At 33.8% G+C, this 72,089-nt stretch overlaps 1 protein-coding gene across 1 annotated transcript; it reads right to left on the bottom strand.

Annotated features, from left to right (window-relative positions):
- Positions 1 to 29,417: 29,417 nt before the first annotated feature.
- Positions 29,418 to 42,741, bottom strand: EIF3A (eukaryotic translation initiation factor 3A). The gene is made up of 13 exons (XM_089832121.1): positions 42,397 to 42,741; positions 34,339 to 34,820; positions 33,837 to 34,052; positions 33,357 to 33,725; positions 33,161 to 33,190; positions 32,635 to 32,862; positions 32,273 to 32,434; positions 31,931 to 32,155; positions 31,601 to 31,807; positions 31,238 to 31,444; positions 30,924 to 31,004; positions 30,612 to 30,813; positions 29,418 to 30,496 (listed from the first exon to the last, which is right to left on the bottom strand). The coding sequence occupies exons 1-13, from the start codon at positions 42,440 to 42,442 to the stop codon at positions 29,859 to 29,861; spliced, it is 3,093 nt and encodes a 1,030-aa protein (XP_089688247.1). The 5' UTR covers positions 42,443 to 42,741; the 3' UTR covers positions 29,418 to 29,858.
- Positions 42,742 to 72,089: the final 29,348 nt, after the last annotated feature.

Below are 72,089 nucleotides of genomic sequence, written 5' to 3'. Positions count from 1 at the left end.
AGACAAGAAGAAGGAGAAAGAATAAGAGAAATCAATGGCCAAGCCTGCCTCTCAAGTCCAAATCATCAATTTGGATGGTGACACCAACCCCATGGATGTCCAATAACAAGACACATCTTAGAAAGGGGATACCTTGGACCTCTCAGTGACTAAGGTTGTTGCCTTCCCTACTGCTTCCCAGAGCAAACAAACTTTCTTAGTATTGAGGAAGCTTATTCAATCCTATTGCCTTGCAGTCTACTATCAATGTTCTCTCTACTGAGTCATGGCTAGAGGAGACCATTGATAGGAAGAAGAGGTGAAATGAAGAAGTTTCTCCATTGAAGGACTTGATCACACGAGCCACCTCTTCTTAGCCATCCAAGAAAACAAAGAAGTAGAAAATAATTATTGCATTGAACATTGACTCAACTACTAGCCACATGCTGGTAGAGATTGTTGAGCCACAAAAGGAAGGAAAATTCCATGAGCTTTCCAAAGATGACTTCTAGATCATAATGATGGATCTTGGTATCCCTATTCATGACTCCATGGTGAACATATGGAATTCCACCAAAGAGAAGATTGAAGATAAGTTGGAAGAGCTTATAGAAGAAAGGGAGGTCATGAAGGCCTCAAATAGAGAATTGATGAAGTACATTAGGTCTACATTTAGGATCACTTCATCTAGCCAATTTGACCCGAATGCAAAGGAGAACAAAAATCTACTCCTAAAGCTACAACAAGAGAGGCAATTTAGGTAGATTGGTGGAACATGGGTAGACCAGATGAAGGCTCAAGGTCCCTCATTAATTAAAAATTTGGGGAGTCTAGTGTTAGATTCTCACAAGCTAAGGGAGGTCGCTTCCAATCATCAAACCACCATACAAAAGGAAGTAGACTAATTGAGTAAGTAATTGGCCCCATTGTTAGAAGTTATTGACATGAAGACCAAGTTTTCCATTACCCATAGGATCCTCAAGATGGGAAAAGAGTCATTATTTCATTGGAAACAATCCTTGGAGTTTATTATAAAGAGATATATGAGGTCTACAAATGAGCTCAAGGATGTACATGACTTGATGCAGAAGGACTAGAGAAATTATTTGAATATCTAAAGATAGTGCACACAAATTCCTTCGAGTCTACAAATGTAAACATATGGATGTTGAGAGAATGAAGTCAAAATTCTTGGCATTTTTTGACAAAGTTGTTGATCCACTCGAATTCTAAATGTCAAAGATTGAAGAACTCTCATCTTCAGATTCAATCATAAGAAGAGCTTCAAAAAAATTCCAGTCAAAGGTCACCAGAATTGATGAATTGACTGAGATGCATGACTACTAGATGATTCAAGCTGACAACATCATCATTCCAAATGTTAAGGAACTAGACAAAGTAACTGACACTATGAAAGCTTATAGAGACAAATCAGTTACTTCTAAGGAGGCTTGATGTTCTAATGTTCTTCTAGACATATGTCATTCTCTCTCTACTTTCCTTTTGTAGCCATTCATGGTATTTTTTCAGTCTCTATAACAGACGATGATTCGATCTTGTCCTATTTTTATCTTATTTTTTTAGAGATGCTCTACAATGCAATCATATAGTGTAATTGTCCATTTTGAGAAGGCCTATATATGTAAATTTTTGAGAAGTCAATAAGATTGGCAAAATTACTTTTGGGTGAACCCTATAGCTGGGACTACTATGTGACTCTGAGTCCAATTTAAATGTTTTTGTTCTTTTAGTTTAAGTAGAGTATGTGGAATGAATGCGCTATTATTGAAAATGGAATGAATGCAAATGAACTTGGATTTATCTCCTTCATTCAATAGATTGTATGCCTTACTTTCTTCAGCAAAAGCATCTTTTTGTTCTATCTATTATACATCGTAGTTTATGTGTGTAGTGTAGTTCATTGCATAAGGAGGCTAGAAATTGATCGATGGAGTGGTTGAGAGGTAGAAAATTGGGGTATTGTCAAAACATCAATTAACTTTGTAATTCGAGAATTACCCATTCTGCCATCTTTTCCTTTTCTCTTGTTGTCATAGTTGGTTATGCATGTTTCCATTTCTTGTATTAAGGTTAGAATAGATTTCATGTTGTGAGTTAGCCCCCCTATTTCACTTTCCTAGGTTGTTTAAAATGTTGAGAAATCTGGTATTTGCCTCTTCTACTCTCTGGTTAAGAGCATACCCCCAAAACCCAAAAAAATAAAATTCATTACAAATTTTGCATTCAAAAAGGAGTTTTACCTTTCAATTTAGGGGTCTTTGATAGATTACTACACTGACCCATTCTATTGTTAACTTCTTTGTCCTCCATAAGCCATTAGGCAGTTTAAGAATCAAGGTATAAACCAAAAAGATAAGGAAGACAAACTATTAACCAACAGCCTCCTTCCATAGAAATATTCGCTACCATTTTCTCGAATTTCCTTTTCCTTATGCCTTTCTACAATTGTTCTCTAACTAAAATGAATTTCTTTGCATATGTCCCCCATCTTTACCAACTCAGTTCTTAGGTGATGCAATTATCACTTCTTCGTATTCAACTAAAGTAGCTTCATCTACTTCATAACCCATAGGATGAATAGGTCATACTACTTCCATGCATGTGTCATTAGTTTCTACCATGAAGCAAAGAGACTTTGCATACTTCTCAACTATTAGACTAGGGATTCTATGCCTTTGTTTCATTTCTTTTCAAATAACTTAATCATCCCAAAATAAATAGTTGTGATATCTACTCATTTTTGCATGTTATAATGTTCCATGATAAGGGACCCATAGTATATCTATCATTTATTCATGCTCTAGGGTGTATATTAGGAAATTTGTGCATTATCAATGATCCAAATCTAAATGGTTGATGTTTATCATGCTTAATTATTCTTAAGTTCTCAAATAACTATTTTTTAAGGATCTCGTATATGTCAATTTTTTTATTTATCTATAACCATCTTGTATGAAGTCTAAATTATACCTACTGAAACTAAATTGGGTACTGTGTTGTAGTGCATCTTATAGCCAATTGTCTTAGAAACTACTCTTATATTATTTTTCATGATATCAGATATGGTCATATCCCTCTTATCCCATTTCGTGCCTATATTCTTATCCACTTCCTTCTTAAATAGGTTAGTAGCTACTAGAATTGTGCCAACATTGTCTAAACTCATCACTAGGTGAATGAGATCTTTAGTAATCATTGTGGGTTTGTCACCTGACCAACACATTTGATTATGTATCCTACTCAAGATAATTCTAATACATTTCTAATCTTCAAATTCCTCAAAGTCTACATACTAAAGAATGTTCAAGTTGGCAAAATTTGCAAACTCAAGCTTTAATGTCTTTTTATCATTATAATATTTTTCAATTCAAATCCTATATGTACATCACTAATTGGATCTAGGTTAAAGTGTATGTAAAATCTAATATCCTCTATGTGCAAGACACCTTCAAGGGTTCGCAAATATGCATCAATGGGGTTTTCCTCCATTGATAGGTAGGGGTGTTTCTTGAATTGATAACGAGGTCTTTCCTTAACATTATAAAGCTGAGATTTATCCATGACTTCCCAACCTTACAAATGACTACAATTCAAAGCTTAAAATCACTTTGAAATAGATAAATACCTTGTTATGTTCTCGGTAGGACATCCAAGATAATCACTAAAAGCACTTTTTAAATCTCCCTGTAATTATAGTCTAGGTTCTTTGTGCTCTCAAATTTCTTGAATGGTGATGAATGACTTGAATTTTGCCCTTAAATCCTTGTGAAAACACTTTAGCAAGAAATTCTCATCATGAAAGTACAAAAGGATGATGAAAATCCACAAAATACACTAGATTTCATTGAGATCTTATGATTACTCATATTAACATCTTTGAGCTGAAATATAGCTTCTATTATACCTAAAATATATGTATCTAACTTGGCATACCTTAACTCTTTGATTTTGGGCTTCAATAATTTATTGGTAAAGTGTTCCCCTTATAGCTATAATAGTTATTTAGAATGAATTAAAAGGCTTAGTGCTAGGCTCTATATCTACCTTGATCTTTGTGCAATCTTGTACCCTTTCCTTTGATACCTTTTTGTTCATAGCACTTCTTTCTCTTGCAAGTGTCTTGCCAATGCTCTTGTATTGTAATTTGTTAACAATCTCATTCCTTCTTTTGCCATTTTGTTTCTTCTAACATGAGGTGTTCTCATAGTGTTCATGTATCTATCAAATCTATAGAATCTAGAAATATGTCCCAAATTATTACAAACATGACATGTAATAATTGCATTTCCATACCTTAGTCCAAACTAGTTTACTTGCAATCTGCAATGTCTAGCAATGTGTCCAAATTTGTTGCATTTGTAGCACATAACTCCATTATTGATAACATTTTTTTATTCCAAAAGGTCTTCTTTCTTCCATGTTAGATCTTTCATTTGTTCTTACACTAGAAGAAGGCAATTAAAATAATATCTAGGAAAGGGTTTCATATCCATGTTACCTCTGCAATCCTTCTTCATGTGTCCATACTTGTTGCATGTATAACATATTCCTTTGAATGGTTTCCTTTGATCTATAGGTTCTTCAATCTGATCTACTAGTTTCTTGTTCTGGTCAGATGATTGATTAGGTTCTTATTCATGTTCATGATCAACTATTATTTGTATTTCTTTTGATTATTCACCATCAATGTAACCAATGCATGTCATGTCTCCTTTAGGTTTTTCTATCATTATCTAATCATCAAGTTTATTTGTGCTTGAATATAACTTCTCAAGATGTATCTTATTTTGTACAAGTTCTCCTTTCACAGTACTATTATACTTCTCAAGTTCTGTAAATTTAGGCTTTGTATCTTCAAGTTCAGATATTACCTTAGTAAGTTGTGACTTCAAATTTGTGATCTTAACTTTTAGATGTTCTTTTTCTTTCCACTCATCTAACACCATACTAATCTTTAGTGATGTGATCTCAAGTTTATGCTTTAGTATTTCATACTCCTTCTTTATCTTGAAAACTAACTTTGAATCATTGACCTCATATATTATCTCTTTCTTCTTAGATCTTTAATTTTCAATCTGATCTTTTTAGCTTTGTAATGAAATTTTGTACATCTTTATTCTTGGTCTTCAATCTTGTCCCTTTCATCATTAGCTTGGTCCTATTTCTCAAGATTTGCCTCGTAGTTTATGAGAAAATATTCTAAATACATAGTGATCCCCCTCATGTTGGTAGACTTCTTCTAAGTAACTGAGCTCAAATACCAATTATTAGAAATATGGAATATTGAGAGGGGATAGGGTGAATCAATATTCTGACACTTTTTATCCAAAAATGGATATCAGACATAAACCATAAATATGCATAAGCTAGTAAATTAAAAAGCAATAATGAACATCCCATGAAGAAACTCGTAATACCATTTTTGTTAACTAGGAAAACCCTAGCCAAGGGAAATCCCCAGTGGGAATGGTACCCACAAAATGATCCACTAATCAAAAGTACCTTGCAAAAGGTTTTGACCGTATTAAAAATCTATTACATATATATAGTGTATTTTTCCTTGTTTGATGACTTGACCTTGTTAGAGATCTCGACGCTCTTAGGATTTGTATTACAAAATGAGCTTACAGCTCTACAACAATATACAACTTTACAAGAAGTATAGAGAAATACCAAAAGCTTGAGTATATGGATTTTTTAAATATATGATCAATCATTTTTTGTTCCTTGCATCTAATCATGCCCATATACATCTTCTCTTCTCTAACCATCAAAACATTCATATAACATCAAAAGAAAATATTTCATATTGTAAACATAGCATAGTCTAATCATATGTATCTTCACTAATCAAAAATTTCCTCATTTAAACCCTTTTCCCTAACTCCCTATTTATTTGGCATGAATAATCAAGTAACACATTATCACAATCTACTAAGTAAGGGATAACATCTAGGATGTTATCCCTATATTTCCAAGTCCTTGAATTGAAAAGTCAATTCAATGACTTAGCCAAAATAACCATTCTATCCCATGCACTATGCCTCTGTGATAACAAACTGTCATCTGACTATCCATCCAAAACATATGCCAACTAACATAGTAACATTATAAAACTTAAGATGATGGGGAGTCTCTTTGGCTAAAGATGATGGGGAAAGTAGTAATGAGGTAAAAATGGAAGATAAGTTGCATTCAGAACCCTCAGGCCAAAATGAGGAAAAGAAAATCACAACTCAAAGTGAAGGGCCTATGCCTACCTAGATGGATATTAATGAGGTTAAGCTACTAAAGGACTTATAAAAGGAAATAAATGTTGAGGATAACACCCTTGTGATTAAAGGTAATAATTCAAATAAAGAGAACTACAAGGATAATAAGGCTTAGGAGGGTTTAAGCAAAGAAAATAAGTTAAAGTTGGATGGTACCCAGAATGTGACTATTAATTCAAAGAAAATATTTGATGATGAGGCCAATGAAGATAATAACAAAAAAGTGAAGTTGTATTTCCTCCATAAGGCTAAATTAATAATTTATGCCTCACTCTAGGTTGATTCTTGGCTCTATAATGAAATTATTGTACTGAAGAAAAAAAATAGGAGAGCTGTAGAATGAACTGGATGAAGAAAAATGAAGAGAATCCATCTATAGAATCAAGTGGGTAATATTCCTGAGAAGTTAAAGGCCTATGAAATGGAATTATGCCAATTGGTTAAGGATAGCGGTCAAAATATGGACATGGTAACCTCAAGTTTTTGTGTTGTTGCTACAAGTATCAGTAAAATAAGTAACGAGGAAACCATTTCCCCTGTTGTAGTCAAGTTATCCAATGGCCCTAGTAAGAGAACTAAAAAAAGTACGAAGAAATTTTTTGTTGCTGCTTTAGGTTTAACTGTGGAGGAGATCCTTCAAAGTACTATGGTGGCTGGTAAGGAACTAGCTAAGGTGATCAAAGAGTTAGTTTACTTGCGAGCGTTGGTTGTTGGTTGGGTTGCTGGTCCTAGTTTTCCTATTTCTGTTTTGTAGCTAGCTTTTGTATTTTTGACACTATTATGTTCCAGGTCCTTGTAAAACCTAGTGATGAACTTTGTTCATTAATTTTTAGGTTCCAGGTCCTTGTAAAACCTGGGGACCTTTTATCGCATATCCTTTTTGCTTAATTGTAAGGGGTTTCGGGTACCCTCAAAACCTATTTTTACCTTAATATAAAACATTAGATAACTTAATTATATAGTATATAATGCATATTCTGTCATATCCCAGAACTATAGGCTTCCATCTGCTTTTAGTGAAGCTTGTTGATGTAATTTGTATGATCGTTACTTGTTTTACCTATTATACTCAGTCAATTTATTCATACTAAGATATCCATACTATATCTTTATCAAAAGTGGACTTCAACATCCCACTAATTACCTTATCCAACTTTCCAATAGAGCTATTCTTCCCTTCATCTTTCTTCCTTATCCAAATCTTCCTCTAGCTCTAAGGTGTCTCCAAAATTCGAGAGTGTGTGAACAACCTCCAATTTTTGCCAAAATCCAACTAAAAGGGCCTCCTACCACTTTCCATTAATGGAAAAAGACTCCAAGTCCTTCCTCTTCTACTTTTTCCCCTCCCATAGATGTGAGGTAAACCAAAGGTGAGGGAAGGGGGATGGAAATGTCCTCCTCCAATTTCACCACTTTTGAAAAAGGGTACTTTTGGAGGGTCATAAATGTGATAAGAACACTAATGAGGTCAAAAATTAACCCCCAACCCAAGGTATACCTAATGGGTTAGCTAATTTTGACCCAAACAATACCTTATAGACTCATTTAACCCCTCTAAAGTTCACCTTGAGTTGACCTACAGATTTAAAGTGATTTGACTCCACTCATGGATTTTTGCTCAAGTGGGTTTCTTACATAGTCTATTAGGAACTACCCTAAGTTAGTTTTCACTTTATCAAAACCTAAATGGACATGTCTCTGCCACAAACACATAATAAAAGTGTCAAGTGACACCACAAAATTACACTTCACATTAAAAAGTGACATGTCCACTTAGGAATAGATAATACAAAATACTTTAATTGATAATCATTCAAAAATTACATTTACATATAAAATATGATACAACTATTTTTTGTCTCTTTATTAGAGTTAACCTTATCTTTACTATTTCACATTGGTCTAATCTTCATTCTCTGGTTTTGAATTTCATGTTTAATATCATGTGCTCTAAATTTGAACATCAGTAGTCCAAGAAAAAAACTACATATATAAAATCAATGCTACTTAAATTTATCAAAATTAAATGTGCATAATTCATATTCACATAATCCATCACTTTCATGATAATTTTCACAATTTAATTTCATATAAAGCGTATGCAAAAATCTAATCATCAAATAATATCTAACTAACATCAATTTCTACTTTGACACATAATTCATATATCAATCATAATTAATCCATAACTCAATTTTCATCATCACAAGAATCATCTAAATCTATCAACCATAATGCATCTAGCAATATGTCCTAACATTATCATCATAGATACTAAATCAACATAATGTAAATCTCCACATTATGTCAAATGACATAAAGTCTTTGTCCAATCAATTTAAATGTGTCAAAATATCACATCATAAAAGATCCAAAATGTGAAAGTATCATCTAAGTTATGATGGGTCTGAGTGGGACCTCACACTAGCATAGTGTATTTGCCTTATCTATGTGTTCCATCATCCCATGGTGATGGTATGTCACGGCCACCTATAGATTTTAGTAACTTGAATGGACCCTTGCTTGGTGAATGTGACATTAAATTCTATTTTGATATACTAGATATTGCAAGATCACATTCAAGGTAAACTTTAAGAAAGCAACCTCCAAAAAAAGATATAAAATATTGGCGAATCTTTCATTATTTTGGAAAAACAAAATTATTTCTATTAGTGAATCTCTCAATTTTTAATCTAGATATGATTAATATTGGCGATTATTTTAGAATCATAATTTTTCTATATAAAATATTGACGATTCTCAACAATAACAGGAAGTTCATTAATCACCATGAAATATTGCAAATCAAAATTGAACAATTTTTTTACCTCATGGAATATTATGAGGATCATTGCATATACTTTAAATCAATAGTGAAAACTAAATATTGGTGACATATCCTTAAAGTAACTAATAATAATGATAATTATTGGTCATTTCAATTTAATTTCTCCAATAATATATAATATTTAGGTGACTCAAATCTAATCATGTATCAAATATTGTGGTGAATATTTGAGTTTAAATTTTTCAATAAAATAAATTATTGAGCAATTTTAAATATTCTAGACCTAAATTTTATAAAACTATGGCAATTTGGGTTGTATCAAATCTTAAAGTATTAGCCAAATTACTAGCAAAAATTTTCTAAAATTAACCAATTTGCGAATATTAGCCACTAAAAAATACCTTGATCACATGGTTTGTCTGGACTTAATATTTCCTTTATGGTCATAATAATGATAAACTATTCACACAAGGGAGTTGTCATTTGCAAGTTGGAAGCAAAGAGTGACATAAATCATTTTGAAAGCATTAATTATATTAACCCATATCTCAGAGAGCTTTAAAATGGAAGCTCTCAATATTTCCTAAAATGTGACAGCGAAGGATATGGCCATACCACCCATTATGGATAAAGGTAAGTCCCCTATTGTTTTGAAATATAATAAAGTTGACATCACGTGGGAGATGGAAATAATTAAAAAGGATGTTTATGGCATAGAAAAAAAGTTCCAAGATATCTCATGTCTTTTTCTGAAGGTCATGCGCAACTTGGCTACCACCCTATGTCTACTCTAACAGGATGTGATTGGTGAAAATGTAAATAAATATGATAATTACAAGGGACTTTTTTGTCTTCTTGTAGAATATTAGGTAAAGATGATGATGACAGAGGCATGCAAGAGAAATTAGACTTAGGGATATGGTCCCTTTTTTCTTTACACTATTGTTGATAGTGGTCCTTATGGCCTTATTTTATATTTTTAGCTCTGATTGTATGTTGATATAGCCCTATGTCGTATTCTTTAAAGACTTTTAATGGTATTTAATTAGTATTGCCATTTATTCTACAAGTAGTTTTTTTAGTTTAGCTGATGTTGATAATATTTGGAAAGGAATCTATGACAATGGATACTTGATGGGTTTTTCTATGTAGAAGTTACCATGATTTTTTTCATTGGGTTTGTGTTGCGTTGATGTGTTGAAACTGTCATTTTGCTAACTATTTCATATTGTGATTTTGTTCTAAAGGGATAACGCCCTTGATTTATTGCTTCTAACATCAAAAATATTCCAATTCACTTAAAGACTTCTATTTTTGTTTCTAAGATGCTAGATCAATGATGGTACATCCTTTGGATGCAAGTACACAAGGTCACTTACATGACTTTATGACACATGTACACCATTTGAATGTAATGAAAATGACATATGCCAACATGTGTTTTAGGGCCCATATGTTTAAAATGGCCAAAAGTATGGTTTTAATTTTTTCAATATATATAACCATTTTTTCAAAAAATGTAGCATAATATATTTTATAGATGAATCAACCTTCTTATTCTTACCCCTACTAGAGGTGGGACATAGTGACTTATTGAGTTTTGCAAGTTACATGAATTTATATTTTAACAAAAAAAATCTAACAAGATTGTGGGTTAAATATTATGGAGCTTTATCAATCTTGAATATGGGGGAATTATTGGTCTCACTGACAGGGTTCAACATTCTCAATAGTGTTTTTTTTTATAAAATATTTACTTGTATATATTATGCATTTTATCATTCACTTTAGTTTAGTTCATTTCCTAGTGTAGCTATCTCACTATGGTAGAGCCAAATTATAGTGTCTAAAATCCCATACTTGTGCAATTTCACATTTTGACCTTGAATTCACCTTACTCAATGCATTAACAAGGAATTATTATATTTCCATATGAAAAAATGTATCTTGCATTTGAAGAGCATAAGATTTTACCAACTTGTGTACTTAATTTCAATAAAAATCACTTAGACATGAGCATTATGCACAAACAACTTCATCATGTATTGACATTGAGTTAATTCTTTAAATTTAAGTGTATTTTCTAGTTGGATTATTTATGACACATGTCATAATGTTTGAATGATAAAGTAACACTTCTTCCCTACAATCCAACTAAGAGTCCTCTTATCATTTAAAAATATTAATAATAATAGTATTTATTTTAAAGAGAGCTTTTTCCTCGTCCTTCTTAAATAAAACTCTTAATTACTTACAACCATTACTCCAACAGTTTTCAAGTCTTTTTCTAATATTCAACAATTTTTGTGGGAGTTGAAGCTTATGATGAAATAACTTTCACCTACATATTGTTCATGCCCATCAAGGCAAACAGTGTTTGTCAGTAATTTTTTAATTGTGGTTTGTTATTATTATTTTCTCATTGAAAATTAATATTGATATTAAAATATAATTATTTCATAGTTATTAAATTAATTTATATGCAATGGTTTCTCTCATAATAGACCAAGGAAAACACTATTATGAAATACTTATACAGATTTCTTTTAATCCTTAATGTAATTATGAATTAAAAGATTTCATCAATCGTTAGTTCTGATAATTATTATGAAATATGCTCTACAATCATAATTGATGTCAGTTATGGTATATTCTATGAAAATTCCAAAAGATGTGTAAGAGCATGTGTCAGTAAAATACTAGTTAACATAGAGTGCTCAAGTTTTGTAGTTTGAATGATGAGATAAGGAATCTTGTAAAAGTTTCATTTATGTGCTAAGAGGTGTTTCAAAAATGTGCCTAGTGGATTTTGACACCCATATATTTTATCTTCCTCTAGAATATTGCTTCATGTATGTATCTCCTACAAGTTATGTTTTTGGAGTAGCTTATGAGTTATTCATTTGTACATATTGTTATGTTGCTGAAATACTTCACAATCAAGCACTATAAACTCTTGGAAGAAACTTTCTATAAATATTCTTGTGACCATCCTTCAATTTGTAGTGTTTTGAATCGACTTTATGAGTGTGGGATTTGCTTTTCATAAAGGGTTTTCCCAACATATATCTTGTGTTATATGGCTCTATACTTGCATTTTTTGTTCTATGATCTTCACTATATTGTTCATCTTCATCATTAAAAATATTAAATGAAAATTGTATTCTACTCTCCTCTTTAAATTGATGTAGGAAGTGTGTTCCAAGTACCTTGCTTCCTTTCACAACAAGCATTGTGTTGATTTTTATTTTAACATAATTTCAAATTGTTGGTGTAAATAAGTATTTACTATTTACACTTACTTAAGTTTACTTAGGTTAATGAATTATTTTATTATTTTATTTTGTGAGACACTTAGGAGTTTGCACACCTTTTTGAGTTGTCATGTTGACAAAATAGAAGTATGCAACTCTATTTCTGCACATGGTGTCTACAACACTAGAGTTTGCATCATTCATTGAGTTTTCATGTAGACAACATAGTTATTCACACTCCCTTTTTAGCACATGTTGTCTACAACACTAATTTGTGTGTTACACCCTTGTAGGCTTATCCTCTCATCATCGCACTTACTTTCGTGCTTAATGGAGGATAACCCATATCTGGTGGACATGTGCCTGGTTGTATGACTTATCATGTAGTTGATTTCAAGGCATTCTGGACACATCTCAGAGGCCTTTATATACATGCACTCCTAGTGTACTCTTAATGCATATTGAATGGATATATCATCATTCTAACCATACTCTCTCTTTCTGGTCTACAATTGTGCTTGTGTTTGAGTTCTTAGTTCTTGAGTGAATTTTTCCCTAAGGCAAATTCTTACACAAATTAATAACCTTGAATTTTTTTATCCATTTATGTTGCATCTTCTTGAAATCCTTCAAACTTAGGAACTACATCAAATTGTTAGGATCAATCTTAACCACAAACTTACCTCCAAAAAAGTACTACCTAAACTTGGAAAGCATTCATGATGACTAAATTTCTTTGACATAAATTGTGAAAAAAAAAAATGCCTCTAGGTTTGTGGCTCTCAAATAATTTTTTGAATTATTCTAGATATGTGGCTTCTCTAAATTGAGAAACCTATTTGCATCAAAATTGTCTCAATCCCTTAGCATCACTCTCAAAAACTAAAAGAGAGAGAAATTTTGGAATAGAAAATGCTAGACGAGAGCTCATCATCTCTGAGTTTGTCAAAAATGAGTTGTATTGAAATTGGTCATTTAAAATCCCCTTTCTTTGTCAAATTAGTCTGCAAGGCTACTAACTTGTAGATTTGGTAATAAATATTTTGTAATATTTTAAAAAAATCAAGAATAATTATGCCAAGGCTTTTGGAGTAGACCAAACTAAGATGGTATGGATCCTTTCCCAACCAAATTACACACCATTAGCTTTTTAGAATGCCTCAAATTTAAAGTTTTAGGCCTTACCAAATCACATTTTGATTCTTTGGTAAAAATGATTGGGCTTCTAGAATACTCGAAACTTCATTTAAATATATCAAGTGATCTTTTCATGTGTTATGATATACAAAGACATCATCAAATAATACTAAAACAATTTTAGAATTTCTTGTTGAGAACATCATATATAATTGAAATGTGGCATCAAAATTACTCAAGTTAAATCACCTTACTAGGAATTAAATTAGTTTGAACATCTTTTACAGGAATTCTAATTTGGTAGCGCCCTAATTTAGGTCTTTTTTTAAAAATAGTTGCACCATCTAAATTGGTAATAATCTCATCAATTATATGGATTGGATATCTTTATAATTTTCTTATTTAAACAAGGTAGTCAATGCACATACTCATAATTCCATCTTTTTACTGTGTAGCCTTTTTAAATTGATGGTATTACAATGTTGATAACTAGCTTAGCTCCTCTTTGGTTGTTCATGGACCTTTCACAGTGGTCCTTCGCTTGTTGATTGTTGGTTTGGTGGTGTTCTGCTCTCACCAACTGTTCTACTCACATTGCCCCCATTTTCATGCTTGGTTCACCTACCCCCAATATCAGTTAATTGTCTAGAGTTCCATATAGCTTCTTCCACGTGTCGGCTCAGCTACCACTCACTACTGCCAACACTTTCTCAGAGAGATAAGGAGGTTTCACACTTGGAGGGATAAGGAGGTATTGCATGTGGAGAGATAAGGTGGTTTCATGCTTGGAGGGATAAGGAGTTGTGTGTGGAGAGATAAGGAGGTCATGTTTGGCTAGTTTGTTGGTCTCTGGAATGATACACATCATGCATTGTATACTCTAGGTTTCGATAATGGCGTTTGTTGGCTTGTATGTGAATTTTACCACGGGGATGGGGTCCCCTACATGTGACCCCAAATACATGGTTAAATCAATAAAATACACAATATTACCAATCAAAAAAAAATAGCTTGTCTCCTTCTCTAACTCAATGACATGTTCTAATCCCTCTATCCAATGGCTTGTTAGAAGAATGTCACTAAACACCTTATTAAGCTTGTGAGAAAAGATTGAACATCACTATAATATGATTCATTGACATTTGAAGTGACAAATTCATAATCAAACATTTGGCAACTCATACAACTTGACAATGACATAATGCATTTCCATTTACTTGGCTAGAAGAATATTAGGAACATAATTGGACATTCCATGAAAAAGCATTTTCTTAGCTTCTAAATGAAACTTGAGTTTCATTAACTAGAATTCTATGTGATTTCGTTGAAGAAAATAATTAAAAAGAAAAAAAAAAGAAAATCCTAATGAAGAATAAAGTGTCAAAGCTTTTTTGTGTATTCTAAAAGAGATTACGAGTCCAAAGTTTTCATTAAATTGCCAAGTTATTTAGAAAACCCATTTACAGTTGCATGATCAACCTTGTTTCAAATATGTCGAGAACCCTAACAAAAACTGTTTTGAAAATAAACAATAAAACTTTCAGCGAAATTGGTTTAGAACTTTTACTGACAAAATAAATATGTTAAATTTAGTTGATATTATGGAAGTTTAATGTTAATAAGTGACATATTTTCGGTTATTTAAAAAAATTTGTTATATACCATTTGATCTTAAGATTAAAGTTAATAGGAGATGTTTCATTTTTTATTATGAAGCATACTTATTTTCTTCTAACAACTTGATCGTAGCCAAGTTTAATTTTTACCTTATATTCACAAGGAAGTATCAAGAGCAAAGTTATAAATTTGGAAATCAAATACAAGCATGAAAATTGGAAATTATTTTGAGATATTTATGTTAGGGCTACACTAAGGATACCTATCCATCTCTGATCTTTCGTGCCTAATTGAGATGGTTTTTAAAATCTAAACACAATCTTGGGCTTTATGGCTTTTTGCCTATATTTTTTTCTTTTAAATAACTTTCACCATTATCATGTTTTTTTATTTGTACTAATTTCCAAAAATAAAAATTTAGTTTCAATAAATACTTTATTGAATTTTTCATAGAAGATGATATGATAGTGCCCTTACATAATCAACCTATGGTGATACCATTTATGTTGTTCCCTCAATATGGAGAGTGGAAAATATGGTGTTACCAACATGGGTGACAAATATGCATATGATTTCTTAACTGGTAGATGTATAGTTTTCAGCTTCATTAAATATAAGAAGTGATACCCTCTCCATAGCCTACTACAAATCTCTCTAGATCACTTGAGATCTAGGCTCAAGTATTGAGCCATTAGGATTCCCGTGTTCTTAAGAGCTCTATACTTAACATGACAAGGTTTAAAATCATTAATGAGGAAATCATGTATTTGAATTTCAAGATCATCATACTCACTAAGAAGATAAGTAAGTTGGAAAGTTCTAACAACTTAGCCAATAAAATTCAACATAAAAATTATTTGCATTGAAAGTAATAACTTCAATATTTTGGTCTATAGATATACCTATATTATAATTAATAAGCAAGAAAACAAAGGTGTTGTCTTTTACAAAACTATATCCCGAGGGTGATAAAACAAAAAACCAAAATAGTTATCTAGAAATAGTTCAAGAACATACATTAACAACAAACTAGTAGCACAACTAGCAACCTAAATCAAGAAAGGGCATACAACTCATTCATGTCATTGGAAGGGGAATGAGAGGCTATGAATTGATTTTTTCTTTGGCAAGAAATAATTGTCCAAAGGATACTTTCATAGGCTCCCCACCACAAGGGGAAGGTGGTAGAGTACTCTTTGTAAGAGAATTCCCACTAGGATCAAAATTTTGGCAATTTTGTCCCTCATTAGTCTAAGAATGGAATAATCAAAAGAAGCAATTAGAGGGTCCATGCACCTAGAGGGTATTGAACTACTAGCAAGAGGTAGAGACAAATCCACCAGGTCTTGGGAGGTCAAATTAGTAGGAGAATTACACTATGGGGAAGTCATAATCAACCTGTGAAGGATCCCTAGAGGAAGAATTGAAGACCAGGAAGGTCAAATAATCATATTTACACCCTTCCACCAACTGAAAACAATTTTTATGATGTGTGTGTGTGTGTGTGTGTGTGTGTGTGTGTGTGTGTGTGTGTGTGTGTGTGTGTGTGTGTGTGAGAGAGAGAGAGAGAGAGAGAACAAATTATTGTCCAATAACTAGTAGAGAAGCACCACCAACATTTAAGGAGAGACCTTCATAATCCACCAATTAAATCCATGGTTTGTCCCCAACCATGAGAATCACATCCCCTGGAAGGGATGTGGGGATGTCAATGTCAACTAGAAAGCAAGGAAAGGTAGATAAGATAAGAGAAGCACATCAATGTCGCAACCTCATCGACCTTTAAGAAATGGCCAATAGAGTTTGTCAATGGTTGCAAAGCAAGATTTCTCTCAAAAATGAAGGGGAAGATTGGTAAGATGATGAACCCATATTGGACACACACTAAGTGGTTTAGAAAGAGGGTTAAAATAAATGTTCCAAGGTTTAGCCAAAAGAGAATGGAAAGGTGGAGAAGCACATCGATGTCCCAACCTCATCAACCTTTAAGAAATGGCCAATAGAGTTTGTCAATGGCTGCAAAATAAAATTTCTCTCAAAAATGAAGGGGAAGTTGGTGAGATGAACTCATATTGGACATACAAGGTTGTTTAGTAAGAGGGTTAAAAGAAATGATCCAAGGTTTAGCCAAAAGAGAGTGAATCCCCCAAAACCATAACTTGCTCAATACCTTATCAAATTCTTCAAAAGAAGAAACAACAATTAAGACCCCCTTTTCACAAGGGAAATGCTCAAAGCTCAATATTACATAAGACTAAAGATCTCCAAGAATTTGTCAACCAAAAATGCAAACATAGAAGAGAAGGCCAAAAACCAATAAATCTAAAAATCAATTGACAAAATTAGTAAAAATCCACATTATCCAAAACATTTGGGCCACACACCATTACGGAGGATAGCTTTCTATAAGCAAGAGGTCAAGATTTCTCCTATAAAGGACTAACATCATTAGATTCTGAAATACAAGGAAAACCTCATCCACCAGCACTAGAGAGTGGCTTTGTGTGTTGAGGGGCTACCCCTCACTCATTGCTTTAGTGAACCCAATACTAGGTCTCTATCAAGAGTACCCAATGTGCACCGCTCAACAAAGACCCTTCTATTGTTAATCTCAAGAACAACAAGGAGAATTCCCAAATCATACACTACTTGTTGGGCACCCAACACACCCAAGGAGATAGCAAAGCCCCCTTCATCCCACCACATGAACAAAATGTGGATTTGAGCATGCAATAGTTCTTAACAATTTTTTCTCATGGGCATGTATTCTTGTTGGGGGTGCAATAACAACCTTTGATGAAGAGGTCCCCAAATGCAAGCCATCACCCACATTGAGCAAGCTCCTACAGGTAGTTGCATTTGAACATGTAGAGGCAAGAGCAAACATTTAAGTTAATGGAGCTAACATTTTGAAAAGTGTTGCACACATTGCAATCTTGTTATTTTGACTTGTTGGGTGAGAACTTTGTAATCAACCGAATCACCAATTACAAAGTAATAGTTTGAACTATAGTATGTGAGATTACAATCTCTCATACATTTTTTTTTTTATTAAGGAAAATAGGTTTTGAAGGGTGCTTGAAACCCTTTTACAAATCAAAAAAAAATCAATGGAGCCCAAACCAATCAATACTATAACTTATAGGTGAAACAAGTCACCAACCAGAACAAGGTGACTAGGGTGGCATCACAGATAACACAGTACTCCTCAGCCACAAAAATAGGTTTTGAACAGGCACCTAAAATCTCATGGTTAAAAAAGAGATAGAAAATAAGTCCCTAACCATGTCAAACTACAAAGAACAATAGGCCACAAGGGCCAAGAGAGCCAAAATGGGATAGCCACAAACAGGCAAGGACTCAAGATTTCCCTTTTGGTCTCATCTTTTGAGAACATAATGCCATATCAAAAGATGGAGTGGAGGGCTTGACCTTTTTTTCTTTTATTGTTGTCCATCCATCCTCCACCAAACCAAAAACCTTTTGCCATGCAAAGTCAGCAACATCACAACCAGCCCCCAAAACTCCCCCAACCTGGGAGGTCAGGACCACAATAGAAGAAGAGACAATAGTTGTAACACCCCATCAAGGGATCCAAAAGAACTAACCTAAAGTTTTACTAAGTTTTCCAAACATTTTTTTTTAAAGAATAACGTGTAAAACAATCATAAAGTAGTGGAAGCAATAACATATAATCATACATAAGCAAACATAACAAATTACATTCCTTAAGGATCCCAAGACGTTGAGTCACATTTAATTTTAATTAATACTAAATCAAATAAATAACACATCCACATGAAAGAATAACTACAAGTTCCATCCATTTAAATAATATACATTTCTTATGAATGCCACTTGGCAATAAAATTTGGAATGCACAATCATCCACTGTACATGTCACAGGGTATGAAAGGATGAAAGAATATACATTTATAAAATAGATTACATCATCCCTTTCAAATCCATGAAACAATGCACAATACAATAAGTAAAATCATCTGTCAAATAGATACAACCATCCACCATAATACACAAAGATAGAATGAAAGGAAATGTAGAACAAGGAACTCCAGCCACGACATCTATAGACAAATCTCAATGGTAAAAGTAAAATGCACTACCACGCGACCTTGTGGTAACCCAAAAAGGTCCACTCCCATTGTGCTAAGGAGATAGTGTCAAGTCCCAAATAGGATATCAATCCCTAAAATCAAAAGTAATATCTATGTTAAGGAAATCCTTAAAAGTATTCTAACTCAAAGGTTCCAAGATAAATCGACATCTAGACCTAGAGGCAAACAAAGACACGTAGAAAATCTATACTACTAGTGGGCAAGTGTCATTGCACGAACCAACTCTAAAGTTACTGGACTGGTATTTTAATCCTCTAGCCCCCTAGTGACTCTATGTGGCACTAGTATCCTTTCATACTGACAAGGCATACTAACGATGCATGGTTGCAACCAAGTGCCCTCTCTACTCCCATCCTAGTTTGTACTAGCACTTGAGGCATGGGCGAGGAAAAACAAAGACACTTATTAGGTTCATTTTACTCTTATTTAGTGTAGTATTTTCACTTATTAACTACTTACAATGGGTTACCTTGGCATCCACTTTGGGCCCCTGCCTCCATTGCAAGCCACTTCCCAACTTAACATACAGATTACCTACCCTAGGCTCATAAAAGTACAAATCAAAGAATCATAATTTTCATATCAATCCTATACAAATGACTGAAAAGCATCATCAAAGATAATCCACAATAACACCTCGGTTATTTACAAGCAACTAGAAAGAATCAAAAGACAATTCACAATAACACCTCAGTCCTTCACAAGCAACTGGAAAGCATTCCAAAAATAATTGATCGAAGACTCAAAGGTTAAGTCCAATGGGTCATACCATCCATCTCAATGTCACACAAGAACACTGAAAGCAATAACGAACATTAAATCCAAACTCATCATAGAGCATACTAGACACATTACCATGGTTGAGTATAAAAGATCAAGATCAAGTCATCATCAAGACATCACAAACACAGAACTCCTGAGCCTCTGGTAACATCCTAAGATTGGTCAAAGCTAAGTCAAACCTCAAAATCCAAATCATAAAATATGCATCACATACAGATCACACAATGTAGCTTTCTCAATACATTACGTTTTGAAAACACAAAGGTTTAATTTTACTATAGGTTTCAAGTTTCCATTTTTCTAGTTACCAGATTCACTAAAGTTCTCAATTTCAAATAGAGTTTAGTTTGTCTTTACAAAGTACAATAATTGTTAAAATTTTCGAATCATAAAATTACCCTAGTGATAAAATCATTTTCATTATTATTTTTTTTCAATTGAGCAAACCCAAGACTATCAAATAACCATTCACAATTTACAACCCAAACATATTTTAATAATAATTTAATTAAGTCGTTAATTAAATATTATTAAAATTTAAAGTGATAATCATAACATTTTTTTTATTAAGGAAAACAAGTTTTGAAGGGTTCCTGAAACCCTTTACAAATCATAAAAATTTCAATGAAGTCCAAACCAAACAAAACTACAACCCAAAGGTGAAACAAGTCAACAAAGAAGACATTGTGACCAATGCAAATAACGCAGTACTCATCAACCACCCACATAAAATAGGTTTTTAATGGGCACCTAAAACCCCATGGTAAAAAGAGGATAAGGCATTAGGCCCCTTACCATGTCAGACAACCAAGAAAATAATCATAACATTATTAAATAGATAATAATTATTTGTTTATCAATAAAATAATTATTAATCTAATAATAATAATGAATAATGTTATTATTATTAAATAACGTTTAATATTTAATACTTGATAAAATTTAATAATTTTACAACATTTAATCATTTTAATTAACATATTAACTAAATTATTAAGAACAAACAATAATCTAAAATAATTTTAAAAAACTTACCATTAAATATGTTCAAAGCCCGTGTGATTGTTTTATGCAACCGCAGGCTGTCATTGGCAGCTGCGGACTGCTAGGTAGTCACGGTCTGCCTTTGGCAGCCACCAACACCAAGATAGCAGCAGGAGAAAGGAGGGTGGGGGGTGGTGGCCCCCGCCCACCCACAATAAAAAAAAAAAATTATTATTATAAAAAAAATTAAAACAAAACAATAGCCCCACCCTAAAAAAATTTAATATATTTAATAATTACATGGTAATTATAAATTACTACATAATTATATTATTTATTTTATTTTATTTTAATAAATTTTCTAATGCAGATCAGATATAGAAATCCGAACCAACTAGACAAATTTTGTAAAACAAAATATGTTTTCTTTTCAAAAACCAAAACTCGATTTCAACATCCAATTACGAAATAGAGTTCTCCAATTTGTTGATTTTTTATTCAAACTCTACCCGTAATAAAATATAATTCTCTAAAATACACAAAACGAGGTTTTCAACTAAATCCATTCACAGAAATTCTCATGAAACAAAGAGTGATAAAACATAAACAAGGGTTTTATAATTCTTAAAGCATAAACAAATATTTCTCAATCAAGAACAATAAACTCACATACAAGGGTTTCAATCCATGAAGAATTCTGAAAACAAGAAACACAACAGACACAGAGAAGACAGAAGGTCAAAGAACGAAAGCCACGATACAAATAAATCACGAGATCTTACCTAGATCTAATGGTAAGATGACACCCGAATGAAGCACGCGAACAAAAAACCCTTTCTCTAAATACTTCCTCGAAATTGCTCCTCTGAAACTTCAGTTCATAGAAAATAAACTCTCAATTGTTGATAAGGAGTTCTCCTCTAAATTTGGGGCACGGATTGTGCGATCACCCAAGGAACTCGTTGATCACAACCCTTTAACTCTTTATTTACTTATCTTTTATGTTTTCATGCACACATTTTGCAATATAAAATATCTTTATTAAATTTATTTGCTTTCTCTTTTTAATTAATTTATTATATTTTAATCTCATGGATAAGCTTTATGCAATTTAATTAAAATAAACTTTATTAAATAATTGCTTACTCTCTCTTATTAATTTTCGAAGCATTTCTTATATAATATTTATTAACTTAAGTAATAATAATATTGAGTATTTATCTAAAAATGATCTCCTAAATATATTATTATTAAATTAAATTAATATTTTTACGCTCTCAAATTAGAACTATAATTTCCTCTTTAAATTTAATTCTTTTTTATTTAATTAATTTGCAATTAGTTAAATATAATTCAATATTGAAATTATCTTACTAATTTTTATTAAATTAAATCATTAATTTATCTTTTAATTGAATTAATTAACAGAAAAATCACAAAAAGTTATCTCCCGCTGATGGCTTCCGTTCGAAATTTTGGATCTCCCGCTCATGGCGCTCATGCTACTTCAGCGCTCGATAACGCGGAGGTCTCTGCTCCCGCCGATCATTCGGGTGGAGGAGTTGATTTTTGTGGGCGGTTTGTGGATGGGGTTACGGCTCCGTTTTCCCTTCGCTCGGCTTCTTCTGCAGGTGGGGATAGGGCTTCTGCCCTTCGTTCGGTTCCTGGATCTCCTACTCCTTGTTCAAGGTTTCTTGGTTCGAGGGGAAGGACTTTCACAAATGTGGCTGCCTTCGAAGCTAGTTTAAATGAATCTCTCCCTCATGTTATTTCATCTGAGCCCTCTTATGTGACACCTGTAAGTTCTTTAAAGTCTATTAAGGTTTCTCTTGACCCAGAATTAGTTGAAGATATTTTCCATACGGCAGAAGAGATTTCTTCTTTTGCTGCCATTTTTCACTTATGGGGTTATTGGCCCTCTCTTGCTGATCTACATGACTAGATCTCCAAGAACTGGGTGCCACTTATAGACAATAACGTCCACATCTTTCCGTGTGCAAAAGGCTTCTTTATAGCTAAGTTTGAAAGTACTAATGACAGGAAGATTATTTTGTGTCATAATAGTTTTTCTTGGCAGGGCAGATTTCCACTTACGGCCAAACTGTGGCATATGGATTTCGATCCACTTTCGGAGTCCTTTAACAAGTTCCCTATCTGGGTCCGGCTTCTGAATCTCTTGATACATCTTTGGCATGATTCAATTTTTGAAACTATTGGGAATGCTATTGGTGATTTCTTATATGTGGAATTTGAAACGTTCGATATTTTCCACTCGACCTGTGCACGTTTTCTTGTTGAGTTGGATGTTTCTAAGAGCCTCCTTGAGGCAATTTGCTTGGATTCCCCAAGGGGTTCTTGGACACAAATGTTGGATTTTGAAGGTATCCCCTTTCGATGCAGGAATTGCCACTTGACTGGTCACATTGCTGCTAGGTGTGTTGCTAGGAAGTCTAAATCTAGGCGACCACCTTCTTGGTGGTCAAGGGCCTCTTCTGAGCACTATACGATGAAACGATCCTTGGATACTTCTATGGATTCTGTGACTGAGGTCTCTTATGGTGATCATTTGGAGTCGGTGGTAGAGGAGGTGGTCTCTACCCCTGTTTCGGATGCTCTTCCTAAGAGCCAATTGTCATCTGATTCTCATAAGGAGATTGGTGCGGCTTCGGCACCTCTCCGGTTCCATTGTTCTATTTCCTCTGAGGCTTGGGTTGCTGAGGCTGCGAAGATTGAGGATGGGTGGATAGTGGTTAAGAGTAAGAGATCTAAGCCTTCTACTCCCCCTTTAGATATGAACCTTCGGTCGCGTAAGGGAAACTTCAAATCAAAAGGAAAATCTTAAGTTCCCCTGTTCTTACTGGTTTTTTTGTGGTGGTAAGTAGGTTGTGGCACTGGCTCGCTGATTACTGGTCTGGGAGGTTTTTCTAGTTGCTTTTCTTTCCAATCTGTTTACTTTCCAGGTTCCAGTGTATTTTCTAGTTGCTTTTTCTGGACACATCTGTTGGTTTCAGGTCCCAGTAAAACCTGGTTTAGATGTTCAGCTGGTTTCAGGTCCTTTTATAACTTGGTAGGACTTCATGGTATATCTTTCTTTTTTATGTAAAAGGTTTCAGGGCCCCTTCAAAACCTGTTTTTACCTTAATCTAAAAACAGAAAAATCACAAAAGACTTACAAGACAAAATATGAAAATTCATCATAAAATACCACATACAAGATCAAACTCAAGGGTTATAATCACGAATTTATGTCATACAACAAATTCGGAAGGGTAAACATCACAGATACTTGTCCTAATTTTTTACGACAATTGGTTTAAAGGTTAGGATTTGGACTTGAGAATTTATCTCCCCTCTCTTACCATTAAGATATTGTGATAGGGTACACTCATCCTGAAAATTTAGGGAAGTCGATACCCAGTACCTACAATCTGCATAAAATTCATGCATGTACAAACACATATTCTAAACTAAACAAACAATGGCAGGAAGTGGTGCGTCGTATAGATCTCGACTAGTAGGTGGCTACGACTCCCTTCCTTAACCACATCAAAAACGTCATACATAAAGAAAACATACACGCACACCATACACATGCAGTATGGGCTATCCATATAAAACACGTATAAATAATCCATCTAACTAACATCATCAAATAACTCAAATCATAGTAAATAATCATCAAGGTATAGTCACACATATATGAAGTAACTAGTACCAAAATAGTCTCAACATAAAATCAACTAAGTATGAAAACAATATCCAATAATTTAGAAAACATTGTCACTAATCATCAAGCATAAACATAAACTGGCCTAGAAAAGTTAACTAGGGGTAGGTACTATAGCAACAACATCCAAAGACAGAGCCACAAGAGGGGCAATAGTTGAATCACCAATGACAGAATCCGAAGGAGGGAGAACAGAAGAGGTCACCACCATTAGGGCAACATTTGTACCATTAGAGACAACAAATGAATCTGCCACAAAAGTGTCCTGAGAAGAATCACTATCCCCAACAGAGAGGGCTTTCTGAACTATATAGTGATCATCTGAAACCCCCTTCCACCAAGAAGATGACTTCTTCTGTCTAGATTTTTCAAAGGAGTAGCGCGCAGCAAGGTGGTTGGTCTTGTGGCATTTCCTACATCGGAGGGGGATTCCCTCATAATCAAGAAGCTAAATCCAAGAGCCAAGAGGGGAGGCCAACTTAATCTTTTCTGGGAGTCCCTTGAAGATGTTGATCTCCGCAAGAATGTGAGCATACATTGTCTGAAACACATTAGAAGACATAGTATCAACCAGCAAGAAGTCCCCAAGGGCCTCCCCCACCGCCTCCAAGGTTGAATCCAACCATAGGTGAAGAGGGAGATTCGACAACTTGACCCACAGCGAGATCTTATTAAAGGATTTCGTCAACGAGTCAAATCCTTATACCAAGGTTTAGCCATCAAGGGGAACTTCTCCTCCCATGAGAAACCACGATGCAGGATGGCATTTCCATCTTCAGTAGTAGCAAATTTCACAATGAAAAACCCCTTGCCACATGGTAAATTTGGGCTATTTCTGAAATGAAGGGCTCCCAAACTCGAGTGATCCAAGCGTGCAGATCCGACAAAGAGGGCTAGAAACCCCTAAAACGAAAAATAGTAGCAATGGAAGAAAAGTCATCCACATAAGTGGAGATCTCGTCAACAATATCAGACTCTAAATCAATCATAATCGAGTTACTTACAACGACATGCACAGCATCACGAAGCCCCAAACGCACAGTTTGACCTCCAATGTCGACCTCATAAGCGGCCACATCAGCGTAAGAGATGGTGGATCTACCGACAACACCCCGATGCAGAGCAAGAACCGCCCTAGATAGAAACATGGGCATTGAAACCACAGAGCGGCCGCCAAAACCAGCCCCAAAGGTCGAAAGGTCGGGAGAAGATTGAATCCCATCTAGGGCATCACCGCAGAAGATGGAGTCCAGAGCAAAAGAAGTTGTTGTGGGAGACGTCGAGCCGAATCCTGTAACAACCCTGCCCTTGGAAGAGGCCAACATAGATGTGAAAGCTGAACCGAGAGCAGTCGCCGGCTCGGGCAATGCAAAGGCAATCGCAATCGCCAGCACCATCAGTTGTAAGTGTTGTTGGTCTATGTTTGAATCCTTGAAAGATATCTCAAACATTTATGTTATTATTCATCATAACAAACATTTGTATTAGCATGTCAAATACTAGATCAAACTTAATTTCTCTCTAATCATCAAGATTGTCTTCCCTACTAGTTCTTTTTATTGTAACATTTTGTTCTAACAAATTTTCTTTAAGACAACTTTTTTCTTTAGATACTTTAGCAATTGATGTTTTCAGTTTCAGGAGTTTTTTCACTTTCAAGGTGATCGAGGTGAAGAACAAAGAAAGCAGATATATTACAAAGAAATCAAATACCCCTCAACTATAAACATCACACGCTAAGGATTAACTTCTATACAAAGTATTAAATAATCAAAATTGACTTACATTTTTCAAACTTAAATTTTTTCTTATGTAATGTTTAAAAATAGCCTCTAACGTCAAACTAACTATTAAATCTAACTATTAAATCAATGTCAAATTGATGGATAATAAAATGCAATAGATCTGACTATAAATGGACTAAGATCTTTTAAATATCCGATAACTATTGATTATATATCATCCAAATTGCAATAATAACTTTATTAACCAAATAGATTTTTAAATGATTATTTAAATCTTATTGCTTAAATGGCTAGAAATGATAAACACCCTTGCAGAATATGATACTATGTCTTCTAATGTGGTCAAACCAACTGGAAATTTGTCATTAATAACTATTAACAGTTTTTTAACTTTGCAAAGATGAAAATTTATATAGATAAAGATGATTGAGAAGATAAGTAGAGGTTGTTTAGAATCTAAACAATTATTTATTTTTTATCAGTATATAATAATAATAATATATTTGTGATATTGCTATCAGGATTTAACTATGTAATTTTTTAGCAGTGATTCTTACCAATATACTCTAACTCTTTGTGAGATTTAAACTTATGACCTCTGTATCAACAGTACTAATGCTCATCACAAGCCCAACTCAAATTGTACAATTTCAGCTTTATCTATACATTTAAAATGATGAAATAAAGAAAAAAATCAAAAACATATCTCTAAAATTATAATTAAATATCACTTTTTGTAGCTTAATATATCACTTTATTAATTGATTAAAACATTTCTAATATTTAAATATAATTTAATCTTATTGTTTTTGCACAACTTTGATATTTGATTATTTAATTATTTTTCAGTTCAAATATACGACCTAATTAAATATGGAATTTAAGCTTTTATACTATATGACCTAATCAAATATGGAATTTAAGCTTATACTACAACCAACTCAAATATGGAATTTAAGCTTACCAGTAATGGCATAATGTGATGATGAAATTGTAACTCTAACTCTTGGAACAAAAGTTGAAAGTACTCGTTTGGGATGATATCCTTCTATGTCGAGTACTCATTTGGGATGAGATCCTTCTATGGCTGGAGTCACCAGTTCATGGCTCTAATCAAAAGCATTTTATGTCATCTTCTAAAAAGCCTGTAAATTTTTGCTGGTTAGTTTTTGCATTTAACCTCCCTACAAACATTGCAATCATCTTGTCGGCTAATTCAATTGAATGTAGTGTACTTTGATTTACTTCCATTACAAAATAACATTGTGCATGAAGATTACATTTGTTTTATATTAATGCACATTTGGATTCCCAGTGAAAAGAGTGATGATGCAGCATATCTGTTTCCAAAGGAGCAACAAAGGCATTGATGTGTGCGCACTAATGCTTTCCCAAAAGTTACCACTGTTCACCTTCATTTTCCTTGGAGCAATTCAATCTGTGCTTGAGTGCTATTCCTTCTATGTCAATACTCATTTGGGATGACATCCCTCTATGTACGGAGTCACCAGTTCATGGCTCTCTAATCAAAAGCATTTTATGTTATTTTCTAAAAAGCCTGTAAATTTTTGCTGGTAAGTTTTTGCATTTAACCTCCATACAAACATTGCAATCATCTTGTCTTCTAATTCAATCGAATGTAGCGTACTTTGATTTACTTTCATTACAAAATAACTTTGTGCATGAATAATCACATTTGTTTGATATTAATACACATTTGGATTCCCAGTGAAAAGAGTGATGATGCAGCATATCTGTTTCCAAAGGAGCAACAAAGGCATTGATGCGTGCACACTAATGCTTTTCCAAAAGTTGCCACTGTTCGCCTTCATTTTCCTTGGAGCAATTCAATCTGTGCTTGAGTGCTATTCCAAATAGATGCAAAATCTTCTGCTTAAATATTATGGATGCATACTAAGAGAAGCCTGACAGATAATTCTAGGCATAAGCACCTCATGTATGATATGTATAACTAGAAGGGTGGGCATGGGAGAAATACATTATGTTGATCTATAAGAGATCAAAATGCAACACAGATGAGTTGAGAAAATTCCACACCATTGTTGGTCAATCACAGTTTCCATCTACAAATAAGTTTCTAATACAACAAAATTCAAGAGAATACTTGATTAAACCAGCCAAAATTTGAAGTGAACAACAATAAGAAGAGTCTAGTAGCTCCTAGTATGTTAATGAAATTTAAAAGCTTGCAAAGAGCCCACTGGAGATCAAACTAGCCATGTGTGCAAACCCAACACCATAAATGCATGAAGCACATATGGAAGCCCCTTAGTACTTGACAGTTGACACTATGGCTAACACTTCTGTTATCCAAAATAAAGGGTGAAAATGAAGGCTACTGGATCTTGGCATGTATGTTTGACCATATTTACAAATATAAGAACGGGGAATAAATGTTTTAAAAGGACTCAAAAGGACCAATGAATTCTTCGAAACAGATCATCAGTAAAACCAGAGGCAGCTTCCCAATTGTTGACAAAATATACCTTAAAGAGGACAGGGAAGCTAAACCATTAGAATATTTTATAACACTTAACTATAATCCCAAAATACAAGAGCATTAGAAACAACTATTTGCCCTGAAGAAAGCATTGCTGCCATCTTTTCAACAAGCAGCCAGCTGCATGAAAAAAACCACAATCTATATAGAACAGAACTGACAGAAGCAGTAGAGGGTAAAGATGCATCTAACAATTTGAACCACAGATAAGGCTACCATCCAAGTTTGTCCATCAGTTGTGATCAACAAATTGCTCAAATAAATGATTGTGGTGGAACTAACGTGTCATGATTATTTTAGTGGTTACATGAAACACTCAGCCCACACATTATGGTATTAAAAGCACGCAGGAAGTTACCAAAACTAAATGCAGATTGTTTTAGTGAGGCTTCTCGAAGACAAATTCAAGAAGAACGTACATACATAACTCTACTCAACAGACTGGCCTCTAAATTTAGGCAAACAAATTTTTAGAAGAAATTAAGTTCCAATTATCAGGGAGAACAAATGCATGTGGTATTTGGAATGGCACACATGCTACCAGTGTGTTCCCTTATTGAAACATAAAATATACAAGATTCAGCTGCTGCAAGTCCAAAGCAAATACAAAACTAAGACTAGAATCAGACCAAAATAAGAAATCTAAGCCAGTTCATTATTTCTACATTTCTCAATAGGCAAATCATCTGCCACACCATAACTTACCAAGTTTACAGCCCAAAAATTGAATATTTTATCTCCATATCACTCAAAAGTAAGACAATTGTGTCAAACACAATTCCTTGACAACAGGCCTGACTGATCTTTTCAAACTCTATGCCAGGCAGGGCAACAAAACACCCAGCCGAAATTGCTTCTGTACTATATTAGCAGTAATGACACAGCCTCAACTTTTTATGTAGCATTTCCCTCAACAGTTTTAGATGGCCCAGGTCTCCTCCATGGACCAGCACCTGTAGGACGATCTTCCTCACGTTTACGGTCCAAACGTGGATCTGGACCTCCTCCCCAATGTTCATCCCTATTCCCAAAACCACCAAATTTAGGACGTCCAGATCCAGGAGGAAGCTCGCGCCTAAGAGGAGGCTCATATCGACTTGAAGAAGCTCTTGCAGGCTCAGGGCGATCACCTGCCCGCCAAGATGGTACATACTTGGTACCAGATGAAGGATTTACATCTCCAGCATGGTCCACATGCATACGATGCTCATCATCTTTATCACCTATCCCATGCCCAGAACCAAAGGATGGCTTGCGATCTTCAGAGATCAATGATCTCCTCTCATCATGACGCCAAATCTCATTATCAACTTCCGCACTAGTTGACTCAGCCATCTTATTTCGTAGGTGACGAGGAACAAACTTTCCTGGTTTTGAATCCAGCTGTTTTGTAATCCTTGGATCCTCCTTCAAAGCCTCTTTTCGCAGCCTCTCTTTTTCCTCCAGTTCCTGCTCGCGCATTCTTTGTTTTGCTGCAATTTCATCTAGTTTAGCTCTCCTTTCAGCTTCTTCTTTGCGCCGTCGCTCCTCTTCTGGAAGAGCAAACACACGATGACACTCATCTTTATATTTGGAAGCAGAAAGTTGTACCAAAGGAAAACATATAACTAAAGCAATATATAAGACATATCTGAGCTTCATTCTTACCCTCACGCTTACGAGCTTCCTCCTCTTCTTTGAGTTTAATTAACCTTGCCTCCTCCTGTCTTTTAAAATACTCCATCTTTCTACGCATTTCCCTATCAAGTTTTCGATTTGCTCTTAGCTCTGCAAGTCTCTCTTCCCTTTCTCGCTTCAGTCTCTCAAACTCACCTTGGCGACGGCTGACTACTTGCAGCTGGAAAGTATTCTGCATTATCAAAATAAACAGTGAAGTAATTAGGGGTTCCAATACAAGAAAAAGTATTTTTTAATATTCAAACGAAATATAAAACAAGTAGCAGCAAGAGTAAAACCAACCTTGTCATTTAACATTCTTATAAGCCTGTTTTTCTCTATAAGGTCCGCAGCATGCTGTTCTCTGCTTTGTTCAATTGCTTGCTGTCATCAAGCAAAACCGTATTGGGAAGACAGAAAGACAATAAAACTAAACCCAAAATATAGGAACTTCATATGAAGCCAAGGTTTTTGTCACATAATCACTCCAAATTTGCTAAGGTTAATTGTTTTTAAAACTATTATATCAATGGACATTCATTTCAATGCACATGGCTCAAATGAACTCTTTACTGTCCTATATAGTAATGAGATAAAACTAAATGAGAGTTGTTGACCTTTTGTTGTCGCTCAAAGAATATTTCATCATCCACCAAATGCTCTTTATATTTCGCCAAAATAAGAGGGGCTTCTTCTTCTCTTTTTGCCCTTTCCAAGTGATCCATAGTTTTAGCTAGCTTTAGGAACTTGCGTTCCATTTCCTGTCTTTCCTTGAGTTGCTCATTCAAAGCTTGTTCGATGAGGATCTGCTTTGTTACTTTCTCCTGCAATGAGTAAGATAATTACGACAAAGAATGTTCTCATTTTTTTCAAATATGTAAAGCGTAAATCAAACAGATTTCACAGCTAAGATCTGTCATGTCTAAAGCAAAAGATTTGCATGAATGTACTGCACAAAACAACATGTAAACATTACTTACACCCTCAATAGCAGGCTTCTTCCCCTTTTTCCCTTTCCTTCTCTCAGCTTCTTGACGTAAAGCCTGTGCTTCTTCCAATTCTTTCTCTTCAATCTCTCTCCGGATTCTCTGCTCTTCACGTTTCGTGTATTCAGATGCAAGTCTTTTAGCTTCTGCTTCTTCTGTTATTCTCTGTTGCTTCAATCTCTTTGACTCCTCTTCACGTTCCTTGGTAGGCCAAATGTAAGGGAACAGATTAGAACAAAAACACTAAAATAGGAAATGTTAAGATTAGAACAAAAACGCTAAAATAGGAAATGTTATAAGACACTGCAAATAAAAAAAATATACCATTTCAAGCATTTGGCGCTCTTGCTCCTCTTTGCGCCTCTCAATCAAAACTTTGCGAGCAAGAAGCTTCCTGTGCTCTTTCTCTACTGTCTCAAGTAATATAGGTACAGGTAGAGTCACTTTTGTCACTTTCTCAATGACTGGAGGTTGTATTAGACTTCTAGCTTTGTTTAAACGCTTAGCAAGAATAGTCAAATGATTCCGGATCTTGTCTGACTCAAGGTCCTGCAAAAACATTCAAGATTAGCTTACAATAATGTTCCTTGTTAAAATATCCCAAACTTTGAAATGATAATTTCAGAATGATAAGTAAATAGCAACAAAGATTGCATGTTTTCGCACCTGGCTGCCAAACTGTACAATTCCTTTTAAATGATCTATCTTCATCTGCACAAAATTGTACTTAACAGCATCTACACTGAGCTTTTCAACAACAGTGAAATCAAAAAATGGTAACATTCTTGTTAAATTCCCAATTCTCATCGTTTGATACACTTGAGACACCTGAAACACACGTATCAATGACAGACATTAATACCAGCAAGAAATACTCAGCAAACAATTTTTTATTTGATGGATATTAATATAGTTAGAACATTTCCTTCATGACACAGTAACAATTACTACTAAGCGACGTGGAAAGAAATAAATGCATAGACTAAAAATTGAACAAATATATAACAGGAACAATCAGAATGCGTAACCTGCTGTAACACCCTCAAAGTGGTTAGCCTTTCCAATGAAGGAATATATTGTTCCAACTGTACTTCTGGTACCGGAGAAGCCGATGATAATTTATCACTAAGTTTTGTGAGCTTTGCTAGAAGGGGCTGAGCTTTTTCAGCAAGATCCAGTGGGTGGAAATCATTTTCCAAAAGATGGTACAGATCTTTAACTTCTTGTGGCACATAAGTCATCACACCTTTGGACACCTGACATACAACAAAATCAATCACCCTTAAGTACAGATTGGTTCAAGCATCAGCGAGTATTTTTTATACTAAAAAATGCCCCTTCCTGTAAAAGAAAAATGCAGATATCATAAATGTAAGCAAGAAAGCAAACCAAATTAGGTCTGAAATAAAAGTTAATTAGCATAGAAAAGCACCCGATCTTCCTGTCATGACATACTAATCAAGGCGATTTCATTAAAGATTGACAAGCATTTATGTTAGAAGGTAAAACTTTGAAGGTAAATAAGTTTAATAATTTCTAATATCCATTTCTTACCAATTCTGAGAGCAGTGCCGATCGGGACAGCTGCAAGATGAATATAAAAAGCATTAGACATGTACAAAGAAGATCTGTTAAAGAAAAATTAGTTAACTGCAAGATAGATCTTTCTTCCAATGGTACAACATGTAAATTACATGTACTTAATCCTTTGTGTACATCAAAACATCTAAGAAAGAAAAATAAAGCCTACCACTTCTCGGCTATCTCTTTTGGGATCCAAACTAAACCCCAAAAGGCTAGCCATCTTTAAGCTCCTTTCCTTCTCATTCTCAATTTCGAAATGAGGTGCCCCATGCCTGTGATCATAGGGTGTAACAGAAATTGCAGCTAACAGTACAGATGATGCCATCAGCTGCAAGTCCTTCTGAGTCAGGTTTTTATTGTAGCTCTTTTGGAGCACATAAAGCTTGTACCATGCATAGGCATGATAAAGTTGACTTTCAGATATCCAGAATATCTTTGTCAACTTTGAGTAGTATATTGCCATCATTTGTGGCTTCGGAGTCTTTTTCACCATGCACATAAGACCATGAATGTCCTCTATAGAACGGAAAGCCTCCTGAAAATTAAAGTATATCCACCAATGAAAAAAGCTGAAGAAAAGGAAAAAAACACAATTCACTCCAAAGAAAAAGAACTTTAAAATCCTAATAGATTATAACGCGCCAACCTGCCAGAGTTCAAGCTCAGTTGCAATCTTAAGTTGTTCAAACCTTGTGTCGAGATAAAGCTGCAAGCTTTCAGGCAAAGACAAATCTGGTCTATCTCTTTGATCTCTGTACTTATTCAAATTGCTCAAGTGGTTTCGAATTATCTCACAAAGCCGACGAAACTCTGTTGTACGCTTATATTGCAGGCAGAACTGGAAGGCACGATGTGCAGTCATCTGTGCACCAAAGTAAGGTAGATACGAGTTTCAATCACATGAAAAATATTAAGCAGCCTTGTGTAATAATGATTCTAAAACTGCAGTGTGTGTGTGTGTGTCCCCATTGTGCATCCACTATCTATCAAGCAATCAAATGTATAGAACATGAAAACAATTAAGCATATTTGTGATCATGACCACTTCTCAAAACTTTAAAAAACCTACTCTGTGTGTGAAAACCTAAATTTTAGTTACCCATAAATATCAGTGGTTCACTAATCTTAAGAAATCAACTTCTACTCACCGCATACAGAGCTTCCAATTTAGAATTGTTGCGTAGTATTTCAAGCACTGTTCTGTAGGTTTCCCAAAGAAACTTAAACCATGGAGTAACAAGCTCCCTATCCGACCTGTCTTTCCCTTTTTCGCCACTGACAAAGCTAAGCATTAAATCTTCTGGCCTCTTCTCTGCTTCCAAGTCCTCAACATCAAGAGCAATTTCAGATGCTTGTGCCTGAGCTTGGGCCTGTTCAGCTCTCTCACTAGACAGTTGCAGGAAATACTTTATAACTTCCTCTAATGAACTGACATTAACTTGCTGACAAACGATGCGATACTGAATAAGACCATCTTTTGCAAACCTTCCACGCCTCATATCAACACAAAGTTCAACATATTTGAACATTATCTTCTCCAGGGTCTTCTGCCATGCTCTGTACCTCTTTGATGTTATCAAATCATGAAGCGCTTGTAATGCTGCCTGCTTCTGGCCAACATTCATCAACTCTGCATCCAAAATAATATAAAATAAAATTAGTTAGAAATCAAATAATCACTCTGTGAAGCATAACATATGTCAGTGGCAACAATAACACAACTGTTTAATATAAAGATACATTACATATATCTTTTTACCAAATCAGACAGCCACTGAAAATACAAGAAAGTGAGAAGCTCAAACAGTGTTAATGAATCCGATTCTACATTAAAAATGAATATGGGTTTGATAAAATAAAAACCCATTGACAGTGAATACAAAAAAACATTTTCCTACATGTTGAATTGACAGAAGAAAAATGTAAAACCTGACTTATGATGAATATGAATGTAAATAAGTATAAAAACTATGTTTAGTGCCTAAAAAAAGAGAGAATTAAGATCCAATAAGATTATATTATTCGAATTATGCAAACAAAATATACCAAAGCTGCATGATTTTGTGTCAATTAATTAGACCAGAAAGGAATTATTCAGAGTCCACCTCTACACAATTAACTGATATAATTAGAAAAAAATATCAGATCTCGCTACAGTTGCAAATAAATATCATCTAAGCACCAAAGGGTAGAATTGTATAAACACCACTTTCAAATATTAATCAAAAGAACATTCTAATTTTCAAACCATTTTAATTTCAATGGAAACTTCAAAGTAGAGCCATAAATACTAAAATATTGAGCTCATAATGTGCATCATGTATCCGAAAACTTGGCGATCTAAAAGAACTTCCAAATTTGAGATGGACAGAAGAGAGAATTAGTTGTACATATGGGTTTTAAGCTATTTATATGCCAAATTCCAGCTGGAATTGCAACAATGCTGAGGATTTCAATGAGACACCATTTAATCCATTATACTGCAGTACAGTGAAGTGACAGCCTACGTTACATGAGAATGCATTTCTGACCCCAAGCCTAAGGTTTCGGGGACGGACATTTTTGGTGTCAGGCATGGCCTGGGGGGGCATTTCCAAGCTGTCCCCGCCCAGGCAGGAAAACTGGAAAAGCATCCTCGAAACTTCGGATATGATCAACAAGTTTCCGGTTAGCATTAACTGTCCTGGGGACTGCACAGCCATTTCCCATCCCTCCCAGGGACTTCTTAAGGTTTCTTGGTGGCAACATTAAAATTATACCAAAAAATTTAACCGTGTGGGCCCCACACACATTTTGAAGGTTATTAATAAATGAAATAAATTGATAACAGATGATATGTTTTTTGTAACAGATGTTATTTTTCATTTGTTGCACCATTAGGTTTGCCGCAAAACAGGTTATTAAATAAATGAAATAAATTGATAACAGATGATATGTTATTTGTAACAGATGTTATTTTTCATTTGTTGCACCATTAGGTTTGCCCGCCAAGGGTTTTGCAGCACAGTCTATTTGAATGCAAGTAGGGTAGTGTGAAGTTGAATGCATACAGGGTAGCAGTCTGGAGTTGAGTGGAGTTGAGCACACGCAGAGGAGCAGAGTTTTTCAGAAATTGTTGCATTTGCCATTCACAGAAGGTTTTTCAATGCAGCTATTAGACATACACCAGGCATTTCACAGAGGAATCGAAGTAAGTTTTTTGGGGTTGAATTTTCTGTTTCCATTTTCGATTTTTTTATTACAAAAAACAAAGAAACATTTATCTGTAACTGCTATTTTTTTTCTTGTAATGGTTATATATGATAATTTTTTAGTTCATGTCACATGGCCGCTGTGACATATGCTAGTTTTTTAGCCGATAGGCTATATGTGATGCAAGAGCATCCAAAGGTATAAGGGCAATCCTGTGTCACCCAAAAAAATGTACTTAAGACTTAGTTTCTGTTTCATGTGTTTTCATTTCTAGATACCCATTCGGGTCAAATAATGGTTCCAACTCTCACAATTCCACTATCAGTGTTCTAGGTTAGAGTATTTGAGCACCGTGGGATACGTGAAAATGCCTAAAAAATAGGACTATGTAATTGGGCCATCATTTTGGTTAACTAGAAGGTGTAAATTGGCCAGATGATTGTAATTGTAATTTAGAGCATTCCAAAAAAAGAATCAGGTCAAAAGTCTCCACGATTTGAAAGTTATTGCAGTTTTCCGATTTCTGGAGACCTCCTAAGAATGCTTCAAAGTCAAGTTAGGGGCATTAAATGACCTCGTATAGGGCCGAAAAATGGGGGACGAGCGAAGCTGTCCATAGGGCTATAGAGCGCTTCGAGAGCTTTCCGAAAATGTAAACAGTTCGTCAATCGGAGCTACAGTTCAAAAGTTATGCCTCCCGGAAGTTCGGTTACCGTTTCTGGAATCTTCTAATTTTGTGCCGACTTCTAATGCGACTTCTAGAGCCTTCTATTTTGTTGGTGGATGCCAACTAGCACTTTCTAGAATGTATTCCTATTCCTTAACCCTAGAGGTCTATTTAAGAACATTTCTGGCATTGTAAAAGGCAATTCGGAGTGGAGTTTGAGAGAAGGAATTGGGAGAAGAAATTATCCCCTGATTTATACTATTGTAAGCCCATAGGGCATGTTTTGAAGTCCATTTTCTCTGTATTGCATGTAATAGCATATTTACATAGTAAATAAAATTTCCCCTTTCCTGTTGTTTCCATTCTGTGCTGGGTTGTGTCCCCATCAATATGTGGGAACTTTATTCCCGTATAATTACTTTTTTCACCAAAAAATTATCAACATTTGACCGATAAATTGTCAGCCCTTGCCGTTAATAATTTTTCGACTGGTTTTCATTTCCCTCCACTTTTTAACTCTCATTTTTGGAAATTATTTAATTTAATTAGTTATCATCTACACTGTTAACTTTTTTTTTTCTTATTTATTTAACTTTAAATTACTACTATAAAATAATAAGATATATCATACATTATTTAAATATTTCTATTTATATAGCTTAATTAGCTATTATCTCTACTGTTAACTCTTAATTTTTAATTTACTATTTAACTTAATTAGTTATTATTGATTGTTTATATTTTAAAATAAATATTATTTTATTTTAATTAAAAATTATTTATCGTTTAATTTATTGAGATGAGATTTTATTTCGTTTTTAATTTTTAATTTCTCTAATTTTAACTCCTGTTTTCCTATTTATTTAGAACTTTACTTAGTTGTTATCTCCACTTTTAACTCACATTTTTCTTCCTTTTATTTAACTTTCGATTTTTAAAATTGATTGAAGTTTTAGTTTTTAAATTATTTTATTTTATTTTTTAAATCAGTCAACCTAATAGGATATTTGGGGGGGGTGTTGCTATTTTTTTTATTTCTTTTCATATTTTTCATATTAATTCTTCATAATAAATTTTTCGATAGAGATTCTTTTAAATGATTCTTCATTTATATATTTAAGTTGACAGACTTTAAATTAGTTTAGTTTTTAGTTTTTATAATTAGTATAAGAGAAGCAGATGACATCTGTTACTGTCCAAAGGATAAGTGTATGGCTGCTGGTTGTCATAAACCGCATCTCTATGGCTGGCCCTTGTAAAATATATTTGTTACTTTATGCTGGAGTATAACATAATATGCAATGATCAGTATTGTAAATGAAATTTATCATAATTATCTTTTAAAGGAGTAATAAAAATTGCATTTGCCTGTATTATAACTAGCATGTTAATTTCTAATAAATAATAATCAAATTATTTAGGGTTGCATATATACAGGACATCTGGGCTGTTTCAAGGTCGTTGCTTGTGCAACCTAGTGTGGTTAATGACTTTTAAAGGTGTATTCTGTTGTGATGAGAACGGTAAATGTTTCATGTAAGGAGCCTTTCAATTTTCATTGTTCAAACACCTTTAGATTGTCCTTTTTTCTTGGTTCATTAGCAAATGCCATAAGATCATGATTTTCATATAAAAATTTATGCCAGGTAGGTAGCTTCTTCTGCATGCCCTGTTTTTTGAAACATTTACACATTAGGGTTAGTATTATTATGTTTGTAACCTTGATTTTATAAATTTTAATTGCTACTCCCATTTGTACATCCTATATATTACTATTGGTGTAACTGCTGCATCTTTTTTTAATGCAAATGCTAGTTATTCTTAGATGATGATTTGATTTGATGTTATATTGTTTCTGATGAAATGATGAACGAATTAATAATTTTAAATTATGTTGCTATGATAAAAGTAACAATGTTATGTAATTCTGAATATCATGAATATATTTGAAAATCCAGATATATATATATATAGTCCTCCCCTGCTCCATCCAAATAAAAATCGCCCCACGAACAAATTTCCCCATCCTAAAAACTTGGGGTAAAATAGGTGACAGCAAACATGCTAACCCAAGATGCTAACTAATTGGATGAGGCAAGCTAATTTCTAACAATACAAGATTCTCATCTTCATTCCCTTTAAGGTAAAGCACATTTATAATTGCATACCAAAACATCCTTCAATATTTAAGCTCCAACATGAGAAAAGTAATCTTCTCCTATACTGTAAATGAATTAACTTCACACTAACATAATTTTAAGAATTACAACAAATAGGCAAATATTTCACCACATATTTAAGCTAAAAGCCAAGTGCTCACTCTAAACAAAAACCAAGATCCTAAGCTGGACACTAACATAATTTTAAGATTTACAACAAACAGGCAAATATATCACCATGTATTTAAGCTAAAAGCCAAGTGCTCACTCTAAACAAAAACCAAGATCCTAAATTGGACTATTCAACGATATGTCACTCTTCTGAAAGGTCTTTTTTTGCAAACTACAACATTAACTATTTCAAATAATGCTTATATCTATCCACAGTCACCACAGAAATAGGATCTTACTATTTCTTTGTAGAGTCCAACTTTTGCACTATACATTGACTATAAGTATCTATCAGTGATCAAAAATTTTGACTTTATATCCAATTTGCATTCAGTAAATTTAAGGTTTCTAATTAATATGATTTATGGAATCAAAGAAGTTAAGCCCAGATGATGAAGTAAATGGGTTATCATGTTGAACCTAAAGGTTCAACCCCCAAAATGGCATCCATCATGATCTAGCTGAGTTTGGTGATCCAAAATTGCTGCTGTTACTCCCATTGAACAAATTCAGTGAATTACAACATCTACTTCTGAGTATTGCATCTGCCAGCAATCAAGAACAGGTACAAAACTTGGGTCAATCTGATGGAAAAGATAATGTTATTTGTGGCATTTATGCCAAAGGACTCCCCCTGCAAGGGATATGATCACTAATTTTACAGGGAAAAAAAGCTCATAATGTAAGGAAGCATTTTATTATTGCCAATTTCATCATATCAATTTATTTTTCACTGAACTTTAGAATCATACATTGATCAGTTTTTTGCAAATACATTCCCTTGTTCTCTTTTTTTTGAGTAGAAATTTACTCCTGTAGCCAATTTTGTTTGTAAATTGTGTATTTCTTCAAATATTAACTGTCCCTCACAAATATCCTTAAGAAATAGGAACACTTGTGAACCATTTTCTAGCAATTTTCTAAAAGACCGGAAGAAGAAACTCAATCGTGCTTGAATCTTAATCAATCAATGCCTTGTGCTATTCTTACAAGTTGCAAACAGACAAGATTAAATTCCCTACACTATTTATAAGCTATAACCAGTGTTACCCCAGGACTTATTTCCTAGGAAAAACTAGGCATCCCGGAAACAGAAAAGTCCCAGAAAGGTAGAGGACATCCCCTTGCTGTACTCAAAACCGTGCAAAAAACAGAAAAGGGAGTAAAAATGGGGGATGGGGTGGAAAGAAGACGGCCAGGCATCCATGTGACAGCGTGGGATATTTCAGACATCTCTCAATCATTCCGGGGACAGCCAACCATGCCCCAGTTTTGCAGCTTTTTTTTTAGAACCTATCCAAATGAAGAAAAAAAAAACTGGCTTGTGAAATGACAAAAAAACTGTTTTGCAAATTTTAGGGCTATTTTATGCAATATTCATGTGTTGTTTTGGTTGTTTCTATGAGATTCCAGTTGTAAAATGGAAGGAAATAATTTATGGGATACAATTCTTACATAAAAACAAAACTGTATATGAATCTTTATTTTCTTGTATCTAAAAAGAGGTAGCAAATTGTTTATGTTTATTTAACATATGCTATAGCAGGTAACTCCAGACTATATTCTGGTGAGTTTTTTTTACAATGCATATATTTATTAATCTTTGACATAAGTCCATTAACACCCGTCCAATCAGTTGATAAGAATTGGTTGAGCTATACTGCATCACTATTATTTACCTTCATGTTCAGAAACAGATAACTTCTTTAATGCAAAATCAACAAATGTTTGGTTACATCATGCATATGAATTTACAGATTTCAACTTTCATTTGAACTCTGAATAAACTCAAATGCTATGTCTAGTGTAAATAATGAATGACTTAAGATTTATCGATGCTTTCATATGAATATTTAAAATTCCCGATATATTTAAAATTTTCCCTATTTTTTATACAGCCATCCTCTCTGCCTTCCCCAAAAATGGCCAAAAAAAACTGTCCCGCTTATAACCCTTTAAATAACCCCCATTCATTGCCTATAAATTACAACAGATTGTAATCCTCAAAATTATATATAAATAATAATCTATATTGAATAAATAACCAGAAAAACAATGTGGACTACATAGACCTCAAATATCCACCACAGAGAAAAGGCAATGCCTTAGAACACCCTGCTATTCGATATAATTCAAAACACATTTCCATTAACTTTAAACAAATATGATGATAAAATTCAGTAAACTATTAATACACTGATAAAAGAAGGTGAATAATTGCAGTTCAAACAAAGCAAAACATGTAGGTCATAAGAGGATCATGTAGAGAAATCGTGGAGTTCACTTCAAATAAATTCGCATTGTTGGCAAATCTGACAAGTGTGTGTCCATTTCATTGCAGAACTTAGCGAGTATTGTCTTAAAAGCTTACCAGACTGGAATCATTGAATTAAAAGTTTAGTAAAAAGCAAATATACTTTTGGAACTGTCTAGGAAACATAGCCAACTGGTGAGAATAGTCCTTCAGAAAACCTAAATATAACGCCATAAACAAAATATCTGTCCGTCGAGTCATCTTCGGAATCTCAAGATTCAATAGGCAGTTTACACAGAACCATTTCAAAAAACAAATAACATTTCCATAATTGTCATTTTAGCATACCTTGATGCGCACTAACAAACAATGATGTGTCAAAAAGTCACAGTAAAAAAACGGAAAAAAATTCAAAAGTTCATATCCCAATCTCACTAAAAATTTCGTGACATACTATCTTGAATCTACCCTGAAACAAAATAAAACAAAACAAAAAGCAATAACTGCAGATAGTCGTATTTTCTCTGTTCAACAATAAACCCTAGAAACCCTACGTGCAATTTTTTAATACTAAAAAATGCAACAGGAAGCCGAATGATAATCCCCAGAAATACAGAATTCACATAATAAACGACATATTCAATCGATCAAAACATACAATTTCAAAACAACTCAAAAAATTATTTTTAGAGTCTGATCTGCACAGAATAGAAGGGCAGCGATCAAAATCCCCGGGGATGAAAAAATTAATAAGCGTACTAACCTTCGGCCCTCTTGAGAGCATTTTCTGGCTTTGCAAAAGTCGCCATGTTGAAAAACCCGGATAAAATTCAGAAAACACTAAATCTGCAGACGATGTAAAATCGTAAGAGATGATTAGTTGCATATAGTTATCTTTCCCGACCTAAAACCCTTCGAAGGGTACGCAAAACGCCACGGATAACCGATTATGCTGATTCAACAACCGATCGAATGACTAGAACAAAGCCCTACAAAAAAACGATTCAACAGCCGATCAGAGCAAACAAAATTTTCTCTCTTTTATTCTCAGCGCCGAGCCGAGAAGACGGTTGAATCCCAGGGAAAAAGTGGTTTCTTCTATTCCAGCAAATGCTATCTTCCTCACTGCCCTAATGCTAAAGGAAATCAGGTTTGATCTCAGCCGTTGATTTCCTAAGCTCGCGATGAAATTGTTTTAAGGTTGTGGTTTCGGAGGGGAGCAATAAAAAGCTTCTCTATTTGAAGGACGTGGTCATATGGAGGAGAGATAAAACTAGCAATTGTACCTTATAAGGTGCAATAGATAGCCCGTGGCTATACAGCCACGAAAATGCACTTCCTTTCTATTGTTTTTTCTAACTTTTTAAAAAATTAACTAAGTCCTCTCCTTGGAAGTGCATTTTCGTGGCTGTATAGACGTTGTCCAATAGATACACGGAAGAGATATTTAGAGAAAATAAAAGTAGTTTTTTTTTTAATACAATATAATAATTCAAATTGTAAACATATCTTAACAATAAAACTAACCATATTCGTAAATGTAATCTCCACCATTATCTCAACATGTTCCATAACCATAGTTGTAACCCTAATCATAATACTAACTATGATTAACTCTTTAATTGTAACTCTTAAATCTTATTGACAACCCTCTAATTCTAGTTCTAACCCTACCATAACCCAAATGTTAAACCCTAATCCAAAACAATATCATATCACAAACTCTAAATTTTATCTTAACCTTAAGTCGTGTATATTAACAAGTAACATAAAATGATTAATATTATTTTGAAACTATAATTATATACAACAATAGTTTTATTTTTTTAATATGATACAATACATTATCAAATAAATTGACTTATATAAATAAATAAATGTGAGATTTATTTGTATTTTTATTTTATTTTGATGGAGGGTTAAGATCTGCGAGGCAGCACAACGAAGGCCGCCGCGGAACTTGTTTTTATTTTTTAATATTATAAGATTAAATATTATAATTACATTTTAAATTAATTTTATCATTTTTCATATATTTATAAAATTATCATAAATAAATGAAAAAATAATAATTATAAAAATAATCATTTCGTGTAAATAATAATAATAAGTAATATTTTTTCTAAATAAATATGAAAATATTTTAAAATATTTTTCATTGTTATATTTATTAAAAACAAAATATGAAAACTAAAATTTAAAAATAAAATTAGTAACATGAAATTGTTTCAAAATATATATTTGAAAATAACAATAATCAATTTATATATATCCAATAAAAAATAAAAGTATTAATGTATAATTTAGAAAATAACAAATATGTGTATATTGATAATTATAAGATTAAATATTATAATTATATTTTAAATTAACTTTATCATTTTTAATACATTAACAAGATTATCATAAATAAGTGAAAAACAAATAAATGTTAATTATAAAAATAATCATTTCATATAAATGATAATAATAAGTAATATTTTTTAAAATAAATATGAAAATATTTTAAAATGTTTTTCATTGTTATGTTTATTATAAAGAAAACATGAAAACTAAAATTAAAAATAAATTTAGTAACGTGAAATTGTTTCAAAATATATATTTGAAAATAACAATAATCAATTTATATATATTAAATTAAAAGCAAAAGTATTAATGTATAATTTACAAAATAACAAATATATATGTATATTGATAATACACATGTATTAACAATAATTAAATAAAGAAAACTAATATCATTATAGGAAACCATTCCAACATCCTAAGAATATGAGTTAACCGATGCAATGTGGAGGGAGAGGTCAGGTTCGATCCTTTCCTTACTTTATTAATACCATTTGGAATAAGACATTATGGGGATGCATATAAAATGGTACATGAACCAATAAAACTATGAGAATATTTGAAATTTAAAAAAAGAAAATCAAGAAAATCTAACGATGGTGCTTCTTTCAATCATATTGCATTGCCTCTAAAGGATTTTAGAACGTTGATTTGTAACACCTTCGGTGTAATTAATAAAACTAGCACTTGCACCTAAAGGAGGTGCAAGGGAAACGCCTATTAATATTTGATTCAAAAGTATAAATGAAACTTTACATAGCAAAAGAAAGTGTATAAATGTGTTGGTGTAGACACGTGTATCATTGTAAAAGTATATAGTAACATGCATTTTAGATGATTTAAAGTCAAATAGTATCCTATTATGGTAGTTAAGAAAAGATAAGTTACACAAGGATCAAATTTGTGAATACATAATGATCAGGTTGGCAGTGGAAAAATACAAAAATAATAAAATTCTTCGGTATTTTTCTATGTCTCAGTAAACTGCATTTTTGAAGGCCTTCGGAGCATTTATGGGACAATCTTCCTCAAGGACATCTCCCAATTTTGGTTCTAGAGTTTTTGACCAGCTTTCCAACAAAGTAAACAATTTACAAATCGGAGCTAGGACTAGAAAGTTATGCCTTATCCAAGTGGACCTATTTTTTTATATAGTTTTTTGATAATCTTGGTAGTTTGAATAAGTTTATTTGTATTAAACATTCAATGACTCTTCATTTTCATTTCCGAGGGGATTCTAGTGACCCTTGAGATCCTCCATATTTGTATAAACTCATATTTCAAACATAATGGAGTCTTCAGTTTTTGGTTGGCAATCTTATTGTTCATTATTATTGTTTTTCAATACCGCAGGTTTCACACCAGGTATTATAATCTGAATCTTTAATTCAGATCACATAAAGACTTACATATATGCAACAATTAATTTGGAGTGCTTATACAATGAGGCAATAGTGAAAGTTAATGCAAAGCTCTACCACCCAATTAAACAAAGAAAATATCTACAAATTTCAGATATTAACTATAAGACAATCTCAAAAAATAAAAACACTTATAATTTTTTTAATAAAGTTTTAGTAAATTTAGAATCAATTTGCTTGTGAATTGAGTGCATTACAATAAACCTATCATTATAAAGTAGGAGATCACGGTATATATTTTTAAAACATGATAAGTGTTCCAAAGTATGTTCTCCTTAGTTGTCAAGTTTGTTGACACTTTGAGATTTGAATTGGTGTAACTATAAGCGAAGTCTAAGATTAGAGAATGAGAAATGTAATACATACAAAAATGTTTTCAAACACTAATGAATTTATGTTTGCAAGAAATTTATTTTTTTTGAGGTACTCAAAAGCATCGTAACTTCGTCGCAAAGGTTACCGAAAGTGGTAAAGAGAAAGAATACAAAAGTAACTATTTTAAAATAACGTATTTAATTTATATTATATTGTCTATGTTCAATCAATGTTCTTCATTTCTTGAGCTTATGTATAATGACAATGAACTGTAAAAATGTAATTAATTAATATTATGATGATATGAATTGTTATATTATAAGATGTTAAGCTCACTAAAAAAAATTAAAAAAAATTAAACTAAATTATTTGTTAATTTTTAATTTTGATATTTTTTTGTTAATATTAGTTTTATAACTTATATATTAAGAAAAAATTGTATTTTATTTTATATTTATTAACATTTATATTAAACAACATATATCACACTTTATTTTTTCTAAATTAAAAATATTTTGGGAAAAAAATATATTCGAATAAAATAAAAAAATTTAAATAGATTTCTTCAAAAACATATATGTATTCAATGAAAGTATGTATGTCTTCCACGTAATCAATTTACTATGCATATGTCAAGCTCACAAAAGGCACAATTTGACAGCAAATGCAATTCTACATATAGGCGTAGTAGAAATAAGTATTGTACAAGTCAATTACTGTGGTATATGCTCAGCACAACTTAACTTAAAAGCCCAACAGAATGGCTCTTACCTCCATCACACTACCCAATCAAGACAGAGACGATGAAGACGAAAGACTTCATTCAACATTTGCATCTAACTATGTCCAATCTACTCTCTGAAGGTTTATGATCTGTTTGATTTAATGTCTTACTTTGTTTCAGTAGTTTTGTATATGTTGAAGATTTTGTTTCGTTTTTCATCTTCATAGAGGAGCTAAAAAAAAAAATGCAAGCACGGTTTTTCCTGAATTCAAGTTTTTTTTACCCACCTAGAAAGAGGGAAAAAAAACATTTGTTGATGCGTACAGGTTTTAAATGCCAAAAACAACCATGTCGAAGCATGCAGCATAATAACCAACATGGATGGAACCTGAATGTGATAAACTTGTATTGTAGTCCTTGAATAAGAATGTGATAGACCTGGATAAGTACCATATTAAACACTGTATAAAAGAGACCTCATTGCATCTATTAAAAAATTGGCATGTTAGAGACCTCCCAACATACCTAATGAACAAGATACCCCAGAAAAATCTTAGCATTTCTTCTAAACAATTGACAAGTGATTAAAAACTCAACATGTCTGTTAAACAAAAGGCATAATAGAAACCTATCAGCATCTCTGCTACACAATTGGCATATGAGAGAATGCAAATTTTGTCACATCTCTGGTAATCAATGTATACCACAATGCACTTGGGGTCTATATAAAACATTAGGCATACCAGAAAGCTCTCAACATCTATATTAAACAATGGGATAGTAGAAAACTCTCTGAATCTCTACCAAGCAAGATGTGGCACAATGCTCTAATATCTCTATTAAATAATGGGGAGACCAAAAACCTCTCAACATCTCTATTAGACAAGGTATAACACAAGGCCCTTGACATTACTATTCTCACACATGCCCATCCATATAATTTTCCATCTCACTACAACCTAATTATTCAATTGAGTACCATATTATTTCATTAGATTCGCTTTTCTGAAGCCTTTTCTCTTGTTTTCCTTATTTGATCCCCTACACTCTCATCTATTTTTGTGACCTATTTTCCAAGGCCATCATCTGCAAAAAGTGGAATCAAATTTGATGAAGTTACACTCTGATACCACTTGGTGAAGTACTGCTCTGATACCACTAACAAAGGGCCACACCACCCTACCAACTCATAACCAAAAATGCCACAATATGAAGACAAGAGATGACAAAATGCTTCAAATAATTTTATTATACTTGAAAATCCAATAGCAATTACAATAACATTTCTGCAAGATCTCTCAAGATCCAATCCAAACTCAAGCTAGCCCAGATCCACACTCTAGTAGAAACCTCTGAGATCTCAACTTGTGCTCGCAAGCCACCAAGCAACCTCCTTGTTTCTAAATCGCAATCACTAGCTCTTCTCCAACCTTATCCAAGATCCAAGTGTAAACTGCCTCACATTCAGCGCTCTGTCTACACACTCACAAGTCCATCACAATCCTGCTATAAACTGCCTCACATTTGGCGCTCTGTCCACAGACTCGGGAAAACTCACTCTTCACTAGATCCTTCTCTTTCACACCTTGAAGCCTTCACACCTTCCCAAGCTTCCACTTCTCAAGTTTCTCCTTCTCAAGCTTCTCCTTCTCGAGCTTTCACCTTCTTCTCGAGCTTCTACTTCCCAAGCTTCTTCTTCTCAAGCTTGATTAGAAATGCTCATATGCCTTGCTTAAATAGGCACTTACCACCCAATGCATGACTTATCCACAACCTTCTAGAATTCCACCTACACAATATCCACAACCTTCTACAACTTCCATAACCTTCTACAACATCCACAACTTTCTACAATATTCATAACTTTCTAGAATTCTTCCCACACACCTTGATAAATGGAATGGCAACCATTTATTTTTAATTTTTTCTATTATGCCACCTATGCACTTCGAAAATAGAAATTCCCTTTTCCTTTCTTTTCTCCTTTTTCCCCTTTTTATTTATTTTTATTATTTCTCCTCTAATTTTCGTCACTTTTTCTCTCCTCCACAATTTTTTTTTTTTTTTTTCAAATTTTTTTCCCATTTTTTTTTTTGTTGTCAATAATTTTCCCATGCAAGATGCTCCTGCATCAAAATTCCATTAAATCCACTATAGTAGAAACTAGGCAAGATATACCAGAAGAGAGTTGCAATCACAATTCCATCCATCACACTTTAATTGATGAAATTTTGTCAGAATCCAGGAAGCTCCAGTACATCATTAGCCCTGTAATTTTTACTTCTTTATGTTTCTATTCTCTAAGTTTTGTAACCTAGGCATTTGATGGGCACATTGGCAACATCAAACTCGCTACAGTTACCATCAATGATGTAGTTATTAGAGGCCTGGTGATGGTAATCATGGTAAAATTTTCATTAATTGGGTCAATAATCAAGTTGAATAAATGTTGAAGCCGATGTTTCTGATTTGGGCAGCCATTGTTGAAGTTGTTGCATCAATTGTTTCTTATGTGTTTTGCTTTCCCCTTGTAGATGGGAATGAGTAATGCATTGGAGACATTATGTGGGCAGGCTTTTGGAACAGGGGATATTCATATGCTAAGTGTGTATATGCAAAGATCTTGCATTGTTTCCATAACCACAACAATTGCACTTAGTCCTCTTTACATATTTGTTGGGCCAATACTCAAGGCATTTGGACAATCTGAAGAGATTTCTCAAGTTAGCTAGAAAATTTGCATTTGGATGCTTTCCCAACTCCTCACATTTGCAATTTATTTACCAGTCTAAAAGTTTCTTTAGGCTTGGAGCAAAGTGATGCCCATGACATGGATATCTCTAATTGGCTTGATCCTCCACATTTTTCTCTAAATTGGATATGCATAGTAAATATGGGTTGGGGGTTAGTGGGAGCAGTATTGGGGTTGAACATATCATGGTGGATAATAACATTGGGGCAGTTGATATATGTAGCATTGGGTCCATGCTCAGATTCCTGGAGAGGATTGTCCATTTCAGCTTTCAAAGATTTGGGGGAATTTGTTAAACTTTCCATGGCTTCTGTGCTCATGCTATGGTTAGTTTGTTCACATCTATATCCATTTTTCGTTTATCCATTTCAGATATAATAAAGTATTTTATGCACCATACCTTCTAACAATTAATATAATATTTGACATGCAAGAATGTATGTAAGTGTTCAATTTTCACAAGTAAGGTTATCATGAATTTAATAAATTAGTTTATGTATTTTCCCCCTAAAATACAAATGAATAACTTAGAGAGTTGGTACTTTACAGTCCTCATTATTTTAACAAGAAATCTGAAGAACCCAACAATTGTTATTTTCTCTGTACGACCAGTGACTCGATCAATCTCATCGGTAATTTCCTTCCTTAGCATTGCATTATTAGTGATTTTCTTCCTCAACATACTCCCTCCTACCTTCATCAATCATATGCAACTGTAGAATGAGCGGATGCCTTGTCACAATACCTTATCTATGAGGCAAAAAATATCTTCTCACGATACTCTCCAAAACTGAAGATTTCCTGGAGCTTTGTCAACTGACAACAACAATGGATGGGAGGGCATCCTAGAGAGTGGACAGAGTGCTATCTTATTTACCAGTGTGATTAAGTTATTCATGTGACCTATAGCCAGCCTTGCCCTTCCTTAGTTTTAGCTTGAGAATAACTAGCTTTCCCAACTATTTGCCTACATCGATCTCCTGAACATCGAACAACAAACCTATGGCATAATTCCTAATTGTAAGTCTTAGATATGATTGATTGAACTCTGTGATATAGGCCAAACATTGCCTCTCTCCCACTCTGAATTTTTGTTTACAAAGACAAGAACTAAGATGAAGAGCCAAGTATGGGTGCATAGTGGGTTGGCATGTAAGTGGAGAAAGTAATGTTGGAGTAGTGCAGTCCAACAAATCTACTATTAATGATTGTCTAAAACCAATTGTTTGGAATCAATTACCAGCAACATCTTACCGATGTGAGACAAATTCTGGTTGCAAGCAACCTCAATATAAAAGTCTATCGACTAATTAATGTTGTTGAACTATTACAGAAATGTTTTTGATAATTATCAATTTAAATTATATAAATGTTAATTAACTAGCAGTTCCAAGTTTTGTGCTTGCAACGATGTTTACTAATATTTTTTTAACTATAATTTAATGTACATAAATTAAATTAAAAGAAATTCTTAATTTAAGTAAAATAAATTTAATTATTTTAATAAAATAAATACAAATTATTTATTTAATTAATTTATCATATATTAATAAATTACCATCTAAAAAAATAACACATATAAAGTGAATAGGAAAAAATTCATTAAAATAGTTATAAAAACTAAAAGCTAAACTAATTTAAAGTATGTTGCCTTAAATATATAAATTAATAATCATTTAAAAAAAATCTCCATCAAAAAATTTATTATGAAAAATTAATATGAGAAATATAAAAAGATATTAAAAAATAACAACTCCTCCCACAAACATCCTATTAGCTAAACTGATTTTAAAAATAAACAAAATAAACTCAGAAACTAAAACTTCAATCAATTTAAAAAGAAAAACAAGAGAGTTAAAATTGGAAATAAATTATATTAAAACAATCTCATCTCGATAAATTAAATTATAAATTACTTCTAATTAAAATAAAATAATATTATTTTTAAAAATAAACAACTAATAATAACTAGTTAAGTTAAACAATAAATTAAAAATAAGTAGAAGTAATAGCTAATTAAGCTAAATAAATAGAAATGTTTAAATAATGTATGACATATCTAATCATTTTATAGTTATAATTTTAAAGCTAAATAAATAAGAAAAGCACAATAGTTAATAGTGCAGATGATAACTAATTAAATAAGAGTAAAAAGTGGAGAGAAATGAAAATCGGTTAGAAGCAAGGACTAACAATTTTACAGTCAAATGTTGACAATTTACCAACGAAAAAAGTAATTATATAGGAACAAAGTTCCCACATACAGTCTATCGGCTAAAATATGTAATAACAATAAATTTGCAAACTAAAATTAAAAGGTTTATGATAATATTTTTAATAAGTAATACAAATAAAATATGTTTAAATTATTTTTTATGAAATTACTGTTATTTATTTTTTAAGATAGTATAATAGTAGTATAGTTCTTTCTAAAGGTTCATACAAGTGTGATGTTGTATGATTTTGTGTATAATATTTTTTTATGATATTTTGTGTATAGTGTTGATTATAGATGGTTTTATTTTGAATATATAGTTTTATTTTGACTATTATATATATATGTATATATATATATATGTATATATATATATATGTATATATGTATATATATATATATATATATGTATATATATATATATATATGTATATATATATATATGTATATATGTATGTATATATATGTATATATGTATGTATATATATGTATATATGTATGTATGTATGTATATATATATATGTATGTATATATATATGTGTATGTATATATATATGTGTGTATATATATATATATATATATATATATATATATGTATATATATATATATACATATATATATATATGTATGTATGTATATATATGTATGTATATATATATATGTATATATATATGTATGTATGTATATGTATGTATATGTATGTATATATATATATATGTATGTATATATATATATATACATACATATATATACATATATATATGTATGTATGTATATATATGTATGTATATATATATATATACATACATATATATATATACATACATATACATACATATACATACATACATATATATATATATATATATACATATATATATACATACATATATATACATACATACATATATATATATGTATATATATATACATACATATATATATATATATATATATATATATATATATATATATATATATATATGTATGTATGTATATATATGTATGTATATATATATGTATGTATATATATATGTATATATATATACATACATATATATATACATACATATATATACATACATACATATATATATATATATATATATATATATATATATATATATATGTATGTATATATATATATATATGTATGTATATGTATATATATGTATATATATATATATATGTCAAGTGTGGAATTTGTGTCTCTATTAAATAGTTCATAGTTCTTGTCTAAAGTTTCATGTACCTTGTCACTTCAAATATTAGGAGTCTTGCACCTTTAAAGATATGTGTGTTGAAATGTTCAAAATGGGAAGAGTACTTCTAAGGGGGGCGGGGGGGTGAATCGAAAGTATCATGCTTTCAACCTTTTCTAATCTTTTAAATCAAATAATTGAGAAGTAAACTGCATGCATGTAAACATATAAACATATAAATGAACATAAAGTAAACACATGCAATAACACATAACACCAGATTTGGTAACCTAGAAACCCTCCAAGAATAAGAATGTAAAACTGGGGTGAGGATGATACCCACAAAAATCACTACAGCAATAAATGTTTGACTACTTCTGATGGTCTGCTTTGTTAAAGGCTTTACACTGTATCAATAGTGACCTGGTTAGAGGATTTACAAACACTGTACATGAAGTGTCACCCTGTTTAAGGATTTACAATAGGTTGTTAAACCCACCTAATACAATAGGATTTTCAATCACCTTCTCCAAAGGTTCTCCTACCTAGCTGTTAAGCTAACCTATCAATATAGGATTTTCAACTTCTAATACAATGGAAAGAAAGTATTAAAACAACAAACCTGACAGTATGCAATCTTTAATTGTTGGATTAAGGCAATTGCTCTGCTCTCTCTGATGTGACCTTTGCTTGATCTGATCTCTGTTCTTATCCCTTGTGTTGTTCTGATCAACTGGATATGTAATTGCTACTCTATTCCTCTAAGTTAACTCACTTCACATTGAATTTCGCTATAATCTCCCCATACACTATTCTCATCCACATACACAATGGGGTTTTTGACCTCCCTTTAAATATTGTGAAGACTTAGGGTTAGGTATGGATCTACGATCCATATTGAATCTTAAGTTCTCGCTCATTCCTTGCATTTTTATCATTGGTTGCATGCCTTCTCCATTTTTCTGATTGGCTGCATGTTGATCGCATAGGGAATGTAAAAGATTCATTCTTATCCATTTTCTCCTTCGAAAACCTTCTATGTCTGCTCCAAAAATGGTTTACATCTGAGATTGTGAAGGCACAAACTCATATGTTGATTCTGTGTTACTCAGCACATACTGGACTACCGGTGCTTGGCACATACTCTATAGTAGATTGCTCGGCACATGTATAGTTATGGATTGCTTGGCATTAACTGTGACTCGACACCTGTATATTACTCAACACTTATATACTGCTCGACACCTGTTGAAAATTTGACTCGGCACACACTGTGACTCGGCATACATAGTGTACTCGACTTCAATGTAGAAAGTGGTTAAGTGTGTTGACACTCAAATGTCAAAACTATTTAATACCAACAATGTGCATAAGCAAAATTGAAATGGTTCAAAGGTCATTATTTATATTTTTAGGAACTTAAAAATGTACAAATAAAATCTTACAATGTTAGGCCACCACCCATATTGGTTTTTGTGTACCATTTGTTCATGACATATTATAATAATAGCAATATAAGACTATAGGAATGTTTGATGGGATCACCATTATTGGTTCCTCAATTTGTTTCCTTGTGATTTCATAGTAGTTAGCCTTTTATCGTTGATGGAAATCTAAGACAGATGTGTAAGTGTTTGAGAATTCCTTATAAACAAGGAATACCTTCTACTCTTCGAGCTCTCCAAGAACTAGGTGAGTAAACCTTTTCAATATTTATGAATTTATGATAAATGGTAGCAAATGTTGCATAATCAGATGATCAATGAAAAAACATCACTCATGTTTGGTATGCTCAAAAATGCCTCTATTCAAATATTATACACAACTCATAAATATTTGAGAGTAAAATACTATTGCGAGCCTACTCCTACGAACAAAATTCTTCGTTGGTTTTGAATTGGTCATTAAAAAATATAAACCCTTGGTTGGATGCCATATTCATCATGTTAAAACATGATAATGTTGATCATAATTCAAGATTAAACTAGCAAACTGTATGCATATGTGTGTATACTAGTTCATCATATGAACTGCTATATATGCATAAAGAAACTTATACTTAATTATCTTGAAATAAAATATATTAGGATAATCATTGCATTAGTTGATCAAGCTAAGTAAGAAAATCTAAGCTATTAGATTATTGTTATCTCTTTGATCGGGATGTACATCCCTGGTCTATATCAATCATATGTGAGTCAGGATGGATCGTGTGAAATGATCCACTACCATGAGAGGATATCAATGAATTATTTAGCATGTAATCATGTCTGATAACCATCAAATGCATTTGAAAAAAGGTACAGTGGTTAATCCAAAAACTATGGGATTTGTTTGTTAATTAGATTTTGCCTTTGTGTCTCTTCAAAGAGACATTTTCTTGAACAGTAACATCCATTCCTCCTATGTCTTTTGATGACACTATATATGTTGACCGATCACAAAGAGGAGATCATCAAAATCAATAAATGTTTTGCCTCTTTAAGATCGAATACCACTAGTTCTGATTTAGACCTATGAATTTATATTCAATATTTTTAATACTAATTGAGCATTTTAACATGGTATTAGAGTCATGTTCAAGCTTGGCAGCTTGGATTGTAAGTCAATTAATATGTTTGAATAGATTGCCTACAATGTTATCACAAAGGACAAACATAGTCAAACTGAATAGGCAGTGCCAATACATTTGCAGCGATCCTCATTAGAACAAGTTTAGAAAAAATTTAATCAGTTTTGGCTAAGCAGTAAAAGCCTTCAAGTTATGAAGATTTATGTTAGTCTTTGGCTTATGCATTTCTTACCATGCATCAAAATTATTTCTTGAAATCATCAAATCTTGTATACTTGTTGCCACCATCTTAGTCACATTTAAGGCCATCAAAACATTGTTATTATATAGTTGTTACCTCTTATTGTGGTTTCACAATGCATGCCCCATTTCTCTCAGAAATGGGGACCCCCTGGTAGAATTTTATCTCCCAAACCCCTAGTCCAGGGCCTGGTCATTTTGGAACTCCACTAGACCCCCTAGTAAAACTTTATCTCCCAAACCCCTAGTTTAGGGCCTAGGTCATTTTGGAACTCCACCTAGACTCTGGGTCCAACCTTTGTCTCTAACTAAGAAGAATCAGGTGTCAAAACTGAGAAAAATTGGAAGATTTTAAGTGTTTTTAGTGCATAAATGTGCATTGCACACATGTGGATAGGTGCACAAGTGCACTAAATGTGCAAGTGTGTATTTATTTCCTTTTGGAGATGTGCACCTGTGCACCTCCAAAGGGTGCACACTAGGTTTGGGCCTATATAAGCTTAGGACCCCTCCACCCTTCTTTATTGTTCTTGGTGCCTCTTCTACTACAACACCCTTCAAGATGCACTAAACCCTGCAACACACCAAAGACCAAGTGTTAGAAGACACCACAGGTGCACACATGTGCACCTCTTCAAGGTGCGAATGTGTGCACCTTTTCTCACACAACCTAAAAACCTAACATGAACAAAAACTAAAACTAAACATGTAAGAAAGGTGCACACATGCACACCTTTCAATCCTAAACCTAAGACTAAGCAAATACAAAATGCCTAGTGTGCACACCTCCCCAAGGTGCGCACATGCACACCTTTCTCTAAAGAACTTATGCAAACATAAGGGTGCGCACATGCACTCCCCACTAAGGTTTGCATGTGTGCACCCTTTTTCCAAACATTGAAGGACTTAAAGTCGCCCCTTGCACTTGCTTTGCATGTGTGCACCTATCCATGGTGTGCACATGCGTACACGTGCAACTACACCAAAATGGTTATAAAGGAACCATTTGAGCACACCTATCAAGGTGCGCGATTTTGCATATCATGGGTAAAAGGGGCATTAACTTGTGTTTTCATTGTTTTGGAGCATTTGGGCTAGGTTTTTTATTAGTTAGGGTTTGTTTTGGGTGATATTTTTAGCTATTTGGACTAATGTCTTTCTTGTGTGTAGATAAAATGGTGTCTTCATCATCCTCGCTCACAGAAAAGATGGCTTCCAAACCTGTTGTGTTCAAATATCAAGGTACATTGAAGAAATCCAATTTTCAAGATGGACACTCTGAAATCAGAGATACCTATTAAAGTGTTAATTTAATTTAATTTATTAAATTCGCTTTATTCCCTTCTTAAGATTTCACTTTATGCACCTTTTGCATTCGTATTTAATAATTAATTAGTAATTATTGAATAACATTTACCTTTTAGGTTACCCTTTTCGAGTTTCAATCTTCTTTTACAAGGATTGATCTTTTTTAATTATCTTACATCTTTTTCATTTCTAAGAATACAATTTGCATATTTTTAGAGAAAAACCCCTGCCTCCTCTCATCTTTTTCTTCTATGATAGGTTTTTTACATGCAAGTATTCGAGGGCTTTGTGGATTTGTATTGATCAAATCCTTCATGGTATCAGAGCCGAATCTACTGTAGCTTGTTCATTATTTGGAGAAAAAGGAGAATGGGGGTTTGACATAACAAAACTAGAGTTTTTTAGGTATTTCTTGTGAAAACAGGGGGGTCTTTGATTTTTAGAGCACTTTGAGGCCAAAGAGACCTCACAAATGGATTTAGAAGGCGTCAAAACCCTCGTTTTCATATTATAAAGTTTGTCAATTTTGGACAATGTTGATCCGAGAGGCAAAATTGTTTTGCCTAGCAGGGTCGTATGGCCTCTGTACACACTCCGAGGTGATATTTTTATAAAAAATTGTAAGAAAGGCCTTAGCACCACCACGGTTAAAAACTGCACCACTAACCACCACTAGCGGTGCCTCCCACCCGCCACCGCATCCTCGCTCCACTAGCGGCTTTTGCTCTCTGTCGCCGCTCACCGACGGTGACTTTTTTTAAAATTATTTTTTAATTAAAAATAAATAAAAAATTGTATTGATTCCGAGGGCCCTATCAGTTGTTTGGCGATATCTTGAGCATACAAGGGCCTTTTTTCGTTTCGAAAGAAGTGCCGAAAAGCTAGTTTCAAGACGAAGATGATGGATCAGGTATTTTTGAGAATTTTTTATAGTTTGTTACCTATTTTGGTACTTGAATTCTGTTGATGACTTCTATCTTCTAGGGGGCATAACTTCTTCGTTATAGCTCCATTTTTTGTTTCGAATAAAGTCTCGAAAAGCTCTTCTCAAGAACTTACTGATTCTCTATTATTTCACAGTATTTTGTACCAAGTATTTGTGATTTATTTCTGAAGCTTTTTTACTCTTCACTCATTTATGCATTCTTTTTGTAAGCCAGGGTTTGGTTTATTACATTGTGATGGGTCATTTTTATATTATTTTTTGTTATTACATAAGCATATCAAAAAACTTTTAAAACCCCTTCTAAAACACAATGGCAGAAACCTCTTCTTCTCTAGAACTTTTGACCCCTCATAATTACCACACTTGGAAGACCTCAATGACTTGGCTTCTCTGGTCAAAAGGGTTGTGGTCATGTTTAGATGTCATGCAACCTATTTTTTAGAGGCTTAATGAAATCATGTAGCATCAAAACAAAATGGATAAGGCAATCAAATTGATTGCATTACGAGTATTAGATAATCTATAGTTTCATTTGGACGAGAGCAATACTCCTCTAGTTATGTGGACCAAGCTTCCTGGCTTGTTTGGTATTGTGAAAGAGTTCAGGGCACTTTAGATAGAGGTAGAGCTTACCTCACTTGTACCAAATTCCTTTATAATTATTGATGACTTCTTGATGAAGTTTAGTCAATAGAGATTTGTGTTATAGGGTTGTGGAAAGATGAAGACTAATGTTGAGTGCATCTATCTGATTCTCTCTAAGCTTCAAGGGATTTTTTAGATATTTGTTTCCACCTTCTATTCCACCAAAGATGCTTTGGGGAATATATTTGCTATGCCTACTTTTGAGATCTTTTGTAATTTCTTGACTAAAGAGTAGTCAAAGCTTACACAGTTGGATACTATGACTGGTTCTAAGATGAAGGCATTGGTAGCTCAGACATCAAAGCCAAAGCAGAAACTGAAGCATAAGTCAGATTCAATAGGCAGTGAGAGTTCCTCCAAGCCTTCTCCCAAATTAGATGCTCGAAAGCCCTCTCAAAAGGGTAATTCTTCTAAGTTTGGTGAGTCTTCCTCCAACACAAAGAAGTACACAAGTGAACCTTGCAGATTTTTTGGCGAGGATGGACATCCAATTTCTAGGTGTTGGAAATGTCTTGAGGCATTAGAGGAGGCCATGCAACATTCCAATATTGCTTCTCTGAAGCTTCCACCTCCACCTATAGGGAAAGGACATGCTCTTTTTGCACGAGCATTGTCTTCTACAACTTTTTGGATTCTTGATTCTGGAGCTTCCTATCATATGACACACTCACCTGATTTGATTACCTCACTTGCTTAGAGTGTTACTACATAGATTGTAGTTGGTGATTCTTCTCAACTTTTAGTCATATGTTCATGAACTATCTCTTTAGAAGGTGGTTCACTACAGGATGTTCTCTTGGTTTCAGCCATTTCTATGAACCTATTGTCTATCTTTTAGATTTGTCATTCAGGCTCTGGAAAGACAGTTGAGCTATCACCACATGATGTGATTATTCGAGACCTCCATGATCCTGATTTGGTTGTTGCTATAGGGAGTGTTGATCTTCAGTCTCACTTAGATCAGTTTGATGGCTTTGAGAGTTCTGATTGTACATGTGTTTCTCTCTTTGCTCATGTAGACACCGTGAGCAAGCTTTAGCATGAGCATTTTGTACATGTCAACTACAGATATCTAAAACAGATGAGTACATAGGAGCTAGTGATTGGGTCACCTTAGATCTCTTGTATTAACGGTGTGTGTCAAGGTTGTGCACTTGGCAAACATCACAAAGATCCTTTTCTGACAGGTAGATCCACACGTGTTAAGGCACCATTGGATTTGATACATAGTGATCTTATGTCATTTCCCACTCCATCTTTTTCAGGTGCTAGATATGTGCTCACCTTCATAGATGACAACTTTAGACACACACAGGTGTACTTTTTAAAGTAGAAGTCTGATGTCTTTGATTCCTTTCGAATCTTTAAGACAGTTGTGGAAAAACAGTCTGGTCTTTCTATCAGGCATATACACACTGACAATATGGGGGAATATGTGAATAAGTCTTTCAAAGATTTGTGCACTAAGCATGGTCTACAACATCACTCTTTGTTCCCTATACACCTCAACAGAATAGGATTGAAGAGAGAAAGAACAAAACATTATGAGAGATGGCCAATTGTATGATTCAATCTAGATTTATGAGTTCTCCATTCTGGGTTAAATCTATCAATTATGCCAACTATATTTAGAATTAGATGCCTCAAAAGGTATTGTAACACATGACTCCTAAGGAGGCTTGGACTCATGTTATGCCCGATGTTTCCACTTTCAGCATTTTTGGTAGTGAGGCTTGGGCATTTATTTTAGATGCTCACTGGAAAGCCATGGAGAAGAAGAGTCGACCACTCATTTTTGTTGGCTACTGTGAGGATGTGAAGGCGTACAGGTTATTTGATCCTAATTCCAGAGATGTCTTGTTTTAGCAAGATGTTCAGTTTGATGAGTGTCATCCTCTAATGGATTCTCCATCTCCAGCTTCTTCCTCACTACCCAGTACTTCCTCTAATCCTCTACAAGATTATGCATCCTCTGAGGAAGATCTTGATATTGATCCCCCTTCACCACCTCCATCAGATGTTCTGCAAGTGCTCAAGTGGACTCATGATACTATTGATGCAGCTGGACCTTTGGCAGGTGATCCTATAGATGCTTGTCACACTTATGCTTAGATTGCAGGTAATGGCATTTTGAGTCATGCCATTTTAGATTATCCTCAGAGTTTTTCACAAGTGATATAACACTTAGAGTGGGTATAGGGCTATGGATGAGGAGTACTCTTCTTTGACGAAGAACCACACATAGGATCTGTGTCCTCTTCCAAAAGGAAGAAAGTTGGTTTGGTGCCATTAGGTGTACCATACCAAGTATGTTGTAGATGGTTCTATTGATAGGTACAAGGCATGTCTTATTGCAAAGGGGTTTTCACAAGTTGAGGGTATTGATTACTCTGAGACCTTTGCCCCTATTGCCAAGATGAATTCTATTCACCTTGTACTTTCTCTAGTAGCTTCATAGGGATGGACAGTTTTTTAGATGGACATGAAGAGTTCTTTTTTGCATGGAGACCTTCATGAGGAGATCTATATGGAGCAATCTCATGGTTTTGTGCAGGACTCTTCATTGGTATGCCAACTTCAAAAGTTTTTATATGGTCTCAAACAAGCCCCTAGGGCTTGATATGAGAAGATGGATTCCTTCTTGCTTGCTTCATAGTTCACTCGATGTCATTCTAATCCTACAGTCTATATTCAACATCATGGGGTTGACTTATTGATACTTGTGCTTTATGTTGGTGACCTCATCATCATAGGAAGTTCAGTCTCCATGATATAGGGTGTTCAACAAGCATTGAGAGAGATGTTTGAGATGATAGATCTTGGACTTCTGCACTATTTTTTGGGCCTATTGGTTATTCAGTCTTCAGAGAAGTATGCTCTTGATATGTTTCAGAGATTCAACATGCTTGATTGCAAGCCCACCCCCACACCTTTTCAATCAGGTGTTGTTTTATCTACCACTTGCTCTACTCCTATAGTGGATTCCACTCTATACAGACAACTTGTGGGTAGTTTATTGTACCTGATAGACACACATCCTGATATTTCCTTTGTCGTTGGTCTTGTCTATCGATTCTCCCATGATCCTCATGAGAGTCATTGGAAAGATTCCAAATGCATCTTGAGGTATATTAGAGGTACAACATGTTATGGCATTCACTACACATCAGGGGATCCTCATACTATTGATTACACAGATTTAGATTGGGCTAGTGATATTGATGATCATAAGTCTACTTCTGGTTTTGTATTATGTCTTGGTTTTGGTCGTATCACATGGTCTTGCAAGAAGCAGCATGCTCATGCATTATCATCTACAGAGGCTGAATACAGGGCAACTGTATTGGCTAGTCAGGAGGTTTTGTGGCTTTAACAGTTGATGATAGAGTTTGGATTTTCTCTTGATAGTCCCACCTTTCTATGGTGTGACAATCAGAGTTCTATACACATTTCACACAACCCAATTGAGCATCAGTGGATCAAGCACATTGAGCTTCACATGCACTTCATTAGGCATCTCATTTTGAATGACGCCTTAAGCATGGAGTACATTCCTACTACTGAGTAGGTTGTAGAAATCTTCACTAAACCTTTTGCATCCCCGCGGTATCTTCAGCTACGTTCTATGCTTGGGGTGAAGGAAGTTGTCCTTGGGGGGTCTCAGTGATGAGTCCTTCCTTGCTTCTTTTTCTACTATCTCTTTATGGAGTAGAGTTTTTCCCACTGGGTTTTCTATATTTCTCCATTTCATAGAGATTTAGTTGTGATTAGGTACCTCATTAGGCCTTATTGTCGGGACACAAGTTTGCTTTCAGCATTGCATTGTAGTTTCCTTGCTCTTTTTGCATTGTTTGTAGCTACATTGTTGCTCATCTTAAGGGGGGTGTTAGAGTAAAGTGTTAATTTAATTTAATTTATTAAATTCACTTTATTCCCTTCTTAAGATTTCACTTTATGCACCTTTTGCATTCATATTTAATAATTAGTTGGTAATTATTAAATAGTTTTTACCTTTTAAGTTAACCTTATCAAGTTTCGAAATCCTTTTATAAGGATTGATCTTTTGTAATTATCTTACATATTTTTCATTTTTGAGAATACAATTTGCATATTTTCAGAGCAAAACCCTTGCCTCTTCTCATCTTTTTCTTCTGTTACAAGTTTTTTACATGCAGGAATTTGAGGGCTTTGTGGATTTGTATTGATCAAATCCTTCAATACCAAGCTAGAACATATCAATTGGAACACATTCCTTAATATTTGCAACAAGCCCAAAGAGAGATTTGCAATGGTGTTAGCACTTATCAGATCAGGGGTAGTTAATGTGGCATCACATCCTGCATCTGTGCAATCTTTTGAACTCATCATGGCATTGGCAGACAACTATGTTACTGAAGAAAAGGTTGTCAAAAGTGTCACAGGTAAAATTGTCCTAGACCTTCAATCTCAAAACATAGAGAAGCTATTTCATCTCCCTAGAGTTGATAAGTATTTATACATATCCTATGAGGGAGCAAAAAGATGGTATCAAGAGAATGAGAAGGAGGCTAGAGAGATAATCCAATCATCATTCTTTATTAATAGAACACCAGTGGACTGTAGAGTCAGAAAGGTAGACATGACTCAAGGTTATATGAAGGATGATATTGGATATGCCATAGTGCTCTTGAGTAGAGACATGGGATTAGCAATGGCTGGACATCTTAATAATCAGATGGTCCATTTCATTGAAACCATCAAGATGACCAAGATACCTATTGATTGGGTCACAATGCTTAGTGATAACCTGGATGAGCAGTTTCTTGGAGTCAAGATCGACCCCAAGTTTTATATGACATCATATTTGGTGTACTTATTGGCAATGAGGACAACAAGCTACCCAAGACCTTATAAAAGGGGAAGCATGCAAGATGCAGATGCTTGGCCCTAAGTGGTAAGCTAGTAAAGAAGTAGCTCTTAGATTAGAGCAAAGAATACAAGATAGTGAATGATGGTTTCATATTTGTGATCATCCGATTTATAGAGGGTGATTATGCTAAAGGATGTCAATAGAGGTAGCAACAAGGATCACATAAATTGGCACCTACTACATTCAATTCAAAACATTCACATACCTAAGGACAATAGGCACACAAGTAAACCCAAAGAAGCTCAAGAGATATTCACAGGATAGACTCATTTTGTTGGAGATTGTTAGGCAGCTCACATTTGCATATGACAGAGTAAGGAAACAACACAAGAAGACATGGGTGTGGCCAATAACCATAGGTGCATTTGAGGTCAAGTAGAAATAGGATATAATTACCTTCGATTCAGAATGGGATTAGTATCCCTTAGAAGAGTACAACTCCTCTTGCCCATATTTTGATAATATTAGCATAGTATAACATTTGAAAGGGAAGTAGTTCGTACATGAAGATGCACTAGAGGATCACAAGAGGACTATGATGTTTGAATTAGAGACTATTGCAGGATTACTCTATATTTAGCGAAAAAGGCACTTAAGATGAAGATCCCTCTTAAGGTTGTTGAAAAAGACATAGAAGATGTCCTAGATCCACTATACAATAGGGATAAGATATATGATAGGCCCATAATGAATGCAGAAATTGGTAGGGATGAGAATGTATACATCAAAAATAGAGCCTGACATATTGTCCAGTTGACAAGGGAATGGATCAATAAACCATTCAAACTTGATCCAGTTCCACAAGTTGTTCCTCTACAAGCCACAACACGACCTATGAAAGGTAAAGGTGTAAATGTTACAATGCCAACTTTCTCGGCTCAATCCCTTGTAAGACCAGAAATAGTTTATCGAAATGAGCAAGAAATTGAGTATTTTGAGGTAGATAGAGGAATTAAAAGGAGGAGAGCTTTGGAAAAAGCTCACAAAAAAGTGACTCAGGTGCAAGTACCCCAACAAACACAATAGAATCTTGAACAATTATAGCCTCAAGATGAGTCAACAACTCAAGCCCAAGAGGCTGAGCAAATACCCCCCTAGAATAGGAATATGAGGGACTAAGAGAAGAAGAACAAAGGGTGCCACTAGAAGGGCAAGAGGAGGAAGAATCCTCCCCCTTAGCTCCTAAGAAGGCCAGGGTTCAATTAACTATGAAGGGCTTGTGTAGGAGAAAATTGAAGAAAAAGAATACTCCTCCATAGGTGCCTAAAACCATTCTTGAAGTGGAAGAAGAAGAAGAGGGATGAACAACTTGATAATGTTCCCTTGAGTCATAGGACTTTCTTAGCTAAGGCCTTGGAAGAGGAAAGAATAAGGAGTTCCACTCTAATGCCACCATCCAATCCAAAAGAACTTGTTTAGGTTACAACTTTTGAAGATGAGCAACAAAAGTGGATCACAAATATGGAGGGTCAAGAGGCTGATGTCTTTGATCTATCAAATTTTGATTTCATGCCAGTAGGCACCGAGATGGTAGGGGAGAAGATAAGGGATACTCCTACGAGTCAATCCCTAGGCGAGGACTGGAATCAAATAATGCCTTTACCTCAAGGACCTTTGGGCTTACCTTTATCACTATCTTAGGATCTGCCATTTATGGACAAAGGATCTCTGACACCACTTCCTCTATCTACTGAAGTAGAAGAATGAGCACTGGAGGAAGATGAACCTCAAAAAATGCAAGTCAATGAAGTATTGGAGGAGGGGAAAATACAGGAAGAGCCCCAAAAAAACTCCTCATGATACTGAGGCTAAAACCTTAGCCCAAGAAAACATAGATTCAAACTGGTTATCTTTCTCAAAGGATAGACAAGGGAAAGGGACCTGCAGTGCAAACCCCCTCTTCAATCAAATATATGTCTCTAATGGGCACTACACCCACTTGGCTTAAGAGGGAGGACATGGTTCGACAAAAGAGGTAGTTAAATGTAACTGCTAAAGAGGGATTAATGGATGAGCTAGTAAAATCCATCAAGAAGCTTGAGCTACCTACGGGTGATGCATGACCATTGGCTTTCATTATGAAGAACCAAGATCAATACTTTCTTGCACATATAGCCATCCCTCCTCCACATGCTGGCACTGGGGATTTGACTCCTTGTGATTACCAAATCAAGGAAATCTTGTTAGGGAAGCTTGCGATAGATACTACCAAAGTTTTGATCACTACAAGTGTAAAAGAAGTGTTCAAGCATATGGATAGAAATTAGTTAGAATTGGTGATGTTGCAAAAAAAAAAGAGATTATGAGAGGCTATCTACATGGAATAGTGGGCCCAATAGACCTAGATCATCCAGAGATCACTCTTGTTGCGACATTAGAGAGAAAGGAAAAGAGGACGATATAGATGGATCCATTTTTGGGGGCATGTCAGTAATGGTGTGACAATTTCAAGGAAAAAGGTGTACAAATAATAAAAGGTAATTTGAGCCTGTTGCATTACATTTAGTCAAGTACAGATAAATCGGTGTCTATAGTGAACCAAGATTTTGGGTTAATGGATGAGGCACATACTTGGGTGAAATATCTATAGATTTTGATAGTAATAAAAGGTCAAAGGTATTGTACACTCATGGAGGTGTATACAGGGGAAGAGCTTGATAAGATCAAAGATTGGATTGAGAAGATAGTTGCCAGCAATAAGGTCATGGAAGGACTTCATGAAGATATTTAGAGGTTAAGAGACCATACTCGAGAATAGATTTTGGAAGCAGATTAGTACTACGACATTGCTGCCCTTGAGATTTTTGAAGATGAGTAAAAAATAAAGCTCAAGTCAGTGCAATCAATTGTCCAACAATTCTAAAGAACTTTTGACAATGATTCATCGAATGAAGATATTAGGCAAGCATTTAAGATTGAAGAGGTATTGTTGGAACTAGACACTAAACTGGAGGATTTTGCAGAGACCTGTGTGGAAGTTAGTAACTACTGGTAGATAGTTAAAGATAAGTATGAAGATTTGGATTTGCTAGAAGCTTCACAAGTAGTGGAGATTATTGAAGATTTGGATTTGCTGGAAGCTTCACAAGTAGTGGAGATTATAGATAAATTCAAGAGCAAACATCAAAACATCGCTCTGGTATAAAGGGGTACAAAATCTAGAAGCTAGGAATTCATTTTTGACACTTGGGAACATTTTGGATTGTTGGAACCTATCATCAAGGTGTGCAGGTGCACAAGGTGCATAGGTGAGCTATTCACGAAGGTGCATAGACAATTTTGAAGAAGTAACAGTGCATCGATAGTTAACTGCTAGTTCCTAATTTAGAGCTTTCCATGCACCGAAAACACATTATGACAATAGTTCAACTCCTAGAAATGCCCAAAGAAGGTCAAGCTTCCATTTTTAGAGCTTCTAATGACTCTCAGATCCTCTTGCAACTTCTTTCTTCTTATTTTCTTCTTCTTTCTTTGCTTTAAGTCATGTAAAGGCTCATGTACCCATTAATTGATATAAATAAGGGTGGAGACCTACTTAGCACCATTTAGAGAGTTAGTTTGTATATAATTAGATTTATTTTATTAGTTTTTAGCATAAGTTTCATTTTAAGATCTCTCTCTCTCTCTCTCTCTCTCAATAGAAAAATAGGAGATGACTTCTTATAAATACATGGATACAACATGTACTCCAGTTCGTTATTTTGAAGCAATAATATATGTTATTGGTGCTCTCATTCTAAGTGTAGTTATTCTTGCCAAAGTGTGTTATTTTTGTGAATGCATGTCCATGAATAATAATGAAGCCAATGGTTTTATTGTATTGTTATGATTGTGTGACCTTTTAATTTTGGCATTTTCCTCATGTTAATGAATTCTGCTTATGTACCGAGTTGGAGAAAATATCACCTTATTGTTCCTACATAGCTTCTTGTCTCGCATGAGTACACTCTTTATGGCCTTGCAATTTGATGAGAAGTGAAATTATTTTTGGTTGTTACTAAGTTCCCATCAACGATTGCATCGGTGGAATTGAGGAAGTGTTGCTCCTATTTTCATTGGTTTTTTACCCAATCTTTTTGACAATTTAACTTGCAGACGTGTTGTTATCGTGGTTTATGTTCGTTAGAAATTTCCCTTTCAAGTTATTTGCTTTAATCTCTTGTCACCTTATCTTTTTTATTTGCTTTGATAACACTTGGTTGGATTAGGAATTCATATAGTTGCATTGATAAAATTTCATTCATCATAAAATAGAAAATACCAAAAATATATCTCTTTTATGGTTACTTTTCAAAACGACAGATCAAACATCTTATCCGAATTGGTTGGAACCAACAAAGGCCTACCTATGAACAAATACATTTATCTTCAATTGAGTGGATTCCAGTAGGTTGCAAGATCGCCTAGAACCTTGGAGTTGATCCTAGATTAGGTTTTCAAGAGAGGAGTTTGAAAGGATTCTTGTCGTTAAGCATTGTGTAAAATGATAGCTCAACACCTCTGAGTTGACCAATAGGTGTTTTATACATTCCGAGAACTCTGGACAATATCTCATGTTGAGTGTATTTGCATCTCTTGTCACCGAATGACTTCCAATTTACTGAAGATGATTCTAGTATTTGGAGCTAGTGTAGTTTATACAGTGTGAAGGGGACAAGTCATCAAATAAGATTTGAAGTTGCTTAGAGAAACATGATATGAGTCACTAAAAATGATACAACTATGTGAACTAAAGCATCATTAGAAAATAAAAATTTCTCTGCATTATTTAGTAGGGTCTAATTTTTTTAGATATTAAATCTTATAATTGCTTATTGCCAATATTATGTTATTAACCTAAAACTGGAGCATTAGTCACAAGCAGTAAATATTAGAGTAAAGACTTTATAAATGGATAATAAAATAAAATATATGTAGAGGGAAGCAAAGGTGCATTATTCCCCTACCCAATAGTTGTCGCCATTATCATTGGAAAAGATACAACTAGAAAAAGGGTTAATAACATATATTTTGAAGTCATTAAATGTGGGGTCATCATAAAGGACATAAAATTTGACTCACTTTCTATGACCAACCCAGGTGAATACCACTAAAATAAGTTACAACCATTATGTAAGGATATATGGGAGAACCCATATTTAAAAGAGAGACTTCCCGTTATCACAATAATACTATTTACCTTATGTTTATTATAATAAGTCAATTTTGACACGCTGGCTCTCCCTTGGTTCTCTATGAGATTGTTTCAACAACATGAATGTGAGCAAAATATAAGACAGGAGAAACATAAACCAAAAGGGATCCAATAGACTTATGGAAGATAAGTTATTCATAGAAGACAATAAGACAACAAATTCAAAGGGAGTTATATATGCCAATAGTGAATGTCCTAGTGGCATGAAAGAGGAAAATACTACATATAAACTTCTTATGTTGCCAACATCAAGGACCTTATGAATTTTGTCACTAATATAAATAATATTATTAGTATTATTATGTAGAGAGTATATACAGGGCGATAAAAATAGAGGAATGAGAGATCAACATGTAATCAACGCCTATACTAAGGAATTAGGGGTATTGGGTAATGTGGAAAGATTAGAACAAAGGAAGTCAATGAAATTATGAGAAGCCCTTAAAATGTTAAAGAGGTACCCTCTATTGGTATCTCTAACCTCTGTTGTCTATTAGTGTCAATCACTTAGTCATCTACAAGGTAGATTTAGACGGTCATCACTGTGACAGAGCTACTCTACATAGGTTGAGCCATGTACATACGATAGTATGTATCGATTAATTGTATAGAAGTTGAGTAAAGTATGGTCATAGAGCAATTTTCTATATAGATTGAGCTCATTCAATGATCGAGCAAGTTATTAGCGATCAAGTGTAATTCCAAGTATATAAGTATCGAGTGATATAGTATTTGTCGAGCATCAGGAAGTTAATAAAGGTCAAGCAACAACAATGTTGAGCACCAATAATAGTAGAGGTTGAGCAATGCAGAGTTTATGTAAAAGTCAGGAATGGAACAAAGGTTTTAGCAAAATGATTATTAGACTAACTTGGAAAGTCTATTTAAGTTTTGAAGAGGTTGTTATAGAACATTTAATACTTTTTGAGGTTTTTATAGAATATTTACATGGTGTGGATCACATATCCCCATGTGTATGTTTAACGTTTAGGATGAAGAGGAAAAACATGGAACCATCTAGAAGACTCTTCATGAAATCTTTGTAAATTGCTAATCTTGACTTAGTTCAAAAGGATGTGAGAGCTGAGAAAGTGGTTGTGTGCATGGATGTGAAGATTAGAGAGGAAAAGATCAGAAGTCATTCAAGGGTTACACTATCAATCTAACAGAACAAGCGACTTATTTGTAAGCAGTGAAAGTGGAAGGGAAAGACAAGAGTATCATATCAGAGGAGAGGATCAGTTAGTAAGGAGAAGACTTGAAATTTTCTTGCAAAGAAAACTGAGAGTCAGGCACTAAGAAAGTTTTAATAGACTTGAATCAGGGTAAATCTCTTAACAAATCTTTGTAAATCTCCCAATAGAGTCCTTGCTTAGTTATAAATGTTAAATCCTCTAACCAGGTAAATTCTAATAGTTTCTTAAGTCTTTAACAGGACAGATTCAACCAGAGTAGATCATATATTATGGTTAAACATTGTAACCTTAAATGGTTAAATTTATTACTTTAGTAGTGAAGAATTGTGGGTGTCATCCCCACCCTAGTTTTATCTTCACCTTGGAGGGTTTTTGTGTATCCAATATTGTGTTATGTGTTATTACTTCCATGCATGTGATTTAATTGATTTACATGTTAAAACAAGTTTACATTTATTGTATTACATGCATAAGTTATTATTACATGTAGATGAATCTATAAAAAGGTAGAAAGTGTTATTGATTTGATTCAACCCCACACCCCCCCACCCCCTCTCAGTATTGAGTTTACTCCATCAATCAACACCCTCAATATTTGAGATTTCATCTTTAAAATAAAATACATCTCTTAATTTTATTGATCACTCAACTTCAATCATAATGGGCTACATAATATGAGAGATAACAAGGATTAGTAAGGTCGGGAGGGATTAATAAAACTGTCACCCTCACATCAAATTATCAAATCATAATACATAGAGAGACTTGAGAAAACAATGCATGGTTGGGATGAGTGAGTAGAGATGATACAAGTTGCTACTAAGGGAAGAGGAAATGTTGGCGTCGACTATGCCCTTCTTGTTAAGTTATGATGCATATTGACAACAAGGTGATTATCTTTAAATTGTAGAGTGAGAAGCATGCCTCAGTTGTCCTTTTAAAGAGCTTATCTTAATACATGAAGTCATCTAGAGGGCGTCATATTTTGACTACATGAGACAAGTATTCTCTTTTGAGTACAATTTTAAGATTTGTATTTCTAATATAATTAGTCCCTTGCTTGTATCTAGTTATTCTCTTACCAGTATCTTTATACATATTACAAGAGTTATTTTTCCTTGACCTTTTCCTTTGTCTTCAAGAATGTTCTTGTAGGAAAAGAAGACTGGTACATTAGGCATGCTACCAAACAATATGTAGGAGAATAGCTCCAAAGAATTTTTCATCAGTCTTTTGATGTTCATGCTAGAGACTAATGGATCAAGATATCTTCTATGATTGAGATTATGAGTATCCTTCTATACGAAGAGGGATCCTAAAATTTCACTCATGATACTATGAATCAAGGTATGCCTTTATAATAGAGAGAGTTGCTAAAAGATATGCCAAGTGGATTTTTTTATCATAGTGATTTAGAGGGAGTTGACCATGCAAATAGTTTCTAGACAAGGTACATTATCACTGAAAGAACAAACAATTGATATTCTCACTATCGATGATTTCTTGAAATACACCTTATTGGATTCTTCTATGTAAGAGAGAAGCTTAATGCAAAAACCATGTTCCACTCTCTAGGAGTAGTTGTGATGGATCCACCCTTTGATATGGTTCATGGTGGTTGTCATGTGTGTGACACCATGACAACACCATGTAAGAGAATCTATGGTGACTCTATGTAAACTCCTCTGTCACATGTGTGACTTTGTGACTTTATGGGGCCCATGTGTACATTGCTAAAAGGTGACAATCTTTCAAATAATGTACACTTGTATTCAACATTGTAAGGTGATGACTTCACAATGTTCACTATCATGCTGACTTGATATTCATGGAAATGTCTTGATAGTTAATATCTCTTGGACTTATTGATAGATATCATGCTAACTTGATATCGGTTGTGTATCAATATGTTCCTTAATGAGATAATCATGGTGGATATCATGCGATGTAATATCCATGGACATGTCATGATATGTTAGGTAAACAACATGTGACATGATGTGAGTGCACATATCATAACTAGGATATATGAATGTCATGTGACTTGATGTTTTGTATACTCCTTGATATCACAAGTTAGGTGATATGTAAACCAATTCATATTTAGTTATATTTTCTAGCTAAGAGGAAGTGTTAAAACATGATAACATCGATAACAACATTGAAGATCTAGGAGGAGTATGTGTATATCTATGTATTGTGAAGGTATTATTGATTCATTTCTATATTCAAAAGTTTGACAACAATAATTTAATATACATACAAGCATCTTCATAGACATGTGTGGTCTCAATAGCTTTTTATGGATGTATATTCATTTACAAGGTAGATCTAACATTTACCTAGTTACATTTGCATACTTCTCTTTTATGAAATTTCATTTCAATTTCAAGGTTGATTCCTCTATCAGGGTTTAACCAAGGCAAACCCCTTTCCACAATATTTTACCCTTTTAAAGGAACAAGTGACA

The sequence above is a fragment of the Cupressus sempervirens genome, chromosome 5 (assembly GCF_028749045.1).
Source record: "Cupressus sempervirens isolate cs-2001-9-10 chromosome 5, ASM2874904v1, whole genome shotgun sequence".
Lineage (NCBI taxonomy): Eukaryota > Viridiplantae > Streptophyta > Pinopsida > Cupressales > Cupressaceae > Cupressus > Cupressus sempervirens.
This window is presented reverse-complemented; position numbering and strand designations above follow the sequence as displayed.

Excerpts from the sequence above, each read along its gene's own strand:
- EIF3A (XM_089832121.1), bottom strand. The coding sequence starts at position 42,442 with ATGGCGACTTTTGCAAAGCCAGAAAATGCTCTCAAGAGGGCCGAAG. Across the intron at positions 32,863-33,160 it reads CGGCACTGCTCTCAGAATTG|GTGTCCAAAGGTGTGATGAC; the intron begins GTAAGAAATGGA and ends GTTGTATGTCAG. Across the intron at positions 31,808-31,930 it reads AGCGCCAAATGCTTGAAATG|GAACGTGAAGAGGAGTCAAA; the intron begins GTATATTTTTTT and ends TGGCCTACCAAG.